The sequence below is a fragment of the Ursus arctos genome, unplaced genomic scaffold, assembly GCF_023065955.2.
Source record: "Ursus arctos isolate Adak ecotype North America unplaced genomic scaffold, UrsArc2.0 scaffold_19, whole genome shotgun sequence".
In the NCBI taxonomy this organism is placed as follows: domain Eukaryota; kingdom Metazoa; phylum Chordata; class Mammalia; order Carnivora; family Ursidae; genus Ursus; species Ursus arctos.
Window position 1 is genome coordinate 47,928,551 of NW_026622863.1, and position 68,517 is coordinate 47,997,067.

General features: G+C 52.9%; 4 protein-coding genes across 8 annotated transcripts in view; 1 reads left to right on the forward strand and 3 right to left on the reverse strand.

The window, feature by feature from the left end:
* Positions 1-590, reverse strand: part of ERCC2 (ERCC excision repair 2, TFIIH core complex helicase subunit) — a 15,946-nt gene extending 15,356 nt beyond the window's left edge. For 2 of the 3 annotated variants that reach the window (XM_026482057.4, XM_057314478.1), the window contains exons 1-2: positions 510-590; positions 85-184 (exon numbers count right to left, since the gene is read on the reverse strand). In XM_026482057.4, the coding sequence (XP_026337842.1) occupies positions 85-184; positions 510-514 (105 nt within the window). In that variant the 5' untranslated portion in view covers positions 515-590. Of the gene's footprint in view, positions 1-84; positions 185-275; positions 347-509 lie in introns of those variants that run through there. The other variant, XM_057314479.1, reaches the window with a different exon arrangement.
* Positions 591-9,449: 8,859 nt separating this feature from the next.
* Positions 9,450-25,438, reverse strand: PPP1R13L (protein phosphatase 1 regulatory subunit 13 like). The gene is made up of 13 exons (XM_026482055.4): positions 24,309-25,438; positions 19,502-19,578; positions 19,254-19,396; positions 18,392-18,902; positions 18,203-18,301; positions 18,035-18,126; positions 17,293-17,773; positions 15,704-16,158; positions 13,215-13,346; positions 12,983-13,116; positions 12,707-12,873; positions 10,922-11,121; positions 9,450-10,034 (listed from the first exon to the last, which is right to left on the reverse strand). Exons 2-13 carry the CDS (start codon positions 19,554-19,556, stop codon positions 9,996-9,998), a joined length of 2,508 nt encoding a protein of 835 aa, XP_026337840.1. The 5' UTR covers positions 19,557-19,578; positions 24,309-25,438; the 3' UTR covers positions 9,450-9,995.
* Positions 25,439-26,059: 621 nt separating this feature from the next.
* POLR1G (RNA polymerase I subunit G) lies at positions 26,060-28,704 on the forward strand. The gene is made up of 3 exons (XM_026482052.4): positions 26,060-26,140; positions 26,505-26,646; positions 26,992-28,704. The coding sequence occupies exons 1-3, from the start codon at positions 26,119-26,121 to the stop codon at positions 28,403-28,405; spliced, it is 1,578 nt and encodes a 525-aa protein (XP_026337837.1). The 5' UTR covers positions 26,060-26,118; the 3' UTR covers positions 28,406-28,704.
* Positions 28,537-49,774, reverse strand: ERCC1 (ERCC excision repair 1, endonuclease non-catalytic subunit). 3 transcript variants are annotated; one of them, XM_057314498.1, is made up of 10 exons: positions 49,649-49,774; positions 43,261-43,372; positions 42,092-42,307; positions 38,871-38,974; positions 37,761-37,860; positions 36,691-36,767; positions 30,614-30,713; positions 29,263-29,334; positions 28,953-29,021; positions 28,537-28,647 (listed from the first exon to the last, which is right to left on the reverse strand). In XM_057314498.1, the coding sequence occupies exons 2-10, from the start codon at positions 43,351-43,353 to the stop codon at positions 28,594-28,596; spliced, it is 885 nt and encodes a 294-aa protein (XP_057170481.1). In that variant the 5' UTR covers positions 43,354-43,372; positions 49,649-49,774; the 3' UTR covers positions 28,537-28,593. The 3 variants fall into 3 exon arrangements, with proteins under 3 accessions (XP_057170481.1, XP_026337839.2, XP_026337838.2); XM_026482054.4 differs by lacking the exon at positions 49,649-49,774 and adding an exon at positions 43,831-43,942; XM_026482053.4 differs by lacking the exon at positions 49,649-49,774 and adding an exon at positions 43,576-43,666.
* Positions 49,775-68,517: the final 18,743 nt, after the last annotated feature.

Here is a 68,517-nt window from a genome sequence, read left to right on the forward strand (position 1 = left end):
CCTCGAGGTCCAGCGATCTCCGCTCTGAGACGCGCGGGCTGCAGTGCACTTGTTAGGTGGGAAGCGGCGGCCGGGCCCACGCACCTTGGCGTCCAGCGTGCGCTTGAGCTCCAGCATGTAGGAGAACTGCTCCGGGTAGATGTAGTCGTAAGGGAAGTAGACCAGCAGCCCGTCCACGTTGAGCCTGGCGGCAGGGGGCGGCCGGGTCAGTCCCCCGCCCCCGCAGCCCCTCTCCAGCCCCCACACTCCCCGGCCCTACGGCCGAGAGGAGTTACCTGCCGGCGCCGGGGCCCCCGGGGCGCCCCCAAGTTCCCCAGGAGCCTCGGGTCCCTTCGGCATCTTCTCGCTGACCACCCCCGCGGGTTCCCCGCGGCTCTCCTCACCCCACTCCTCCAGCACCCCCTCGCCCCGCCGAGGCCCCGGGTGCGCCCACTGGTCCCCCCATCTTTTAGACCCCGCCCCCACCCCCAAGTCCGCTCGCGAGCAGCTAACTCGGGACCCCCTCTCACTTCATGGCGCCGGCCGCGGCGAGAAGCGGCGTCGGCCCGCCTCCCTCATAAATATTCAGAGAGCCAGATCCGTGGGGAGTCCTCGAGGTGCCGCTCCACCTTTGTCACGACTCCATTGGCTGATCTCGCCCGTCACTCTACTGGGCGGGGGACAATGCGCGTGCGCACGGCAGTGCGGGGGGGCGGGCTCCCGGGAGAGGCGGTGCCCGAGGCGTTGCTGAGGATCGCAGAGTACCAAGAACAACACATGGAGGAAGAGAACCGAGATAATCGATCCCATTCATTAGGATTTGGTCTTCCCGCATCTGCCCAGATAAATCATCTAGCAGCGAATAGAGTCTAAAGGAACTGACAAGGAAATTGAGGACCCTTACGGAGCCCACGAGTTAGGAATGGCTTCGTCGCACCAGACTAACCTGCGCCTATAAAATACCTGCTGTGTCCTAAACTTCTCTGGGATAAATAACGCCTCCCCTTTAGTGAACGCGTACTGTTTGCCAGATATGGTCCTCATCAGGCAGTAATGCAAAAAGCATTGTGGGTTGGAGGCTAAGGGGTGGACTCCGAAACCAGAATGCCTGGGTCTAAATCCTGGCTCCACTGTCATCCAGCTCCGTGACCTTGGTCAAATCAACTTGTCATCCGCAAAGTAGGAACAATTAGATTATCCACAATGTAGGGGCACCTGGCTGGCTCAGTCCATACAGCGCGGGACTCTTGATCTCAGAGTCATGAGCTCAAGCCCCACGTTGGGCATAGAGCTTACATTAAAAAAAAGAAGAAAAATTAAAAACAAATATTCAAAAAAAGATTACGACGTAGATGATGCTTAAATTAGCCTGTATAAAGCATTTAAAACTGGGTTTAGCACAAACTCAGCATTCAGTAGCTAGGAGCTTTTATGCGATTGTTCAACAAATGGTGGGCCTGACCCTGTGCTAGGCCCTGCGAACACAAAGGTGACCAAGACAGCCCCTGTTTGTGTCCTCAAAGCATGGACTTTAAACATACAGGTAAATATATGGTTATAAGTATGGCAAGTGCTGTGATGGGAAAATTCTGGGAACCATAAGGGCTACATACAGGAAACGTGCCGTCAGCTACGGGGGTGTGGAGTGGTCAGAAAAGCCTTCTTTGAGGAAATAGTGTTTGAGTAGACACAGGAAGTATGAGAAGAAACTAACTAGCCAAAGGGGATGGATGAGAGAAGGGGAAAGGGTCAGTTGGTGTTCCAACCAGAGGGAACATTGTATACCAAAGCTCTGCGGCCAGAAGAAAGCTGATGCCTCAAAGCGCTGAAGGGAAGCCTGTGTGGTGGAAGGACAGAGGCAAGGACAAGTAGAGAGAATGCAGCTGGAGGCAGGGGCAGGGCCAGGCCAAAAATCCTTAGAGTGGCCTGCATCACCTTGTCTAACCAGCATACCCCTTCATCACCCCCACATCTACACACCTTATCACTCAGATCCCCTCTGCTCTCGCTTAGCTCATTCTATTTCAGCTACATCATCCTCCGTGCTGTTTCCAGAACACTCCAGGCACATCGTACCTTCGGGCCTTTGCACCTGCTATGTCCCCTGCCTAGAATGCTCTTTCCCCTGATGTCCACGTGGCTGGACTTCATCACATCCTTCAGTGTCACTCCAGTGTCACCTCAGTGACACCAAATTAAATTCAACCCCCCCAACACACACACACACAAATTCATACACTACCCGCTATAGCTCCCTCCCCTGCTTTGTTTTTCTTTAGAGCCCATCAAATTATCTGATATACTAAATATTTGACTTATTTATTTTGTTTAGAAGTTCAGCTCCTTAAGGACAGGGATTTCGTCCATTTTACTCACTGCTACATCTGCGGTCCTTGACGCTGAGCTTGGCACACAGTGGGCAACCAATAAATATTTGTTGAAGGGGTGAATATGCAGGGGAGGGGAGAGAAATGGTCAAATTTGCATTCTGAGCCCATAAGTCACTTGGGTGCCTTGTGCACATGAATCAGAAGGACTAAGTCTGGCAAGCAGAGCCAGTCTGTGGTTAAGGCTAGAGGAGGGAATTGTGTCCTTGAATCCTCGTGACAGTCCTATAAATCACATCCTTTTATTATCCCCAGTTTACAGGTGAAAAAGCAGGCTCAGAGAGGTGAGGTGAGTTGCCCAAAGCCCATTTTATTCCAGTGTCTGTCTATGCCTGTGTGCGTGATAGTTTCTGAAACTGATCAAGGCAGAGAAGGAGAGTGAGGCTCGAATTCTCTGTTTAGCCGGGATTAGAGAAGGAGCTTCACTGATACAACCACGGGGCTCAGCGAGAGAGCCAGAGGCAGGAGGCAGTGGGCCACCCAAAGTTGTGGCTTCCTTCATCATTCCCTCTCTTTCTCTCATTTGTTAATTCATTCACTCATCCTCTATTACCTGAGCCCTGTGCACATCCTGAACCAAAGGCACCCACAGGTCACCAAGACAGCCTCAGCTCTGTCCTCCTGGGGCGCATTGTCCTGTAGAGGAGACAGAACCATCCAGATGGTGACGACCCGGAGTGAGCAGGGCTGGGATAGGCATGGGATGCGGATAATTGGTGCTTATCTCAACAAAGGACATTTATTACACACTCATGCAAATGAGGACATACTTCCAAAGTTAGACAAAGTCTCCAAAAATAGATCCTAGGGAGCAAGTAAGGACTCAAAGCGGTGCTGGTAGCGGGGACCCGTGTTGAGCATTAGTGACGTTACTGACATGACCCTGAGCTTTAACCGAAGCTACACACACAGAGACGCTCCTTGCACCATCACGTCCAAGGAGAATAAAACGGGGAGAACCTGTACACCGTGACCTCAGAGAGCTGGGAGTAAACCGTGGTGATGCCTTCCCACTGTTTGGACTCACCATGCAGCAGCTTAGCCCTATCTTGCTGCTTACGCCTCTGCTTTCTATTTCTCTCTAGCAATGTCCTGTGCCTGCTGCCCATTCACCCCCACCTTACCCTGCCCTGCTCCTATTCCTCACTCACCTCCAGGTCTCAGAGACATCCCCTCCTCCAGGAAGCCCTCCCTGACCACCACCACCCCCCAGGCCGGGTCAGGCACCTTCTCTGGACTCCCCCATCCCATCTGTGGTTACTTTGTTCAAGCTGGGGGTGGGGTGGAGAAGGAAGGACATCTTAAAACCAGGAATATAATAAAATGAAATGGAGTATTGGGCTGACTTGAGCCAGGCATCATAGCAAGCGTTCTGCTACCTGCCTGACGTCTTTTCTCACTGTTCCCCCTGCCCCCCAGCCTCTCCTCCCAGCTACCCTTGGGTTCCTGGCTCTTCCACGCAGGCACCACACCTGCAAGAGCCGGCTTATCTGTACAACAAATTACCCCCAAATGTAATGGTCGAGAACAACAGCATTTATTACCTCAAGGTTTCTGTAGGTCAGGAATTGCACACAGCTGCAGACAGCCCAGCTCATCCGGGAAACGATCCCCCTGCTAAACTCACCAGGTGGTTGCTGGCAAGATTCATTCCCTTGCTGCCTGTTGGCCAGGACCACCTGCAGGTCCCTGCCACGTGGGCAGCTCTGCAGGCAGCCGCTTCATCCAATGGAGAAGGAAGAGAAGCCCAAGAGAGACGCAAGGAAGATGGAAGTCATGGTCTTTTCTAATCTGATGTCAGAAGTGACAGCCCATCACTCTTGCTGTATTCTGTTTCTTGGAATGCATCCTGGGGCGCCTGGGTGGCTCAGTCGGTTGAGCGCCTGACTCTTGATTTCGGCTCTGGTCCTGATCTCAGGGTCATGGGGTCGAGCCCTGAGACAGGCTCTGCGCTTGGCACGGATTCTGCTTGAGATTCTCTCTCTCCCTCTGCCCCTCTTCCCACTCGTTCTCTCTCTCTCAAAATAAATTTTTAAATCTTAAAAAAAAAATACATCCCTACATCCAGTTCATGGTCAAGGGCAAGGGGAGGGGTTACCCAAGGGCATGAACAACAGAAGTGAGGGATCTCCAGAGCCACCCTAGAATGACCGCCTCCCTTTTCCTCCGGACCCCTGCAATCGTCCCTCTGTCTAGAAGGCTTTTCCCCCAGATCTCTGCGTGGCTTCCTCCCTCATGTCCCTCAAGCCTTCCGCAGAAGTCCTTTCCTCGCGAGACCTTCCTGACTATTTAAATTGCAGTACTCCCTAGTTAGGCTGAATAGCGGTCCCCAAAGATCTCCAGGCCCTGATCTCTGGAACCTGTGGACGCTCCTTTATATGGTAAAAGAGACTTTGCAGGTGTGAGGAAGTTAAGGCGCTCAAGATATCCAGGTGTGCCCTAAGTGTAATCACAGATGTCTTTATGGGGAGGCGGGGATCCAACAGCAGGACAGAGACAGAGGCAATGTAATAGGATCAAGATGCTGAATTGCAGGCTCTGAGGATGGAGGAAGGGGGCAGAGCCAAAAAGTACGAGGAACACAGCTCTAGAACTGAAAAAGGCAAGGAAACAGATTCTCCCTCCGAGCCTCGGGGAGCGCAGCCCTGCCAGCACCTGGATTTCAGCCGGCGATACTGATTCTGGTCTTCCGACCTTCAGAACTGTATGAAAACTAAATGTGTGTCGTTTTAAGCCACGGAGTGTGGAGTCATTTGTTAAAGCAGCCACAGGAAACGAATACAGCTCCCAATCAGGTGCGAGAATATATCCGCCTCACCCGATTCGGGGTTTTTTTCCGTAATAGTGATCAGCATCCGAGATATTATTTTTTTGTTTATTATTCTTTTTTTTTTTTAAGATTTTACTTATTTATTTGACAGAGAGAGAGACAGCCAGCGAGAGAGGGAACACAAGCAGGGGGAGTGGGAGAGGAAGAAGCAGGCTCATAGCGGAGGAGCCCGATGTGGGACTCGATCCCAGAACGCCGGAATCACGCCCTGAGCCGAAGGCAGACGCTTAACCGCTGTGCCACCCAGGCGCCCCATCCCATTTCAGACTTCTAACACCCAGAGTTATAAGATAATAAATCTGTGTTATGTAAGCTACCCTGTTCATGGTAATTTGTTACGGCAATAATAGGAAACTAACCTCTGCTGTGAAAAAGAGAGATCAGACTGAATAAAGAAGCCCAGAAGAAACAAACATTATACAGAAAAAAACCAAGAAAGCTACAAAAGAATCATGAAACACCTGTGTTTCGTTTACTTTGTGAAATACTTTGCAAGAGAACAGTAAATATCACATTTATAAAGAGCTGGAGGCTATGCCAAGAATGAATAATTTAAGTAACAAGAAAGGTTCTTGGGAATTCAAAATTACAGATGAAACATAAATTTTAAGAGAAGGATTAACGTCAAGGGAATCTAGAAAGTGAGGGGAAATTGACAAAGGGCTGGAAAATAGTAGTGAAAACCTAAGAAAATTGAAGGCTCAACTCAGAAGGTCCAACATCCAAATAATGAAGATTCCAGAAAAAGAGCAAGAAAATGAAGGGGAAGAAATCTACACAGAAATATGTAAGAAGGGGCTCCTGGGTGGCGCAGTTGTTAAAGCGTCTGCCTTCGGCTCAGGGCGTGATCCTGGCGTTCCGGGATCGAGTCCCACATCGGGCTCCTCCGCTGGGAGCCTGCTTCTTCCTCTCCCACTCCCCCTGCTGTGTTCCCTCTCTCGCTGGCTGTCTCTCTGTCACATAAATAAATAAATAAATAAATAAATAAATAAAATCTTTAAAAAAAAAAAAAAAAGAAAAGAAATATGTAAGAAAATTTCCTGGAACCAAAGGGTGTGGCTCTCCAGATGGAGAGGACAGACTTAAGGTCAGAACAATTAAGGAATAAAGATTACAGTAAGGCCTATGAATGAATTTTCAGACCCAGAGAAAGAGGGAAGATTCCAAAAGCTTCCAGGAAAGAAAGCCAAAAAGCCAAAAAGCCAAAAAAAAAAAAAAAAAAAAAGAGCAAGTAACTTAAAAAAAAAAAGTCAAGAGGCACCTGAGTGGCTTGGTTAAGTGTCTGACTCTTGATATTGGCCCAAGTCATGATCTCAGGGCCATGAGATCGAGCCCTGCACCAGGCTCTGTGCTGGGTGTGGAGTCGGCTTGAGATTCTCCCTCTCCCTCTGACCCTCCCCAACCCACTGTCAGGGTCTCTCTCTCTCTCTCTCTCTAAAAAAAAAAAAAAAAAAAAAGTCAAATACAATTTCAAAGGAAAGGAAAGGGAGAATGGGAACAAATCTAAGGGGAAAAAAACAGCTTTCCCTTGTTCTCTAAACTTGCATTCCAAGTCAGGGTGCAAAGAGATTTGAAAGTAAACGGATACATATATTTCCAACCTAGGATTTTATACCCAGCCCAAATTATAATAAAGGGGAAGGGTAGAATGAAGCTATATTTAGTTTTTAAGAACCCGAAAATATTTACCTCTTCTTCACCCTTTTAGGAGAACAACTGGAGGGTGTGCTCCACCAAAATGAAGAGTCAACCAGGTAAGACAAAGACATGGGATCCAGGAAATAGTGTCCAACTCAGGGAGGTCCCAGGATAGCGTAGCACGGGCCTAGAGAGCAGCACGTCCACATTAAAGTAAGAGAGAGGACTTCAGGGGCGCCTGGGTGGCACAGCGGTTAAGCGTCTGCCTTCGGCTCAGGGCGTGATCCCGGCGTTCTGGGATCGAGCCCCACATCAGGCTCCTCCGCTATGAGCCTGCTTCTTCCTCTCCCACTCCCCCTGCTTGTGTTCCCTCTCTCGCTGGCTGTCTCTATCTCTGTCAAATAAATAAATAAATAAATCTTTAAAAAAAAGAGAGAGAGAGAGGACTTCAAGTGGGAGAAAAAAAAAAACAAAGACCTTGAGTGAACTGATAGGAGTATGGACAATCACATGGAACATTTGAGAAATATTAAGTATAAGTGCATATAAAATTAAGCATGTGACAAAGTTAATTATTCTCAAAGATTTTTAAGTGTGTATGAAGAGGAAAATGCTAGTATATTCACGGCTCTGCAGTGAAAACATTTACATATGACATTGTAAAAACGATTGATTGATATAAAAATTATGACATGATTTCATTGGGAGGGAGAAAGTGGCGTCAACCTGAGCTCAAGCCTCACCTAGTGTAGCAGGAAGTCGGTACAGAACGTCTAAAATTGGCTATCAAGAAATAGCAGTATCGGGGCGCCTGGGTGGCTCAGTCGTTAAGCGTCTGCCTTTCGCTCAGGGCGTGATCCCGGCGTTCTGGGATCAAGCCCCACATCAGGCTCTTCTGCTGGAAGCCTGCTTCTTCCTCTCCCACTCCCCCTGCTTGTGTTCCCTCTCTCTCTGGCTGTCTCTCTCTCTGTCAATAAATAAATAAAATCTTAAAAAAAAAAAGAAAAAAAAAGAAATAGCAGTATCAGCCTATTTAGAAACATGGAAGAGGGGCACCTGGGTGGCTCAGTCGGTTGGGCATCTGCCTTCTGCTCAGGTCATGAACCCTGAGTCCTGGGATCGAGCCCCATATCTGGCACTCTGCTCAGTGGGGAGCCTGCTTCTCCCTCTCCCTCTGCCTGCCACTCCCCCTGCTTGTGCTCTCTGTCAAATAAATAAATAAATAAATAATAAATAAATAAAATCTTTTTAAAAAAATGGAAACATGGGAGAAAACACTAGAAGAAACAGGTAAAGCAGCCGAAAGTGGTTGCCTCTAGAGAGCAGAGAGGAGTGGAGAGAGATGGCACAGAGGACTGCTTTTTTTTTTTTCATAAATATTTTAGTATAGTTTGAATTTTTTTTTTTTCAGTAATCTCTACACCCAATGTGGGGATCAAATTCACGACCCCGAGATCGAGAATCAGATGGTCTTCCAACCAAGGCAGTCTGGTACTCTGGTACTATTTGGTTTTTAAAGTATATTCATTGGGGCGCTGGGTGGTTCAGTTGGTTAAGCATCTGTCTTCGGCTCTGGTCAGGATCCTGGGGTCCTGGGATCAAGCCCTGCGTGGGGCTCCCTGCTCATCAGGGAGTCTTCTCCCTCTTCCTCTACCCCTCCCGCTGCTCCTTCTCTCTTGCTCACTCTCTCTCTCAAGTGAATGAACAAAATCTTAAAAAAAAAAAAAAAGTATATTCATGAAAACTAATCAATGGTGATAGAAATCACAGCTGTGGTTGACTGGGAAGAGGCCCAACGGAGCTTCTGTCTGATGGAAAGTTTGCATATCAGCTCTATCCAATAGAACTTTCTGGGATGATGAAAATGTTCTCTATCCGCACTGCCCAAAATGGTAGCCGCTCGCCACACGTGGCTACCGAGCACTAGAAAAGTGGCCAGCATGACTGAGAAACAATCCTTCATTTTTATTGAATTTTAATTAATTTAAATTTAAATAGCCCCATGAGACTGGTGGCTATTGTATCAGACATCGCAGACCACATCAGTGCTGTTGTCTTAGGATTTGTCAAGAAATACACAGAGGAGATATACGCTTGTGCTTTACCAAAAGTCTTCAAGGAGCAGTTTACGCAATAAAGTGGGACAGGAGCAAAGGAAAGTCACTCTTCAGGGTCACAGCCTTAACAAGTCCACATGGATTTCAGGAAGATAAAGCCCTGTCGAAGACGGTCTCCTGATCCATCATGTCAACACACACAAGGAAACAATCCACCATGAGCAAGAACCAGCAGACACAGCAAATTGTACAAGTCCATGCCCCCAAACTTCAGATGATAGAATTATCATGCATACACTATAAAATAACCAAGCTTAAAATGTTTAAAGACATAAAGCAAGAATCTAAAACGTGAAAAAAAAAATCAAGACATTACAAAACAAAAACAAAAAAACCCTCCCCCCTCCCAAAAAAACAGTTGTGCTTGGAAGAGGAAGAATTGGATTTACATGACAGAAATCCCTCAGAAAGGGGCTTCCTTCAAACTGGTTTGTCAAACACGGTAAAGGTGATGCGCGCTTATTAGGTCAGAAGGGGATCCAAAGACAGGGAAGTCCATTTCTGTGCGAACTACCTTTATTTAGAAGGAAAAATGTCCCTATGTGGTTATAAAGCAGCACTAGGTGAAGGCACTTGACTGGGGAGAGGTGGGACAGAGGTCCTGCTAGAGACCAGTGTGTCTCGCCCAGCCCTGCAGAGATTGGAGGAGAGATGACTCCCAGGGAAATCCAGGGGAGGTGACACATCCCAGGCTCCCCCAGGATGGTGTGTTGGCTTGTTTTGAGGGGGTGGGAGGGGTTGGCAGGAGGAGTCGAAGGCACTTTGGACGGGATCTGATTGGGCAAATGGAGGAGGGTGGGGGAGCCTCTCGCCTCCAAGGATTCCCAGCCCCAAGGCAATCTCCCGTGGCTAAGGCAGTGTCTAAACTTAAGGCTGAGGTTCTCCTTCTCCCCTGGGCTTCCAGGGAAGCAGAGAGCTGGAGGTGAGGCCCCCACCCCTATCGGGCTTGGGGCCCAAGGAGACGCAGCGTTTACTGAGGGAGACGTCTGGGGCAAAGGCAGGGCTGCTCCCTCCTGCCTCCCTTGGCAACATCCTTCTGTGCGGCTAGACCTTATTCCTCTGAGTCTTCACCCTGGGGAAGAGCTGAGGGAAGGCAGGATCTTTAGACACCAGGAATCCTCACTCCTTCATCCCATCCCCCAATTTTAATGGGGTCACCGAACCCACTCCCAAACAGGTGGGCTGTCTCCATCCTCCCTTCCCTTCCTAACAGACTCCTTCAGCAGACTCCCAGATGACTCCAGCATCCCCAAGGCCCCTGTCACCACCAAGCACCAGATGAAGCCTTAAGAGTCAGCAGCCCAGCTGATGAAATGGAATGTTCCGAGGCTTCCATATTGCCATGAAGGAAACACCTGCTTCTCTCCCGACCACCATGGCTGTCTCATTGGGACCTACCACCGCCCATCCCCAAATTAAAAGAATCTTCTCCCCTAGTAATATAATGAGATCTTCCTGGTCTCTTCCCTTAACCAAGTACAATCGCCCTCAATTCTACCATCATTTTAATAATGGATTCTTCCTCTCCGTGCCCCTTGCAGTGTAACAAAAGTGTCCTCACCACTACACCAGCAATACACAATTCTTTAACTTCCCCTGGTTACTAAAATGGGATTCTTCATGGCTTCCCTTGGCTAAAATACACTCTTCCTTGCCTCCCCAGTAATATAAGTAGGGATGATAAAAAAATATTTGAGCATGAACCGATAACATACCTAGGAAGGCAGTGAGTTCCCCACAATACCACCAGGAAGGGACTCTTTCTCCCCCAACTGTAGGGGGCGCTCTCCCTTACCGCCCTTACATTATTATAATTGGTTTTCCCCATCTCCCCACGACCCGTAATGGATTCTTCAGACCTATTTTGCCCCCAGTATAATGGACTGTCCCTCTTGCTCATCTTTTTCCCAGCATCACCCCTTTCCCCAAACAGCCACCGGACGCCGATACCATCTCTCCCCGGGGCTCACCCCGAAGTAGTTGCGAGGTACGTAGCCCTCCTGGCCATGCAGCGCGGCCCACCACCAGTCCGTCTCCTCGGGTCCGTCCCTCCGCAGCACGGTGACTGACTCGCCCTCGCGGAAGGACAGCTCGTCCCCGAACTCGGCGCTGTAGTCCCAGAGCGCGTACACCACCCCGCTGTGCATTATCCCCATACTCTGCTCCACATCTGAAACATAAACCGGCGGGGACTGTGAGCACCAGGTCAGGGAGGGGGGAGGGTTAGAACGCTCGGGGACACGAGACACGCAGAGGACAGGGACAGGCCCCGGGATGTGGCACCCCCCACAGCTGAGGGATGAGCCACCTGCGAAGTTGTGGACCCCTGTCTGGAGAAGGGCGCTTAAGCTGGAGTCAGCTGCCGGGTACTGGCAGTCTCTGGAATTCGAGAACATCAGGGTGCATCAAACTGGGGCCTCCAACCCCCGAGGCAGGGTCAGTGGTCCCCATTACCTCTAGGACATCAAGTCCCTGTCACTCCCAGAGGTGAGGTCAGCTGCGCCCCCGACCGCCCTGCGCCGCCCCCCCCCCAAGCTGTACGGTTTCCATAGTCTCACCCCCTTCCTCGCATGGTACAGCCCTTCCCCGCCTCCCCGTTCCCAGATGGTGAGTCCACATCGCTTCCCCCTCCCCAAGTGACAAAATCGCCAAAGAGGATGCAATAACTTCCAGAGGGTACAGCCCACCCACCCCCGCCCCCTTAAGTGGTAAAATGTCCATCAAGATTTTAGCCCCCCCCCAAATGGTACGGTCCACCATGCTCCCTCTCTCTAGTGGTTCAGTCCACCGGTTCCGGTTCCGCCTCCCCTCCCTGCCAGGTGTGCTGTCCAGTCTCTACTTGACCCTCACAGAATCTCCGTGTCCAAGGCAGGCAGGACACTCCAAGCTCCACATCTCATAGGCTCCACCTCCCTGCACAAAAGTGTAAAGGCCTGATGCCCTCCCCGAAGCTTATAGTCTATTTCGTGCCCCAGTGGTGCAGTCCCCGTCTACCCCTGCTCACCCAGAAGCCCCAAGGCTCTTGGCCAGTTTCTGCCATTAGGTGGCACGGCAGGTCTGCCACCCACAGGTCCTACCACTTGACCTACTCCAGCTCTGTGATGTTCCTAACCCCACCCTATGTTAACGTTTGCCCACCCACCCCAGGTGTGTAATTCGGACGCTCTGCACAGCCCCTTGGTAAAGGCTACCTACTTCCTCCCATCACCTGGTTAGGTGATATGCCCCCCCCCCCTTCATAAGGGAAGCCTCGTGTCTCCCTCCAAGTGGAAGAGTCCCCAAGCCCCTCCCCAGAAGCCGTGGCCTGCTCACCTGCCAGCTGTGTGGCCCTGTGCCTCCCACAGGTAGCAAAGCCCACATGCCCAGCCCTATGCCAGGTAAATGGTATCATTGGAACGTCCAACTCCCCATGCCCGCAGAGAAAGCAGGTGAACAGTGCAATCTAAAAGACCCCTCTTCTCCCCACAGATCTCCAGTTTGCATGGCACAGTGCCCATGTCCCCCCCATCCCTCGAGGTTGGCAGTCTGCTCACCCCACACACCCCGCTTGCACCTGCCAGGTGGGAGGCCCAGTCCTCCTCCCCCGCAGGTGGTCCATCCCGCCGCCCTTCCTCTGTGATCCTGCCGCCTGATTGGTACAGTCCCCACATCTCTCCCACGATCGACTGGCATTCTGCCCCTTCCCCCTCCGCAACTGCCAGCTGGGCGGCCCAGTCTCCACGACCTCCACCCTCCCCCAGAGGCGTGCCTCGCACCTGCCAGGTAAGTGGCGCAGTCGGTGTAACCCTCGCGGTAGGGGTCGCACTTCTCGATGGCGGTGGCTCCGTCGCTGAGCGTGGTGGCGAAGATTGCTGCGCCGTGCTGCACCAGCGCCGTGCAGATGGCCGTGTCGTTGCACGACGCCGCGCAGTGCAACGGTGTCCTAGGCGTGGAGGCGTGCGTGAGTGGCCGCGCATTCGCCCGCGGGTGCCCCGGCCAGCAGCGCCGTCCCGCCCCACGCCCGCCCCGCGCGGGTCGGAGTCAGAGCTCACCAGCCGTGGCTGTCAGGGGAGTTGACGTTGGCGCCGGCCGCGATGAGGAAGTCCACAATGGGGTAGTTGGCGCCGCAGATGGCGTTGTGCAAGGCGGTGATGCCCTCCTCATTGGGCTGGCTCGGGTCGTTCATCTGGGCGGGCAGGGGAAGAGGTGGCTCAGTCCCCGGCGGGCGGCCATCCTGCGTCGGCCGCCACCACCCCACCTGCCCTGCACTTTGGCCGCTCTCACCTCCTTCACCGCCTGCTGCACCACGTCCAGCTCCCCGGTCAGCGCGGCGTCCAGCAGGAGCACGAGCGGGTTGAGGCGCGCCCGGCGGACCTTCCGCGGGGAGCCTGCCTTCCGCAGCACCGAGCGCATCTCCTGGGGGGACCGGGCGGGGGGGGGGGGCTTCAGTGACTTGGGGTGGATTGTTAATCAACCCATTACTTAGAAAGGAAAACAGAGACTCGGGGACCCGGTGGTGGCCGCCCCAGGCCACCGCCCCACTAGACAGAGGTAGGGCTGGGATTGGAACGCAGGGAGGTACAGAGCCTGAGTCCAGACGGCCATGGGGAAGGGGATGCCTTAGTTCTATAGCCTCTGATCCCCCACAACAGTCAGGGAATCTGGTGATTATAGGATCTCGGCCCCTGAGACCTGAAAGGAAGCTGGCAGACCATCGAGGTGATGATTGGTAGAAGCCCAATAGTCAACCCGTCCACAGTCTTATTTCTTTCATAAAGCATAAATGCTATGGAGCACACATATCAAACTGTGGTCCAATGTTAATTCCAGATGTTTGGAATGAGACTATTTAGCCTATTATTCCTTGTGCTTTCTTATTTTTGATGTTCACGGGTCCTCTAACAAGATTCATGTATTCAGAGCATGCAACATTTTGTGATTCTGGTCCTTGATGTCGATGATTTCAAGATCCCGGAATCTGGAGATCCCAAGAGCCATGGATTTCAAAATTCTCTGAGGTTCAGCTATTTCAAATTTCCAATATGCTGTGAGTCCAGGAATGCTAAGTTATGCCATGTCAAATTGCTGAAGACCTAAGACGTTGCATTCCGAAGATTCTATGATTGGGAACTTAAATGTTTTATGGTTAGAATTTCATTCCAACAGATTGGAAGGAGATACTTAAAATGTTAATCATGGTTCTGAGCGCTGTGATTTTTGGCCTTTATTCTTTTTTTCTATTTCCTCCTAGTCGCTATGGTGTTTGTATATTCTTCTCTAGTGGAAAAGGTCCATTTACAATATAATTCTGGGGGTACCCGGCTGGCTCAGTTGGTACAGCATGGGATTCTTGATCTCAGGGCTGTGAGTTCAAGCCCCACGATGGGTGTAGAGATTACTTAAAAAGATAATTTTTTAATAATAAAATAAAATGGAATTCTGTATTACAACATATTAGTGCACTGATCTGTGATTTTCTGATTCAGATGGGAAGAGTCTTTAATTTTCAGTTTAAAATTTTCATGGATCAGTTAATAACCAGGGTGGGCTTTACTGACTTTTAAATTCTAGGATCCTGTTTCTTGAAACTTTGGCGCTCTAGAATTCTGAAATTTCACTGTTCTGAGACTGAGAACAGGATTTAATTCTTGAATTCCGTGCGCTTTCAAGTTTCTTTATGGCCAGAACTTTGTAATTCTACAAGGTGATTTCAAGAGCCTGGATCTCAACGTTTCCTGGCTCCAACTTTAGGAGGACTTGGGAATAGGCATTTTGGGGTGTCTACCTGGCCCCTGCTTCTTCCCTGGGAATCATTCCCCTCTCTCTGTCCATCCACACTGAAAGAACAGGACACACAACCCCACACAACCCCAACAAAGATGCAGGGACTGGAGCAAGTTTAGCAGGTGACCATCCCCTGGTCAAAAGCTAACAATAATAGTGGTTAATACTTAAGTGCCAGGCACTGTTCTAAGCACTATATTCATGTATTTAATGCCCACAGCAACCCTATGGTTATTCTCACCCCCATTTTACAGATGAAGAAACTGAGGCCCAGAGAGGCTAAGTATCTTATTATAAGTGTCTATCATATCACAGCTGCTCCATGCCATGGCGCTGGGCTTTGAACCAGGCAGCCTAGCTCTGCAGCCGGTGCCCTTAATCACAACGCCCACAGCCTCAGAGACCAGAGACTTGCTCTCGCAATTTTGAATGAAAGCAGCTCTGAGCAGCGTCAGAGGACACCATGGGGCCTGAAGTGAGAGGTCATTTTGAGTCATGGCTAGGCAGACCATTTCTAGCCATGGCGCAGGCTTGTGAGGTCTGAGAGGAGAGAATGGATCCCCAGAGAAGGCAGACATGAGAGACCGTGCAGGAGCCAGGGAGAGAAATGGTGACTGTCTTGATTCAAGCAGGCTTTTCAGGTCCTGGAATAAACCCACTGACACACTCATTTTCAGGTGTTAAGACTCCAAGATTTCTGTAGGGATGGCCTTGGAGGCAGGTTACTGGAGAGGAGCAGAGAAAGCCTCTGTGTGGCCAAGACCTGTGAACCCCTCTCCCGAGACATTCTCCCTGTCTTCAGAACCCAGGCAACACCTAGATTAAAGACTACATTTCCCAGCCTCCCTTGCAGCTGGGTTCCTGGCCAATTGGAAGAGGCACATGTGATGTGTGAGATTTTCAGGTCCTGTCCCAAAAGGAAAGGGGCACCTCCATGTGCTAATAGACACCGCCCCCCCCCCCCCCCCCAGTCCTCCTCTATTACTTACCATGCTCTGCAGCTGTTCTGGTGGGCTGATCTGGGGCAGGGCTGGGGGTGGGATGGGAGCTGGTGGGGCAGGGGCAGGGGGCCCTGCCCTCACTTCTGATGCCTCACTGATGGAGGAGAGTTCGGGCTCAGGCCCCCCAGGCCCACCGTGACGATGGAAGAGGCGGCTGATGATCTGCTGGTACTGCTTCTTGTGGGTGGGGGGCAGGGCTACAGCTGGGCTCTGCTCCATGGAGCCCCTACGTTTGAGGGGTCGCGGTATCTCTGCCAGCACCCGGGCCACCTCCTCCAGCTCGGGCACTGTCTGTGCCTCAGGCGGCAGTGCTGGCTGCAGCCTCGTGGGGCTGAGGGGCCGAGTTACAGCGCCTTCGTCTGCATCACCAGCCTCCAGCACGGGGGTCAGCAGCCCCTCCAGCTCCGGCTCAGGCTCCAGCTCAGGGGGAGGTTTGGGGGGGCCTAGAAGGAACAAGAAGCCCATCAGAGAATGGGGCCTGGGAGAACCCCAACACCCCCTTTTCCAAGCCCACAACTTCCAGGACCCGTAGCCAGCATCTGATTTGCTGTGTGACCTCAGGGCGGTTCCTTGCTCTCTCTGGGCTAGTTTCCGTGGGCTGTGAATAACATATGATTGTGACATCTCCCATTTATCAAGCACTTAGCATGTGCCTGTCTTACTGAATTCTCACCACTACCTTGGGAGGTAGATACTGCTACCATCGCCTCATTCCAGAGAGGGAAGCTGGGCGTCAGAGAGGGCAAGTCAGTTGCCCAAAGCCACATGGTTGCTATTTGAACTCTGGTCCCTCTGACTTCTGAATCTTGTGCTCCTACCATCACGATGGCCTTGACTTGCTGAGATTCTAGGCACTTCCTTGCCTACCCTCTCAGGCAGAATACTCTTGCTGGGACTAGAATCCTTGTGCTTGATGGTCTCTTGGTCTTATTTCTCTCTATCAGAGCTTCTAAAGTGGGTAAAAATAGGAATGACCATTCTCTACACATGTATTTCACTGAACGTCTATCACAATCTACGAGGTAGTTATTATTAATCTCTTTTCACAGATGACGAAACAGAAGCTCAGATAGGTTAGCTGATTTCTCCTGAGCCATACAGCGAGTCAGCAGTGGAGAGGGGCTCAAAACACATTTTGCTTTGACTCTAGGCTCTGTGCTGGTCTCACACACACAAACATATTAATAATTATTATAACTAGTGTAATAACTATTGAGATCTTCCTACACATCAGGTCCTATTTTAATGACTTTATATGGAATAAATAATCTAATACCATAATCAGTAAGGTGGGCTCTATCACCTTTTACGCTCAAGGAAATTGAGGTCCAGAGAGGTTAAGTGACTTGTCCAAGGTCACACAGCATGGAGCCAGGCAGTCTGACTCTAGGGCCCGTGCTTAACCACCATACTATCCCTAGTTTCTGAGCGAATTCCCAAGCTCCTCTAGCCTTGCTCTCTGCAGGGAGAGTGTCTGGAAATGGGTGTCTGGCTGTGATGGCTCCCCCAGCTGTTCTGGTCCCCAGCCATCTGTCCTCACTCAAACCAGCCCTGTGGGCCCCCCAGTGCTGACTCACCTTCGCTCACAGGGGGCCAAGTCTGTTGGGGAGGTTGGGGGACTGGGGCAGGGGGTTGAGGCTGGGGCTGGGGTTGGGGCTGGGGTTGGGGCTGGGGAGGAGACTGAGGCTGGGGCTGGGCCTGTGGGGGTGGCTGGGGCTGAGGGGGTGGCTGGGGCTGGGGAGGCAGCTTAGGCGGGGGTGCTCGGGAGAAGATGGGGGAGCCAGGGAGCATGGCCCTGCTGGCCCCATGCTCCCAGAAGGCATTCTGCAGCTTGAATATCATGCTGAGGGGGATGGGGCGCTGGCGCGGGACACCGCGGGGCTGGGGGCTGGAAGGGGGCATGGGGATGCGGCTGACAGGCTGCCAGCTGCGGGGCAAAGTGCCTGACGGCCCCGTGGAGCCCAGTGATCTGCGGTAGCTGCCCACATCAGAACGCCTGTCGTTGGCCAGAGGGGAGACCTTGTAATTGCGGGGCAGAGTGGCGCTGGTGAGGTTGTCCTGGGGGGAAAGGAGAGGAGGAAAGAAGGGGCTCAGGTGGGAGGGAATGATAAAGGAGGAGGGGGTCAAGAAGGGAGAGAAGGTGAGGGAAGCCAGAGGGAGTAAGGGAAAGGCGGTCAGGGAGGGGGTGAAAATCCAGGATAAAGAAGGAAGAGCTCGGGGTGGAGGGCACAGAGACTGGGGGTGCAGCCAGGAATGGGAGGTGGTCCTGACCGCACTCCTGGCCCCTGCCCACCAGCCCCCTCCCCAGCTGCCCCTCACCTTGCTGGTGGCCCCCAGCCCATCCAGGCTGCTCTCTCTCCAGGGTAACAGCTGCAGGCCTGGCGAAGCAGGCCGTGAGAAGACGTCCAGGCCTGCAAGGCGGGAATCATTAGGGTCTGGGGGCTGCCTCTCCGGGCTCCCCACCTCCTCTGGCCTCCCACCACTCACGTTCGTAGCTTGCCGTCTGCGAAGATTTCTTCTCGTATGCCACGTCCAGGTCAGACTCATTCCAGGCTTTGGGGGGCCTCCGGCGCAGCGTTAAGTCGTCTAGGGAGAGGTGGCGAATCGGGATATACCGGGAGGCTGGTCCAAGGCCTGCATCCCTCCCACCCCCCAAAATGAGGCCCCCTCGTTCACCTTGAGCGCGCAGAGGTGGGGCGAAAGCACTACCGCCCGCGCCCAGTAGGGGGCTCCCAAAGGCCACAGGCGCATCGTAGGCTGAAGTCTGGGGGCGTGGCGAGGGCCCGCGCTCGGGGAAGAAAGCCTGGGGCCCCTCCGCCAGGGGGCTGCCACGCGGGGAAGCCGCGCGGCCCAGGAAGTCGAAGGGCGTGGGGGGACCCTGCTGGCGGAGCGGGCCCGATCCAGGCCGCGGGGAGGGCGCACGGCCAAGGGGGCTGCCTGTGCCATCGAAGGCGCGGGGCCGGGGAGAGGGCGCGCGGTCCAGGCTGCCGTAGGCATCCGGCTGCAGGTAGAGCGGGGTGCGCGGTGACGAGGGCCGGCCTTTAGGGGACAGCGGGCTGTAGGGGTGCAAAACCGGGGCGCTCTCGGAGCGTCCGAACGAGGTGTCTGCACCGTCGGTGGCCGCCTTCCGGGGAGACCCGCGGCTGCTGAAGGGCTCGGGGACCGGGCTGGAGCTGTATCGGGACAGCTGTGGGGAGGCCGGGACATTGAGGAGTCAAAGGAGACATTAGTAGAGGGGTTAGTAAGAGATCAAAAGAGGTCATTGGAAATTAACCTAAGGGAGTTGGACCAGGGCTGGAGAGTCAGGCACAGGGGGCCCTGGTGAGGGGTAACTGGCGAGACAGCCCTGAAATCAGGACTGAGGCTAGCCCGCCTCTTAGAAAAAGACCCTTTTCTTCCAAGGGTCCTGTTAGATGTCCATTTATACTGGTTCCCTCTTTCAAGTGCCCACGGCCTGTACAACCCAATGGGACAGAGTTCCAGGCAGAAAGAAGCTGGCTTTGGGGGCCAAGGCGGGGACCGAGGCGAGTAGGCTCACCCTAGGGGGGGCTCCGGCCTGCGAGCCGGGAGGCGTGGGCGAGTCCGACCACAGCGACTCCAGCTGTTTGGTCAGTTCGTCCACCTTGGCCGCCGCCGTGTCCAGCTCCATCTGCTTCAGGTCCATGTGCTTCATGGCCAGAGCTGTGCAGGAGGGAGTAGCAGTAAGGACCTGGGTCTCGCTGCAGCGCCCCGCCTCTATCCGCGAGGGCCCCTCCGGGGCAAGCCCCGCCCCCTACCCCAGCTCACACTGGAAGTTCAGGTCCAGAAGGTCCCTCGTGCTCTGGAATGCCTCGCTGTCCATGGTGCCGGCGGAAGCGGGGCGCCTGCGGAGGCGTGTGTGAGGGGGGAAGCCTTCTCAGATCCCGCCCGCAGGGAACCCGGGGTCGCAGAGCAGCCAGACAGAGCCTTTACTCTCTTAGCTCCCTCCGCTGTTAGCGCTATGCCCCTCCACTTCCCTGGCTGGGCACTGCCCTCCTTCAAGTCCTCCCGGATGCCTCTGGACAATTCACTCTCTTTACGAAGCTCCCTGTCCGTCTTTCTAGGTCAGTCCTAATAAGAACTGAATCACTCCTTCAACAATTATCCACTGATTACCTACTGTGGGCCAGGCATTTGGGGGAACAAAGGATGCAAAAGTATCAATTACCGAGTGCCTACTACTATGCTAGATGCTAGGGATATCATTTTTTTTTAAATGCTTGGGATCTTTTTATTTTTTTTAAAAGATTTTTATTTGTTTATTAGAAAGAGAGCGCGCGCACACGCGTAAGCAGGGGGAGCAGCAGAGGGAGAGGGAGAAGCAGGCTGCCCAATGCAGGACTTGATCCCAGGACTCTGGGATCATGATCTGAGCCAAAGGCAGACGCTTAACTGACTGAGCCACCCAGGCGCCCCACTAGGGATATTTTTTAAAAATGTAATTGTGCTGCCTACTGTGTACCTGTGATAGTTGCTTGAGGGCATAATGAAATAAGATAACCACTGGTAGCTGAGGGGTCACTGCCTCTTAGAACTGTGCCAAGTGCCTGTGCCCAATACCGCATCTCACGGTCAAAATCACAGCAGCAGGCAAAAAAGTGTGGCTCAGAACTATTTGTTCAAGATCACCCTGCAAGGAGTTGGCAGTATTATGTTTCACACCCGGATCTGACTTGTTAGTCTGGGTTATCTCGACCAGACTTGGAAGAGTCCCAGAGGGCAGGGACCACTCAGCTTCCTCTCCCCAGAGTCAACCTTTTTCCCAGTGTTCACAGGAAGAACAGGGAGGTGGTGAGGGGTGGTCGGGCTGCTGTGGTCACTGGCTCAGTGGGAAGGAGCCAGGCCACCAGGAACCGGTCAAGCCAGCACCATCCCCATCCCCATGGTAGCCACCACGCCCGCCCGCTTGGCCACCTCCCCAGGAGGTGCAGGCGTGGGCAGCGGGGCGGGCTGGGGCATGCTGATTCTGGCCTCTGTCTGGGAAGCCTCGGAACAGAACCTGTTGGGGCTGGTGGTTCATCTGGGTGTGTTGAGAGCGTGTGACCTTGGGCAACAAGTCCCATCTACTCCTCGGGCCTCAGTTTCCCCAACAGTGAAAGGAGGAGGCAAATCAGCTATTCTAAGAGGCCTCTTCAATCTCTCAGAGGCCTAGATTCTGAAACTGTAAGGACCTTGAGGTTGTAATTAAAGCTCTACAGAGCCTAAAACTCTCAGCTTGATAGTCTCTTGTCCAAAAGTTCTGAGTCCCAGATTCTATCTTTGGAATATTCTAGAATTCTCCAGTTTTGCTAGCTTAGATTTCTCCATCTCCCTGCATCATGTTCTATCTATCCCAGGATTCCGCTGCCCTAAAAGTCTAGCTGAATGCATGGTTAGGGAAGTGTCAGGACAGACAGGAGGGGTTCAAATCTGGTGGCACCTCTGACCCTGACAAGAGTGCCTCTTGATCTGTAAAATGAAGATACATAGCTAAAATCTTAAAAAAAAAAAAAGGGGGGGGGGCGCCTGGGTGGCGCAGTCGTTGGGCGTCTGCCTTCGGCTCAGGGCGTGATCCCGGTGTTTCGGGATCGAGTCCCACATCGGGCTTCTCCGCTGTTCCCTCTCTCGCTGGCTGTCTCTCTGTCACATAAATAAATAAAATCTTAAAAAAAAAAAAAAAAAAGAAGATGCATAGCAATCCACCTTAGAGGACTACAGCGAGGATCCAACTGCCCGGAAAGTGCAAGAGGAATTAAGACTCTGAGAATTCAAGCCTCAGAAAGTATAGACTACAGCTCAGAACTCAGGGCTTTTAGAACCTCACCTACACAGGAAACACTCTGTGTCTGTTAAAATATAAAAGGGAATGATTCTGTGCAGCCTCCGGTGCCAGTATTCTGGCAGCGAGACGTTCTTTCAGGATTCCCAAATTTCTAAGACTCTCGGATCCCATGCTGACATCCTCTGGCTCTAAGGAAATGCCAAGGATGGGCGTTGGGCCCTCCCAGGGCTGGTGCAGACAGAGGGGTTGTCGGGGCCACCAGGGGGCGCTCCGGGACACGGCCTGACCCTAGCGGGGCGGGCGGACAGCGCCTGAGCTCAGACCCCGGGAATGCGCTGGCGGGTCTGGGCAGGTGCCTCACCTCCCGCGGCAGGGGAGCGGGGGCCGGGCGGGGCGCGAGGGCGGCGCGGGCCGCGCCTCTGTTCCCAGGCCCCTGCCCTGCGCTTCCAGCTCCCCACTCCGACTCGTGAGGGCTCTAGTCCACCCCTGGGTACCCTCTAACCCCAGCTCCCTCTCCTCCCTTTCCCCTCCACCCCTAACTCTCATTCCCCCGGACCCATACACGCGGCCAAGCCAAGCAAGTTTTTCGGGGTTAAGGATCCTGGGGGGCTTCCTGGAGGAATCATCATCCTCAGTGGGAACCGAGACAGAGCGCCAGGCTAGGGAATACCCTGGTTGGAATTCTACATTTCTGTCCCGACGGACTGACGCTGGAAGAGACCCCGCCTTCTCGGGGACCTGGTTTTCCCCTCTGTGGACGACTGTGGAACAGGCTAGGGCCTTCCCCTATCTAAGTCTCTGCCCTGGACTACTTATATAGTTTCTCCGTGCCTCAGTTTCCTTGTGTGTATAATGGGGAAATTAATACCTTCTCCTCAAAAGGGTGTGAGGTTTAGTGACATAATTAATACCTTCTCCTCAAAAGGGTGTGAGTGACATAATTTATGTACAGCGTTTAGAACAATGCAGGACACCAAATAAAGTTCACACATATAGGATTCGTAATTACAGAGCTTCCTTGGCTGTTCTTTAAGATAACACAGGATCTGACACACAGTGAGGGGCTCAAGACCCACCGGAACCTTGTTTTGTTTTGTCTTGTTTTGTTTTGTTTTGTTTTCCACAAAAGAGCCCTTTCAACTCTTTCTGAGAGTCTAAAAGCCCTGGGTTTTGACCTCTGGAGTCTCAACTTCCTAAACCCTAAATTTGCCCTGTACATTAGTGAGTTCTGGCTTGTGCTCATCCCCAAAAATTCAGGCACAGGGGCATGGGGCGCCCTGGGAGATTCCAGAGACAAGGTGGCAAAAGCCCAGGCTGTAGGCTGTGCCCGCTCTCCAGCCTTGGTTTCCCCAGTGGAGTAGAGAGAAGTCATTGCCTGGGGTGGAGTCAACAGCTTTGGGCAGTTGCCTGAGACCTCTGTAGACAGTGGGAACCACCCCATCTACCTACCAGCCCTGAGCCTGGCATGCTGTGAGCTCTGTCTTGGCAGCCACGGTTGGTTATTATTTTTAATTTCATCTCAGGCTATCACCGAATGCCCTTCAAGCCCAGACATTAGGAAGTTCTTCCCTCTCTCATCAGAACCCCCTGCCTCCCCCACCCCCTGTTCAATCCCCTCACATGACGCGTGGGGGTGGAGAGAAGGGGGAGACAGAGGGAGGTGCCCGTCCCTGCCCTCCCCCAGCTTCAAGGACAGACACACACCTCCAGAATTAGCCTCTATCCCTCGCTTATCTCCCACACTACCTCAGGTCAGACAGATGGGGGTGGAGGTGACATTTCTCACCTCAGGGTCAGGGCGAGGAGCCCTAGGAGGGAGAAGGTTAGTCAGAAAATCTGGTGGGAATGGATGGAATCCCGTCCCCCAGACAACTGCAGAAGAAGGAGGAAACCAAACTCTAATCAGCTCTGGTATCTAAGACAGCTGCCCAGGACCGGCCAAACTCTATAATCAACTCTACCTGTGTGACCTCTTAGCCTCAGTTTACCCATGTCCTCTCTGTGTCATGCCTGTGTAGTGCCCAGCCATGGAAGCCTCCCAGAATCCAGTCCCACCTTCTGTAATTCTGCCCTGGGTTCTAGAACCCCCTCTGCAAATCCCAAATATTTCCCACCTCCAAGGGGTAATGGGAGGCTCCCTCCCCCACGAGGGGGCGCCCTAAGGGTGGAGGTCCCTCCTCTGGTTAGGCAGGTCTGACGCCCCGGTTAATGATATGTTGGGGATCTCGCAGCCGCACGCAGGTTGGAGAGCTGCCCCGGTTCCCTCCCTGGCCCCCACCTCAGAGCCGGAAAGTGTAGGAAGCGCCGGAACCCAGCCTCCACAGGGACCTCGGGGGCTTGTCCTGCTACATTTCAGGGCCCCGAGTTCCACTATCCCCATCCCACTCCTAATTCTGCCTCGAGACCTATAGGCTCGGTCGAGAAGGCAGCTGGAGGGCGTCAGGGACGGCCGCCCTTTCCAGAGCCCCATCAGTCTGGGTCTTGTCATTTCTGCCCAGGACTCAGGGATCCGACACCCCAATTCTACTCAAAGACTCAGGCTTCTGAGAGCGCCCAGTTCGTGGGACTCGGGAGTCCCAGCTCCAGCGTCTCCCCGGGACCATGGCGTCCGAGCCCTCCAACCCAATAACTCAGGCATCAGAGTCCCCTTTCCTTTCGTCCAGTAAATATGAGTTCTTTTCTTCGAAGGACCCTGGCATCTGCGCACCCCCAATTCCGCCCTGGGACTCGGCATCCGAGTCCCCTCCCAGTCCTCCCAGGGACGCAGTGTCGGCCTCCTCCAGAGCCTCTGGACCCCAGGGGGGTGGAACTCACGGATCCGGGGCAGATCCTGGCACCGGGGGACTTCCTCCGGCTCCGGCTCCGGCTGCGGGGAGCGGAGGACGGGGCGGGGCAGGCGCCGGGAACAGGTTAGACGACGTGACTCCGGCTGGAGGGAGGCGGGTCCCGGAGGGGAGGGAGAGTAGGGGTCGCCTCGAGCACCTTGGGACTTGTAGTCCTGGAGGGGCAGTACGCAGCCTGAGACGTTCCCATTGGGAATCACCAAAAGTCCATTTCACAGACAGAAAGAACGAGGTCCGGAAGCCGAGGGCAACCTGACCACGTAGACAGAATCGACATTAACATCGCGGTGATTGCGGGAGACAGCCTCCTGAATCTCTGACCCACCGCTCCAGGCTTAGTTTCCCCCTTCTAGAAAGAAGATTTGGACGTCACCAAAGGTGTAGAAGGCTAGAGACTGGGGGAGACTCACATGCCCCGCCCGTAAGGCGAGAAGAGAGCCTCCGTAAGTCAGTATCTCCTCGAGTCTCTAAGCCTCAATCTCCCCGTCGGTAAAAAGGATGGGTTGGATCTTTACAGATTTTCCCAGCAACAGAGTCCAAAGTCGTAGGGTGGGACTACAATCCCCAGCAGCTTTCGCGATGGACGTCGAGCGTCTCCCCTCCTCGCGTCCTCTGGGAATTGTAGTTCGGAGCCCGAGGGGCGGCGCCCTGGTGTCTCGCCCACGCTGGGGAACTGGCTGGTGATCCCCCGCTGAGGGAACGCGTCCCCTTCCCCTGACCCTCCTTCCGCTCTGGGAAGCCGCTCACACCCTGAGAAAGGGGGACGCCCCAATTCTCGAATAGGATCCGAAATCACAGCAGAGGGGGCGGGAAGTAGCGCTGACACACCGGCCAGGAATGCAGTCGGGTCACCCTGTCTAGCCGCCGTCCCGCGGCTCCGCCCGCCGCCCCAAGCCGTGCGGTCTCTGTGGAAAGGGGCGTGGATGCGACCCCCAAATCTGTGTCCACGTGCCGCTGTTTACACGCGCCCCTCCCCCGGCGGAGAAAGGGCACTGACCAAGCCTTCTACTCCTTCACCCATCCTCAAAGCCTTCGGGACTGTCCCCCACGCACTAAACTAAGTCTTCGGGAGCATCTCTCTGTCTCGTTTGGTCCAGAAACCCCGCCCCTTAGTCCGCACCGCCCCACGCGTGTTTAGCTCAGGAATCTGGAGGTCCCGCCCCGAGGCCCACAGGCTCCTCCCCTTAAGTTTCCCGCTCCCTGGGAGCTCAAAAGCCCCGCCCCTAAGCTGGTACTTCACGCCCTCCGGAGGAATTATCCCATTTCTCCATTTTCCCACTTGTCCCACTCAAGTTCCGAATTTCCCAGGCATCTGGGCCCCCCAAGAAGGGATTGTAACATTGAAAGCACGGCCCTTCCAACCTAGACTCTTACCTGTCTCTTTAAGAATCTCAGACCAATCGAGCTTCCTGTCTCTTTAAGAGTTAGGAGCTACCAATGTGGCCGCCCCTTTAAGACGACGTTGGAGCAAATAATGTCTGAGAGATTGGGGGGGATACATACCGGGACCTGGTGAGGCGCTAACTCCCGCCAAGCAGCCAACCAGAGGCTTTGGGGAGCAGATTTTCGGAAAAAGACGTCTTCCTCGGTTGCCTGCTCTACACAAGCGGAAATTCCCCCCAGTTCTGCTCGTAGAGCGAGCGGGCCCCGAGAGACACCCCCGCGCTCCCGCACCACATGGGCGCTCCCGGGTGAAGCCCCACCCTCCCGGTTCCACGTGGTCAGCTGCGCCACTCCAGCTGCTCTTGGCCGCTAGGTCTGAGTGAGGCACGGGTCCCGGGATGGCGGGGACCCCGTCCGGCGGTGAGTCGCATCAGTGCGGGCCGGCGGGGTGCAAAGAATTGGCTGTCTGGAGGAGAAAGGGGCCCCCGGGGGCGTTCGGGCGGAAAAAGGGACATCCCAGAGACAGGACCTGCGGAGAGTATCTCCCGCATGGAAGGGACTTCGGGCTGAGGGAGGGTATGGGGTGGGGAAACTACTGGTGGAGGGAAGGGCTCCCCCAGGTATTGGCTCGGTGGAGATAGGGGTGCCTCTGGGGAACAGGCCGGAGAGAAGAGACCGGGTGAGGGGACTGAGGCGCTCAGGAGGCTGGGACCAACGGTCGATGGGCGCCCTGGAGGACTGGATCCGCGGAAGTGTCAGCAGACCCCCGTTTCCTCTTCTGCAGGTGCTGCTCCGTTCTCCTGTCCCCCCAACTTTACTGAGACGTCCCCAGCTTCAGAGCCCACTCGTTTCTCTTTGGAGGTGTTAAGGGACCCAGATACGGAACTGTGGCTTATCCAGGCTCCTGCAGACTTCGCCCCAGACTGGTGAGTGGTCCCAGGCCACCTCCTGGTAATACTCCCCAACCCAGTGGCTGAACTGGGGGGAAGTTTAGAGGGGCTTTCCTCAGGCACTCAGGGCGCCTGGGTGACTCTCTTGGTTAAGGGTCTGATTTTGGCTCATGTCATGATCTCAGGGTCCTGGGATCAAGGGCTCCCCACTTAGCGAGAGTTGGCTTCTCCCTCTCCCTCTGCCCCTCTCCCATGCTGGTGCTCCCTCGCTCTCTCAAATGAATAAATAAATCTTTTTTTAAAATGCAGTTTCTCAGCTCCTTTCCTCCCTTTCACCAAAAGAATCTGACAAAGCTTCTGCCTTTCCTTTTCTCCTTTCAGCCTCAATGGGCGGCTAGTGCCTCTCTCGGGCTCCCGGATTGTGAAGGGCAAGTTGGCAGGCAAGCGGCACCGCTACCGGGTCCTCAGAAGCAGCGGCCCCCAAGCTGGAGAAGCAATCCTGCTGGCTCCCTCAGGGGAGGCAGGAGGGGGACTCACCTGTGCCCCAGCCCCCCAGGGCAGCCTTAGGATCTTTGATGGTCCCCAAGAATCCCCATCAGGGACCCTGCTGCAGCCCATCCCTGCAAGCCCTCCGCCACAGATCCCCCCTGGCCTGAGGCCTCGGTTCTGTGCCTTTGGAGGCAGCCTGCCAGTAACAGGGCCTGGGTCAGTCTTGGCACTGAAGTCACCAGCCTCAAGGAAGAGGAAGAAGAAGAGGCATATACTAGAGGCCTCAGTTCCCCAGGAGGTGGTGAATGGGCTTGGGGCCCTGGGGGTGGACACAGCTTTGGGGTCCCCAGATGTGGATGTGGGGAAGAAAAAAAAGCAGGAGCTGCAAGAACTAGAGGTGATGGGGCCAGGAGCAGCAGAACCCATGGCTGAGACGTCAGAGCCCCCGGGAGCACTGCTCCCGTCTACCACCACCAAGAAGAAGAAAAAGAAGCCCAAAGGGGCAGAAACAGTCGAACCAGCAGAGCAGACGCCAGTGCCTGAAGCACAGACAGTGGAGCTGGAACTCACAATTAAAAAGGAGCCTCTGGAAGAGACAGTCTTCTCTCCCACCAGGAAGCGGAAGAGGCAGAAGGGACTGGAAGGGAGGGAGCCAGGGGAAGGGGTGGCAGCGGAGTCTCCACTGCAGCTGAAGATGGAGCCACAGGAAGAAGCCATCCCACAGCCGTCCTCGAAGAAGAAGAAGAAAGAAAAGGGGTACCAAGTAATGATGGAGCCAGGGCCTGAGGCTACAGAGCCAGAGGTGGGCCCTCTGGAGCTCCCAGGGGAGATGATGGGGCCTGAACAGCCCTGTGAAGTTGAACCTCAGGCTGGGGCAGCTCTGGCATCTGCCAAAAAGAGGAGGAAGAAAGAAAAAGGGCAAAACGTGACGGGGGAGCCGGTGGGGCCGGGGGCAGAGGTGAGGGAGCCTCAGGTGGAGCTGGGGGACCTGGAACCACAGGCAGCTCTAGCATCCAGCAAGAAGAAGAAGAAAGAACGGCGTCACAATGCGACGGAGCCCAGGGCCGAGCTGAGTGGCCCACCGGGCGAGGTGTTGGAGCTGGAGCCGCTGGCCGAGGGGGAGCCTGAGGCCAGGGCAGATCCAGCATCCACCAGGAAGAGGAAGGAGCGGGGCCAAGGAAGTGGGGTGCCAGGGACGGCATCCCAGGAGGAGGTGCGCGAGCCGCAGCTGAGTCCGGAGTCGGGGGACGTGGCTCCCGCAGGCCGGGAGAAGAAGCGGAAGAAGCTACAGCAGGATTCTGTGTAGTCTCCTCCAGGGAAACTGAGGGCTGCAATTAAGAAAAGCTGGAGGTGACCACCTGGGCCAGCAGAGAGCGAGTGCAGAGGACTCCCCCCCCCCCCCCCCCCCCCCAGTGACTGCCCCAGCACGCCAGCAGCAGCCTGGGCCACGAAAATGCTTTATTGTTACACCGAGGGCCTCCTTCACAGCTGGGGTCATCGGGGCACTTTCAAGAAGGGCTCGTGTAGGACATCAAACAGCCTCCGGGCCTGGATGAGAGCAAGAAAGAAACCAGGAGCCGGTCATTAAATGAGCCATTTGTTTGCTACCTCCGGAGTGGGCTTTGCTTCTTTCTCAGCCAGAGGGGGCTCTGGGGGCTAGGAGAGAAAGAGCCGGATCTTGAGTCTGTCCCAGACTGGCTGTGTGAGTTTGGGCTAGTCCCCACCCTCTCTGGGCCTCGGTTTTTCCCCATCTGTAGGAGAAGCACTGTGGGCCTTCCAAAACCTTAGAGCTTTGGGATCTAAGGGCTCCCTCACTGCCCCCAACCCCTCAAGCCCATTCCCACAGCAGTTACCTTCTGGGGCCCCAGGCCCGGGCACAAAGCCAGATCTTCCCGCGATGCGGCCATGAGTTGTTCCAGAGACTGGGGAAGGCGGGAGTGAAGGGTCAGAGATGGGGAGCACAAGACTACGCTGCCCCAACTGATCAGGGGTCTAAGATATTCCTGGAAGGAGGTGAGGTCCTGTGGGAGGGCAGGGGAGGCAGGAAGGATGGGGGGGAAGGGGGCAGTGAGGTGGAAGGAAACAGGTGTGTGTGTGTAGGGGGGTCCTTGAAAAGGCAAGGGGGGACAAAATGCCCATCGGGATGAGGGAATCATTCCTTACCCCAAAAGTAGTCAGGAGGGTCTGGCTGTCTGTCTTATTGACTGACTTCACGGTGGTCAGGCATTCAGTCACCTGGAAGGGGAGCAGGAAGCAGACACACATCACGAGAAGAACTGACCGCAGGACTGAGCCCAGGAGGCAGGGCTGGGTCACCACTGTGTCCCCAGACTGCCCCGCATGCAGGAGGCGTTCAAGAAATGCCTTTTTCTTTGATGAAAAGTTCATCTTAGTGAGGCATCTTAGTGGCTCAGTCGGTTAAGTGTCTGCCTTTGGCTCCGGTCATGATCTCAGAGTCCTGGGATCGAGTCTCTGTGTCGGGTTCCCTGCTCAGTGCAGAGCCTGCTTCTGCCTCTCCTTCTGCCCCTCCCCCTGCTGTGCTGTCTCTCTCAAATAAATACATAAAATCTTAGAAAAAAATAAACTTAAAAAAGTAAAAAATATAAGTTCATCTCAGAGTGGTCCCCAACTAGGTGAGAGGGTGTCAGTCACATCATGGGAAGATAAATGCCCTTTCTCTTGAGTTGGTTCTGCCCAGGGGAAGACCACAGGCTCTGGAGTCAGATCTGAGTTCAAAACCAAGGCCCACTGATCACTCCCTGCGAGGCCTGCGCATGGGAACTGACCTCTCTGGGCCTCTTTTTTCAGGCAAGTGGGGGCCCCCAACAGTACCCACCTCAGGGGTGGCAGTGGATGTCCACCATTACTCAGTCGTTGGAGCCCAGGTTAGACACTTCATTCAGCCAATACTCCCTGAGCACCCACTGAAGGCTGTGTGCTGCTGGGGACACAGCAGAGACCGAGCCAGCCCTAAGCTGGCCCTGGCCCGGCCCTCCTGGGGCTCCCAGTTTCAGTGTGGGAGACAGATCAGCTCCTGACAGTGGTGACCCACATAGGCAGGGCTGGGAGGGAGGGGCCCCAGCAGGGGCACTTGACCTGGCCTGGGGATCCGGAAGGGCTTCCTGGAGAAGGAGGCATCAGAGCTGAGATGGGAACGATGGGATTAGGCAGGTAGTCGGCAGAGGGAACAGAAGGGCACAAGCTTAGAGGAGTGAGCCAGGTCTGGGAGAAGTGACAATGCGAGGCCAGGGGTGGACGGGGCTGCTGGGTGGAACAGTCAGGGCCTTGCAGAGTGTGGTGAGAAGGCCAGCCTTTCCCTGAAGGCACTGGGGAGCCATGGGAGGGTTTTGAGCCGGGGAGGGCAGAGTGAAGTGTGTGCTTAGGAAGACCCCTCCAGGGGCCGTGTAAGTGAGAAGGGAGAGGGAGCTGGGGCTGGGATGGGGGAGGAGAGGTAGGACTGAAGCCCCAGGAAGGAGATGGGGGAGGCCCAGGCAGGGAGGTGCGGTGGCCTCACCCGGGAGACGAAGTCCTGCTCCAGCTTCTCCATCAGGAGGTCCGCCGGCTTCTGCTCATAGGCCTTGTAGGTCTCCAGGTACCGCCCAGCCTCCTCGGGGCTGGAGTGAGAACATTCAGGTCAGCCAGGGGGTGGGGGGCATACTTTAGATTCAGTTCATTAGGACACTCACTCTAATATAGGGAAAAAAGTGAGCTTTGCTCCTCTAAATGTCCCCTGGCAAGAACCCCAGCCAGGCGCACCTTTGCTCGTCAGGGGCAGAGCTCGGGAGGCTGACCCGTTGGGTTCAGGTTCCCCTTCCCACCTGAGTGACCCCGGGGCCAGTGACTTTTCTCTCTCTGGGCCTCAGTCTCCTCATCTGTCAAGTGGGAGCGGGTGGTAGAACTGTGGCTCCCAGGCGCTCACAACGGCGCCTGGGCCTCAGAGACCTGTTGAAGAAATAGGAGCTATTCTGGAAGGGAAGCAGGTATGTGGAGTTTGAGGGAGAAAGACGAGAAACACTTAACTCTCTTCCCAGCCACAGGAAGACACACTCAGGAGGCATTCAGGCCCCACTGCCGGTTTTTAGTCCAGCACGCCTTCAAGAGAAAGGCTGCGGGCCAGCTGACTGCTGACTCCCACGACAGCGGCCAACATGACCTGATAATCGTCATTCATTTTCACGTCGGGCACGGGCTTTTCTGCCATGTAACCAACTGCTTCAAAGGTAGGTGACATAACCAAATCTTAAAAAGCCTCTATCTGTGTGCAGAAGAAAGTAACTGGAGGGGCGCCTGGGTGGCACAGCGGTTAAGCGTCTGCCTTCAGCTCAGGGCGTGATCCTGGCGTTATGGGATCGAGCCCCACATCAGGCTCCTCCGCTCTGAGCCTGCTTCTTCCTCTCCCACTCCCCCTGCTTGTGTTCCCTCTCTCGCTGGCTGTCTCTATCTCTGTTGAATAAATAAATAAAATATTAAAAAAAAGAAAGTAACTGGAGTTTATTGGCGCCGGGAAAAAGCTGGCCTTTTTTGTTTGGGGAACTTGCGAAGAGCAAGTTGAGTCGAAGTAAATAAAGGATTCAGGGTTAAGGTATCTTCGCCTTCAGATCCTCGCTAATAAGCAGTGGCTTTTTGATTAAGCGATGGTTCATATTCTTGAAAGAAACATTCCTTTTTCTAATTCTCTTTTTCTTTCCCCCCTTAAATGGGCTTTGCGGCTTTTCTCTTCACTGCAGCAGGATTATTGTTACGGTCCCTAATAATTTGTTCAGGACCCTCAAGTTAGCACGCTGTGTCCGGTGCTAGAATCTGCTTTCATTTGTGCACTCTGTGGTATAAGCAGGATGTCTTTCCATGTCAGCAGAAGGAGCTCGACCTCTTTTATTTCACGGTTGCAAAACATTCCATGATTTGGATGTAAAGACATAGGAAACATTCCCCCCTGTGGGGGCCTATCTGCATGCCAAGAATTGCTCTAACTCATTATGCTCAGAAACTTCTAGAAACCACCCCCCAGAGCTCCTATAAGGCACTTATTATTTTCAAACCATTATACAGAGGGGGAAGCAGAGACCAGCGGGATGGAGTCACTTGCCCAAAATTACACAGCTGGCGGGGAGAAGCAGCACCCTTAACATTACGTGACGTTACTTCCGACAAAATAGAGTAATGTTTCCACTTGCTTTTGTTTTGCTATACAACCAACACGGGGAGCGCCTGGCTGGTTCGGTCGGTAGAGTATGCAACTCTTGATCTCTCAGGGTCGTGAGTTCAAGGCCGTGGCCCGGCCTAGCTGCCTGATGGAGTATTACACAGCTGGGAAAGAATGTGCATCCAGACAATGGGATATTATTCAGCAATAAGAAGTGCGCTACCAAGTCATGAGGAGGCGCGGAGGAACCTTGGAAGCATGTTGCTTGGTGAGAGGAGCCCATCTGAAAAGGCTTCTGTGAGGTAAGGAAACTTCTATGGTCTCTGCCCCTGGTTCCCCGCACAGAGCTCCAGAGACCCTTGTACATTCCTCAGTGATAAGAGTACTGGGAGCATCTTTGTTCTGTTTTTGTTTTTGTTTTTAAGATTTTATTTATTTGAGAGAGAGAGAACGACTGGGGGAGGGGGAGAGAGGGAGAGGGAGAAGCAGACCCCCCCTGAGCAGGGAGCCTGATGTGGGGCTCGATCCCAGGATCCCAAGGATCCCAGGATCATGACCTGAGCTGAAGGCAGACACTTAACTGACTGAGCCACCCAGGCGCCCCACATCTCTGTTCTACTGAGATGACTCTGGGTGGGCTCCTGGATGGGGGCTGGGTGGGGGCTGGTCACCAGAACCGATCAGAAGATTGGGATTTTCAGCCCCACACATGCAGGGACTGGAAATGGAGGTAACAGTTGATTGTGCCATAGAATCCCAATACCGGGGGTTCAGAACTTCCAGATGAGCAAACACGTCCACATGGGGAGGGTCACGCACCCCAGTTCCACAGGGACAGAAGCTCCTGCACTCAGGACCCTCCCGTACATCTCACCCTGTCTCTCACCATCTTGCTGTTGATTCTTACCTTTTAACAAATTCTTTTACTAAACCAATAAATGTGTTTCCCTAAGTTCTGTGAGCCGCTCTAGCAAACCAAACCCGCAGCCGGGGGGGGGGGGGATCCCTGGAAGCGAGCTTGTCAGAAGTACAAGCTGGGCTTGTGACTGGTGTCTGAAGTGGGGGGCGGTCTTGGCCTGAGCCCTTCACCTGCGGGATCTGATGCCATCTCCAGGCAGACGGTGTCAGAACTGCGTTAAACCGCAGGACACCCGGCGGGTGTTGCAGAGAATGGCTTGGCGTGTGGAAAAAGCGCTACACATCTGGTGGCCAGAAGCGAAGTGTTTTGTACAAGTAGTGAAAGCGACACAGGAAAAAGACCGCATTAGGGAAGAACTGGGGGGTTTTTTTCCTTACACACGAGGAGAATACTTGTATTCTATACTCTCTCTATTATATAATATGCTATATAAATATAATATATAATATATAAGTATATAATATACTTAATATATATAAGTATATAAATATTATATATTGTATAATATATAATGTATATGTATAATTATATTATACATATATATTATATATAATATATTATACATATATCATATATTATACACATATTATACATATGTAATATATATTATACACATATTATACATATGTAATATATTATATATTATACATATATTATATGTATATACTATATACATATATTATATAGTATATACATATATTGTATATGCATATGTGTGTAATATATACATATATATTATATGTATATACTATATACATATATGTATATAATATAATATACATATATACACATATATTATATATTATACATATATATAATATACATATATTATATATTATACATATATATATAATATACATATATTCCATATATGTATATTCCATACATATGTATATTCCAACTATATGACATCCTATGGAGACTAAAATGATGAGGGGGTTGGGGGTGGGAGGGATGAATAGGGGGAGCACAGGGAATCTTTAGGCCAGTGCAACTATTCTGTGCAGCACAGTAATTATGGACACATACTGTACCTTTGTCAAGACCCACAGAAGGTACAACACAGAGCGTGAACCCTGATGCAAGCTATGGGCTTTGGTTAATATATCAATATTGGATGGGGTGCCTGGGTGGCTCAGTCGGTTAAGCGTCTGCCTTCGGCTCAGGTCATGATCCCAGGGTCCTGAGATCGAACCCTGCATGGGGCTCCCTGCTCAGTGGGGAGCCTGTTTCTCCCTCTGCCTGCTGCTCCCCCTGCTGGTGCTCTCTCTCTCTGTCAAATAAAGAAATGAAATCTTAAAAAAAAAAAAAAAAAAAAGGCAAAGAAGCCTTCCAGGCGATGATATGACAATGCAAGGCACGGAACAGCACATGTAGACATATGTCGACATCGCCACCTACACACATGCCATATGCGTGTACACCCCGTGTCCGTGTATGTACACACACATGCACACAAACCGCGTTCATATCGCTGACCTTTGAACTACATGAACACGCCATCTATTTAACAGAAGAAAGTCTGACCGGTATATATTCAGAAGAAAGCCAGAGGCGGAGAGAGTTAAGTCCCCCTCCCATCACTGCCGACTCCCTCCTACCCTCCCCGGAGGTCAACGCCGTCCAGGGCCTGGAGCCTTTGTAGCCCTTTCTAGTTTATCCACGTATGTGTCTGCTCAAAAACACAGCTCCCTTCCCTTCCTTCTGTCTATAAATAAAAATATGGTGCTGTTTGGTTCTGCGACTCCGGTTCTCACCCACTGATGCTGCAGGGATGGCCCACGTCATCGCGGACGCACGTTTGCTCACGAAAGCAGGGCTTATCGTGGTGCGGGACTGTCTGCTTGAAGAGCGTGTCTATTCTGTGCTCATAGCCTATCGAGTCTCCCGCCAGCCAGACATGCAGGTGCTCGTTTCGTGCTATCCCTCCGAGATGTTTTCACCACATTTATGGGAGAAAAATGAGCACCTCATTTTTTTTTAATTTACTTTTTTCGGGGTGCCTGGGTGGCTCAGTCAGTTAAACATCTGCCTTCGGCTCAGGTCATGATCCCTCGGGTCCCGGGGATGGAGCCCCGCTTACCAGGCTCCTTGCTCAGCAGGGAGTCAGCTTCTCCCTCTGCCTCTGCCCCTCCCCCACCACTCGTGCTCTCTCTCTCCCTCAAATAAATAAAATCTTAAAAAAAATAAAATAAAATAAAATTTATTTTTCTTTTTTTTTTTTTAAAGATTTTATTTATTTATTCGACAGAGATAGAGACAGCCAGCAAGAGAGGGAACACAAGCAGGGGGAGTGGGAGAGGAAGAAGCAGGCTCATAGCGGTGGAGCCTGATGTGGGGCTCGATCCCATAACGCCGGGATCACGCCCTGAGCCGAAGGCAGACGCTTAACCACTGTGCCACCCAGGCGCCCCAAAATTTACTTTCTTCTTAATAAACTATAAGGTTGATATTTTTTTCATGTGTTTTGGGAACCTGAATTAGACTCTTATTTGGGCTCTAATTGACTTGTGGGAATTTCTTTACATATACAAATATATAATAAACATGTTTAAATATATGCATATAAGTATAAATATTTAAATGTATTAATACTGTATAAATATTCTTATATGTACATATATAAATTAGAGATGTTAAGTCTATGTTAAGTATATACATGTATATGCATATATATGCGTGTATATATATGTATATGTGTGTGTGTATATATATATATATATATATATATATATATGCACAGCAAGTACTTTTTCGTAATTTGTCACCTGTCTTTTAACTTTATTTACAGTATCTCTTACTACCCAGGAGTTCTAAAGTTTTAATAGTCTCCAATCAGCCAACAATTTCCTTTATGGCTTTGGGGTTTTGGGGCTTGCTTTAGAAGACTTTTCCTACCCCAAGATTATAAAAAATATTCTCCTGTAAGATTTCTTCTAATGCCTTTTTTTAATGTCTATAATTTGTCAGAATTTAATTTTTGTTTATGGTGTGAGGAAGGAATGTCTTCTTCCCATTTAGAAACTAGCCAATCTTAATAGTCTTTAGAAACCTAGATGTGGGGACACCTAGGTGGCTCAGCTGGTTAAGCATCTGTCTTTGGTTTGGGTCATGATCCCAGGGTCGTGGGATCAAGTCCTGCATCACGCTCCTTGCTCGGTGGGGAGCCTGCTTCTCCCTCTCCCTGCCGCTCCCCCTGCCTGTGTTCTCTCTCTGACAAATAAAGAAAAAAAGAAAGAATCCTAGATGTGGAATTAATCATTCAGACAGACTTTATGTCTAACTCATCAGTGCCTAGTATGGTCCTGGCAATTTGATCTATGTCACCTGCTTTTGTGACCACAGCCCTAGACGATATTAAGACCCTATTTTAAAGATGAAGGAGTTGAGGCCCAAAGGGAGGCAGTGCCTGGACCAAGCTCAAATGGGGAGTTCTCACAGCAGGAGAAGGAAAGGTCTGGGGGTGGGGCAGAGCGATGCAATGACTCTGGGGATAGAGCCTGACCTGGGCGGGGAGCCTCGGTCTCACCTCCAGGCAAGGACCAGGGTGCAGTCAGCCAGAATGCACATCTTGGCCAGTTCCTTGAGGGCCTGCTGAGGATCTTTCTGGGTGGAAAAGAAAATGAGTATGAGAACTCTGGTAGAAAGCAAGGAATTACAGACTTGAAAACACAGTAGGTTAGGAGGCCAAGAACCCTCCACTCGACTGACACTCCCTAAGCTCTGACTGGGTGCCCACTTGTGCTGGGCAATGCTGGGACCCCTGAGTAACTAAGACCGCCCAGGCTCTGCCCTCTGGAGCTCACAGTCTGGTAAGGTAGATAAAACTGTCCCCGTACAGTGATGAGCCGGAGTGGCCAGGACTGGGATGGGAGACCAGGAGCATCTGACCTGCCTAGGGGATCAGGGAGAGCTTCCTGGAGGAAGGAACATCTGAGCTGAGACCTGAAGGAGGATGAGGAGGACTGAAGGAGGCAAAGGAAAGCAAAAAATGGAATTCCAGACATAGGGAACAGCTTGTGCAAAGGATGGGAGGGGAAGAGGGCTTGAGGAATTGTGATTCACACAGTATGTGATGAAGAATGTACAGGGGTGACCACACGGAGGCTTTGAAATGAACCCACAGAGTGGGGCAGGGGGCCGTCACACAGGGCTCACAGGCCGTGGAGGGCACTGGGGAGCCACGGAGGGATCTGGACAGCAGATCTGTGCTTTAGGGAAACCCCTCTGGCTGCTGTAAGGAGGGGACACATTGAGGCTGGAGGCCATGAGACAAGGGAGGAGGCTGGAGCTGGGGCCCAGGTGGGCCGGGCTGGGTGGAGAGACAGGATGACACAGATTCAAGACACGTTTAGGTGACAGAGGGCTGGGCTCGGCCGAAGTGGGGTAGGGAAGGAGGAGACGGATGATTTTACCCTCCTCCCCGCTTGCCAACAGAGGCTGTCAATCTTGGACGTGAGAAGTTGGTTCCTCACTGAGTTTTCAACTTGCATCTTCCCTCGGGATTCAACAGTCCACTTGGCTGCTGTGAGGCCCAACGCGCCCCATTTCACAGATGGGGCCAATGAGGCTGGTGGGGGGGAAGTGACCACTGCTTACCACGTCCACCTGGACAAGCAGGACCCGCAGGGCGAAGCTCTTCCCCAAGCTCTGCAGCCGCTCGTGGATGTAGTCTGGGTGGAGGTTGTGGTAGCGGAGGCTGGGGGGGCAGGGGAGAGGGAGGAATTGGGAGGTCTCGGTCTCCCAGAGACCCCGGGAGCCCTTCTTCACTCTCCCTGGAAGGCAGAGGGCGTGGGCAACAGGGATCCGAGGCTCGGAGAAGTGAAGTGACCTGCTCCAGGTCACCCAGCAAGGCAGGGGCACGGTGGGATCGGCAGCAAGGGCTGCCTGGCTCTGGCTCCCTGGAGGGACGGACCCCAGGTTCTTCCCGGAGGCAGAGAAGAGACTTGGGCTTTGGGTAGAGGACAGGAGACCAGGGCTTAGACAGTGTGGACTGGGGGACACTGTGCAGCTGGTCTTGGGAGGCAGGCCCATCCCAGGGATGGTCTGCTTTGGCCTCAAAGGGCACCGGCAGGGAGGGGGTGGAGTGGTTCTCCAGCCAGGGAACTAGGGGACATTTCTGCCCAGCAGCCGCCAGCTCTCCTACCTTGCACGGAGGAAAGGAACTTAGAAGTTTCACTTCCCTCCTCTAGCTCTGTCTGGTGAGGGACCCCGGGGAGTAGAGAGGGAACGTGCTTCACGGGGTAGAGATTAGAGAATTCCTGGCTCTCATCCACTCGTCCTGGATGTCTGGGACATGAGTGACCCAACCCCCAACTCGCTCAGACCCAGAAGTCCAGGCCCCCAGCCCCTTCCTCCCTGAGACCCAGGAGTCCAGGCCCCCAACCTCTTCCTCCCTGAGACCCAGGAGCTCAGGCCCCCAGCCCCTCCTCCCTCAGACTCAGGAGCCCGGGCCCCCAGCCCCTCCTCTCTCAGACCCAGGAGCCCGGGCCCCCAGCCCCTCCTCCCTCAGACCCAGAGTCTGGGCCTGCAGCTCTTCTTGCTCTGGGCACCTCCAGGCTAAGACCTCTCCCTCCCACACAGGCCCCATCTAGGCCCAGAGCGACAGGGCCACACCAAAAGATCTCCCACTGAATGGTCCAAAACACCGGGGCAAACTGCCCCCCACCCCGGCCTCCCTGGAAGGTGGGGAAGCCCCTCAGAGCTCACCTGAGAAACAGGGCACAGGTGCTCTGGCCCAGCACATAGTCGGGAAGCACGTCACCAAACTCCCAGGGCACGTTACGCACAAACTTCAGCACCGGGTTGCCCCTCTGGGGAGCGAGGAAGGACCAAAGCCATTAACCGGAATGGCCCTGGGACCACTGCCACCCCAGGGCCCCCACCGCTGTCAACACCTCCCCACCCTCTTCCTGCCTGTGCCTGTCCTCCCCTTCTCCACAGTCTACCTCCTCAGCCTGAAATGTCCTTGGTGCTCTGGCTCTGACCTAGGCCCCTCCCCCCAGCCCTGGGCCTTAACTAAAGGGTCCCTGAGTCTCTCCAGCTCAGCCCTCTCCCCTAGCCGCACATGTGTGACCTGGGGTTGCAGGACACTTCCTCTGGGATGTCTGCCTCATTGCATCCCAAGTGCCTTCAGCATCAGCCCTCACACCTTCCCCTCCTCCTGGCCCCACTTTGGGGACAGCCCCACACCATCCAGAGACCTGAGCCGGGTCGTGGACACTTCCCTCTCCCCCTCTTCCTCCAGCTGGGACGTCTACCTTCCAAGCATCCCCATCAACGTCTCCCCCTCCACTGCCACAGCCCCTGACCCACTTCCTCCTGGCCTCTGCACAGACCTGCCCCTTGCTGCTCTCAACCCTGCCGTGGCTCCCAGTGTCCTGAGAGGAAGCCCCAGGTGCCCGGTGACCCCCCACAGGTCACACAGGCAGACTTCTCCCTCTCACTCCACTCTAAACACACACCGTAGCCCAAGACCGAAAGTCTCTGAGCAAGTCGGGCTCTAATCCATCCCATCAGTATTTACCGAGCACCTCATGCATGTCTAAGTGCTGTGGATACAGCAGGGACCAAGATAGGCAAAGATCCCTGCCTCGCAGGGGACACAGACGTTAAAGAAAATCATCTCAGGGACAAACGAGTAATTATTACAGCGGTGGAATGTGGTTCTAAAGAGAGGGCAGGACCCCCTTGGCAGTGGGCTGTGGGCTGGGCAGAGCAGCTGGGGCGAGAAGGGTCCACAGAGGTCCTGAGTCGCACAGGCCCTGAACTGAGGCACCTGGGAGCCAGAGAAGGGCCTTGAGGAAAGGAGGAGCAGGATCTTATTTTTTTATTTTATTTTTTGAAGATTTTACTTATTTGAGAACAAGAGTGAGGGGGAGGCAGAGGGAGAGCAACAAGCAGACACCCTGCTGAGTGAGGAGCCTGCCGCAGGGCTCGATCCCAGGACCCTGATACAGGATCCTATTCTCATTTTTATTTTATTTTATTTTTTTTTAAGATTTTATTTATTTATGTGACAGAGAGACAGCCAGCGAGAGAGGGAACACAGCAGGTGAGTGAAAGAGGAAGAAGCAGGCTCCCAGCAGAGGAGCCCGATGTGGGACTCGATCCCTGAACGCCGGGACCACGCCCTGAGCCGAAGGCAGACGCTTTAACGACTGCGCTACCCAGGCGACCCCCTATTCTCATTTTTAAAGGATCACTTTGGGGTGCCTGGGGGGGCTCACTCGGTTAAGCATCTGCCTTCGGCTCAGGTCCTGATCTAAGGGTCTTGGGATAGAGCCCCACATCAGGCTCCCTGCTCAGTGGAGTCTGCCTCTCCCTCGACCCCTCCCCCCTGCTCATGATCTCTCTCTCAAATAAATAACATAAAATAAAATAAAAGGATTACTTTGTCCCCTTCACACCCACTCGAATGGCCAAAACGGTCAGAAAGATAGACAAGGCCAGGTGGTGAGATCTGGGGAAACTGGAACCCCCGCCCACGGCTGGTGGGAACGTAAAATGAGGCTTCGTTGGAGAAAATGGTTTGGGAGTTTCGAAAAAAGCTCAACACGGAGTCACCCCGTGACCCAGCACCTCCACGCCCACCTAAATACCCAAGAGAACTGAAAACCCGCATCTACCAGAAAACCTGAACGCAAACGTTCAGGGCGGCATCTTTAGAATAAGCAACAAGTACGAACAGCCCGATGACGGCCCATCCGCGGAGGGACAAGAACCCCGGCCTGGCACCTGAACACGCCAGGACACTACTGGGCCCGCAAAGGGAAGGAAGGAAGCTTGGACCCTCATGGAGGAACCCGAAAGCCTTATGCTGAGTGAAGCGACGTCAGCCGACAGACATGTGAGCTGTTTGCACTTGTTGGCTATTGGGAACAAAGCTGCAGGGACCGTTCGTGCACCAGATTTTGTACGGATGAATGTCGTCATTTCTCCTAAACATCTACCTAGAAGTAGGTTTGCTGGGTCATACGGTAACTCTTATGTTTTTGTTTTTTTTTTAAAGATTTTATTTTTGGCGGGGCGCCTGGGTGGCTCAGGTGGTTAAGCATCCGACTCTTGGTTTTGGCTCAGATCGTGATCTCAGGGTCGTGAGATCGAGCCCCGCCCGGGGCTCCTCGCTCAGTGGGGAGTCTGCTTGAGGTGTGCTCTCTCCCTCTGTCCCCCCACTCTTGTTCTCTCTCTTTCAAATAAATAAATATTCTTTTTAAAAAATTATATTTTTTAAGGTAATTACCCCTAACATGGGACTCGAACCTACAACCCTGAGATAAAGAGTCATGCGCTCCAATGAACAAGCCAGCTGTCAAGAAATAGTTCTTGAATGAATGAACACATGGGGGGGGGAAGCAAGAAATTTAGCTGCACTAACGCAGTCACACCCCCGAAAAGAAGAATCAGGGTGTTATAGACTAAACTTTTGTGTCCCCCCAAAATTCACCTGTGGAAATCCTAACCCCCAATGTGATGGTATTAGGAGGGGAGGATAGGCGATTAGGTCATGAGGGTGGAGCCCCCATGAATGGGATTGGTGCCCTTATAAAAGGGACACCAGAGAGCGCCTTCACCCCTTCTGCCATCTGAGGACACAGTAAGAAGACAGTAGTCTATGAACCAGGAGGCGGGTCCTTCCTGGGCACTGAATCTGCCAGTGCCTTGGACTTCCCTGGCTCCAGAGCTGTGGGAAGTAAATGTTTGCTGTTTAAACTATCCAGACTATGGTATTTTTGTTATAACAAAACAATAGGACACGAGGCAACCTCAACCCACACGCAGTACTTGAAAGGATGAATGAAAGAGGGGCGCAGCCCAGAGCACAATGGCCAGAGCTCAGACTTCCTCCCAGTGCCCACCAGAACTCCCTCCCCATAACCCAAGTTTCCCACCAGAAAGCTCAAAGCCTCACTTCTCCATCCCCTCCTCACCTGGCGGGGGCTCACAATGATGCTGCTGGATTTTGCCCCCGGTTTCGGGGCCTGATTGGGGGTCTCTCCTGCCAGGGGCTCTGGCCCCGTGGGGTGTGGAGCTCCAGCCCCTCCCGGAGGTCCCGAGATGGCATACTCGGCATACGTCTGAGGGGCTGCCTGAGGTGAGGTCTCCACGGTGGGCAGGCTCCGGGTGGATTTGAATAAGGGCTTGACCTGTGCAGGGGAGGGGAGTGTCAACATCTAAATCGAGCCCCTTCTCCCGACTCCTCAGCCTCTGCACTGGTCCCGGCCACCATTTTCTCTCCCTTAGACCGCTGCAGTCATCTCTTCACGAGCTCCCTGCCTACACCCTTACTCCCCACAGTCTGTTCACTGTCATTTCACGTCGCTCTGCTCAGAGACCTCGGTGGCTCCCATCTCAGAGCAAAAACCGAAGCTGTCACCATAGCCCACAAGGCTCTAGAAGATCTGTCCCTGCCCCCTTGCCTCAGGGGTCTCACCTCCCACCTCTTTCCCTTTGCTTTTTCTAGCCCAGTCCCACTGGCCTCAAACTCCCTGGGCCTTTGCACTGGCTGTCCCCTCTGCTTCCAGATGTTGTCACATAGCTCACTCCCTCACCTCCTTCACATCACTGCCAAGATGTCACCTCCTCAGAGAAACAGTCCCTTGACCTAAGGTAGCACGTCTCCCCCATCATCCCCTATATCCTTAGCCCACTTTGTTTTTCTTCCTAGCACAGAGGGAGCAGCCAGTACTCAGCACCAGCCAATTGTTTTCCTGTGGGAATGCGATCTCAGTGTTGTCAGATCCTTCCATTTACCAAAGGTTGTCAAAAGCGCAGACTTTTTTTTTTATTGCAAAGCCTTCCAACTGTCAAATGTCAACAATAAATTCATGCTTTGCAAACCAGGGTGCTGTCCACATAAAACACATCCCAAGGTCACTCCCTGTTTGCCGGTTTTTCAGCCCCTGCCTGGAGCCCGCTCTTGGAATCACCATGACATTTTACAGCTAGGGAAACAGACTTGGGGAGAGCAAAGGTGTTTTCCCAAGGTGACCTAGGCCACATTTCCTAACCCACCCTGGTGGTCACAGGCCTCTTCCTGTCCTCCTTCCTCTCAATCACCCCCCAGCTCCCCAGTGTTCTCCTCATCTCCTCGTCCTACCCCTGCAGGAGGGGCCTCATCCTCGCCCAGCGGTATGAAGAATTTCTTCCTCGCGGGTGGCCCGGAGGGCTGCCGCACTCCCTCTTCGTCCATCCCAAGGTTCTTCTGGGTCCTGAAAATGAAGACATGGCGGCGGGGTCGAGTGAGACACCAGCTCCTGAATTCCCATCCTCCCAGTAGGAACCCCCACTCACAGCCATCCCACCCCAAAAATCCCGGGGCTCCATAGCACCGAGTTCCAAACACCCAGTGTCCCAGATTCCTTAAAGCCCCGCCCACACGGAGCATCCACCTTCAGCTCGCCCCGCCCCTTACCGGTCCACACGTTTCATTAGCCCCGCCCCTCAAGGGTCTCACGTCCTATTCGCCCCGCCCTCACTTGTTCACCGCCTTCGTTTGCCCAGTCCAACCTCTGTCCCCTCCGTCCCGCCCCCAGGGCTCGCACCTGACACCCTCCCCTCGCTTCATCGCTCAGACACTGCAACGACTGATTGGCTCCCGTGGCTGCCAATCGCCTCCCCCCCGCCCCTCTCGACCCAACCCAGCTGTCGGAGTGCCGCGAGGACTCACCTCCTTGCCCCCAAGCCGCGAGCTGAACACCGGAGAGGGACCGAGGCGTCCCACCGCCGACGCGGCCAGCGCGTCCCCGAGCTCGCCGCACTTCCGGCCTCTCTAGCCCTCGATCCCGCCCTCACCGTTCCCCAGAGGGGTAGAGCTTCGAGAGGGGCGGTCCCCGCGCAGCTCTCTATGGTCCTGGAGGACTGCAGAGGTTTGGGTTGGAGAAGCCGATGAACTACCCGCCTGAACGACTCTGGTTGCCGAGAAGTTCAATTTCGATGCCCTTATTAAGCATCTCCTTGTGCTCGGGCTCCGGACAGGATTCGGGGAGGGAGGGGAATGGCGGGAGATCAAATTAGGTTCCTCCTCTCAGTCCAGACTTGGGTTCCCATCCCAGCTCTGCCATTGACTTGGCCTCGGTTGCTACATTCATTCATTCTTTCATTCCACACGTACTCCCCGAGCGCCTCCTCTGTTCCCGGCCCTGTGGGGGCAGTGCTAGCGACTCAGCGGTGACCATTGACAACCACAGCTCCCTCCTGTCCTCCTGGAGCTCCCAGCCCAGTGGGAGAGACACACGCGTTCCCAAACTGTGACGACCCCTGGAGCGGGCAAGGCTGGGACGGGAGACCCCAGGCCGCCGGGGAGAGGGGAGGGGGAGGGCTAGGGAGGGGCCGCCCAACCCAGCCCGAGGGTAGGGAAGGGCTTCCTGGAGGAAGGGACATCTGAGCAGAGACCTGGTTGATGACTTAGTATTAGTCATTTCCTGAAAGAACAGTATCACACTGTTCTAACTTGCAGCTCTCTGGTTACTAAGGAGAGAGAACATCTTTTTGTGAGTTTATTGGTCTTATGTAGTTTGTCTTCTGTGGATTGCTTGCTCATATCCTTTGCCCATTTTTTTTAATGGGGTTGCGTGCCTTTTTTATTAGTATTAATTTGTAGGAGTACCTTATGGATTCCGATTCTAATTCTTGGTCAGTCATCTATATTCCAAGTATTCCCTCCTAGTTTGTACTTTGTATTTTAACTATGTATTTATTTATGTCACAGAGAATTCTTGGTGTTTATTCACACCTGTTTATCAGTCTGTTCGGTGCTGACTTTGGCTTTTGGTGTGTTAAGAGACCTGCCATACTCCAAGGTCATAAATATAGCCTGTAATGACTTTTAATACTTTCAGAGTCTCGATTTTGTTTCTGTCTTTTTTGAAAATGCACTACGGTAGGAATTTATGGTGAATATAACCAATTGTCCCAATACCATTTACTTTAAAAATCAATCCTTTCCCCAATTTTGATATTTCACCTTTATCATGAACCAAATTCCCATATATGCACAAGTCTATTTATGACATTTCTGTTGTTTTATTAATCTTTATATCTGTCCTTGCCTCCATGCTGTACTGTTTAGTGATTTTATTTTGATATGTTTTGTGATTACATAAGGCAAGTCCCCCCTCTGTTCAGTTTCAAATCTGTCTTTACTGTTCTTACACTATTTCTCTTCTAGATGGATTTTAGCAGCTGCGTTTCCACTTCTGTGAAGAATCCTTTTGAGATTGAGATTGGAGTTTCAATGAATTGATGGTTTAATTTTTTTAAAGATTTTATTTATTTGTTTATTTGAGACTGAGAGAGTGTGAGAGAGAGCCCAAGCAAAGGGGAGGGGCAGAGGGAGAGGGAGAAACAGACTCCCAGCTGGGCAGGGAGCCCAACACGGGACTCAATCCCAGGACCCTGGGATCATGACCTGAGCCAAAGGCAGACACTTAACCGACTGAGCCACCCAGGTGCCCCAACTGATGAGTTAATTAAAAGACATCTTTTTCATATACCTGAATATATTGATTGTCTCTATCTCTCCAGTGATTCCAGCTTCTGTTAGGAGCCTACTATGAAAGTTTTTTATAAATAATTTTTATTTGTACAGTTGATTCATAAATACATTTTTGTATCAGTCTCCTAGAAGAGCTGTAACAAGGTATCCAAAACTGGGTGGCTTACGTAACAGAAATGAATTGTCTCATGGTTCTGGAGGCTAGAGGTCCAAAGTCAAGGTGTTGGCAGGGCTGTGTTCTCTCCAAGTGCACAAGGGAAGGATCTATTCCAGGCCTCTCTCCTAGCTGCTGGTAGCCTCAGGAGTTTCTTGGCTTGAAAATGGCCATCCTCTCCCTGTGTCATGGTCTTTCCTCTGTGTGTGTCTGTCTCTGTATCTTAACTCCCCTGTTTTATAAAGACACCAGTCATTTTGGATTAGGGCCCATGCTAATGACCTCATTTTAACTTGATTACCTCTAAAAAGACCTTATTTCCAAATAAGGTCACATTCTGAAGTACCAGGGGTTAGGACTCCAACATATCTTTTTCGGAGGGCAGGAGTCAACCCATAACATTTCTGTTACTTTTTATAACCTTTCTTTCTGAATTCATTTTACTACCTGCTAGAGTCCATCCACTTCTAATTCTTTAAGAGAGCATTCTGGACAGTCATGTTCTGAGTTTTGCTCATCTCAAAATACCTTCATTTCATCCTCACAATTGGAGTCTCCGATTCTGGGTTCCTAGTTATTTTTCTGGCAAAGTTGGAAGATATCGGTCCTCTGTCTCCCTGGCTTCTGGGTCGCTGATAGGAAGCCTACCATCCCCATGATTCTCCCTCCTACCCGTGCAGGCTCATCGCTGAGTGTATTTCTCCCCCAAGGTTATCTACTAGCGGTGTGACCTTGTGCCAGCAACTCAGCTTTTCTTTGTGTATCAGTTTACTCATCTCTAAAATGGGGATGGGGCGCCTGGCTGGCTCGGTTGGTAGAGCGAGTGACTTTTGATCTCCGGGTTTTGAGCCCCACATTGGGTGCAGCGATTACTCAAAAATAAATAAATTAAATAAACTTTAAAAATAAATAAGATGGGGATAACAATAGTACATGTATTAGGAGGATGAAATGAGTTACGTGTAACATGCCTAAAATTATACTTGGCACACAGTGGGTGCGATATTTGAGTTTGTCATAGAAATAAAATAGCCCTAACCAAGTCATGGACAGCAGGGGCTGGAGCTGTGGTGGCCACTGCTGTATCACAGCGGACTTCCCCGCCCCACTCCCACGTCCCCACCCCCCCTTACCCCTCCCCACTCTCCCACTCCCCGCCCCCCGCCCTCCACCCCGCAGGCAACCAGAAGGAGCTACCAAACCGTATACTGTGTGAATGAGCAGAGAACAGTGGCCAAGCGCTACAGCAAGCACCTGCACTGCTGGGAGCCTCAGTTTCCCCATCTGTAATTGCTGAGGACTCAGTAAAACCACAGCGAACTGTATTGAGATGGACGGTTCGCTCATTCCTTGAATACCTACATATTGACCACCCACTGTGTGCCAGGCATCTGGGACATGGCGGTGAACAAGTCAGCCCAGGTCCCTGCCCTGCGGAGCGGATGGTCTCACGGAGGGGACACGCCATGAGATTTCAGACGGCCACCCATGCTATGAAGAAGATAAAGCACGGCGCTGTGAAGCGGGTGATGCGGGAGGGCGCTCCCACTGTCACAGGATGAGGAGCTCTATAAATCATAAAAAGAGTACCGCCAACTAGAGTCCCATCAAAATAGGTTCAGCACTTACTATGAGCTAAGGCCCCATAATAATCTTCCCCTTAGGTATCAATAGGTCAATGGATATATGAGGAAACTGAGGCCCCAGCGACACAGAGAAGGACCATGGAAATGTGTCCCTGAATCCAAGGGCAATGGAGTGTATTCTAGAAGGAGGCCAACCTGGGCGTGACTTAGTTTCTCCCTTTGGGGAATGGAATTGACAAACCAACCTGCAACGCGAGCCTTTTCCGCCAGGGGGCGATGGCGCCCCGCAAGAGGATTTGGGCGTAGGGGCGCGGGGAGCTGCTCCGCCACAATCCCCTCCGCCCCCCGCGGCGGGACAAGACCCCGCGCAGGCGGCCCCTTCGCTAATTCCGACTCCATTCTTTATGGCAGAAGTGCGACAACGGCCCCGCAGCGTGCGGTTAGTGTAACGCTGAGCCTGTTAGCGTTAGTCGGCGTGCGGAAAAGTTGCTCCCGGTTCTACATCATTTCCAAGTTTGATTTCTACTCGATTCCCCAACAGAACTTTCGGATCCTGGATTCGAAGCTGCCCGGCTCCGAGTTGCGAGCTTGAATGTTCCACCTGTCCTCACTCTGATTCCGCGTCCTCCTTCCAAACCCTCCAAGTTGAAATCCCTGCCGCAATTCCAGTTCCCCGGGTGACTTCTCGAATCAGGTCCCTGCTCCAGTCCCAAACCCTCCCCTAATCCTAACTTTGCGTTTCCTCTGCACCCGGAGGTATTGGGGTGGAGATGGGGAATATGGGGACCCCCGCCCCTAATTCCGCCAGAGGAACTCGGGGCGGGGGGCACAGAGGCGCCATCCGAAGGCTCTGGAAGCGGGGGTGCGGCCGAGGGGCGCAGTGACCAGGCCGGCGTCCCCACCCGCCTCTAAACTTAGCCGCAGTGACGCGCGGCCCGGCGATCGCGCGGCGGGGCTGGGGACGCAGGGGGGCCAGAGCGGAGGGGGGCGGCTCCGCTCCGCGAGCCTCTATTTATAGCGCCCGGAGCCCGAAATAGCGCGGAGCGGAGCGGCCTGCATGACGCGGGAGCCGCCGGGGACTGACTCACCCGGCCCCGAGCGGCGGCCCCCGGATGGGGGGCAGTGGAGGAGCCCGGCCCCGACCCCGCACCATCCCGGGCACCTCTTCTGCCTGGCCGTCCCAAGTTTGCACCGGTCATTGGGGTTGGATACGCAACAAAAGGAAAGGTCTGCAGCACGAGAGACTGAGGTTAGATCAGAGGTGGGACTTCCCCCAAGGGCCCAGAACCGAGGAACTAACTTTGTTGGTTTATTTATTCTTTTAAGTAGGCTCTACGCCCAATGAGGGGCTTGAGCTCACGACCCCGAATTCAGAGTCGCACGCTCTACCGACTGAGCCAGCCAGGCGCCCCTCCAGGAACTAACTTTATACGAAAAGAGAGGTTGGGAAGGAAGGGAGATTAAAAACAAAACCCAACAACTAGATATGCGCACCTATTTCCCTCCAGCAACAGGACCGATGCATCCTGGGGGCAGAGAAACACAGTAACGTGGCCAGTCGCCAGACCAGAGCTGTCCCCCTCTCCGTGGCTCCTTGCGTGCTCCTCCCACTGCCTAGAATGCCCTTCCCTGTTTCCCCACTTTTAAGAACTCATGTCCTTTAGGGACCAGGTGCTAAGGGCAGTCCCTCACAAATGAAAACTCTGTGACCCACAAGGGCAGGGCCAGGCCGGGCTCAGTCATCACTGCGTCCCTAGCACCGCCCAAGCCCAAGACAGGCCTCCAGAGAAATTAGCCACATGCATTAACAGTATTGGTAATAAAATGACGTTTCCCACATTATAATAGCAAATGTTTATTGTATGCTACATGCCAGACATGAGTCGGGGAGTCATCTCCTCTGGGTCTCACTATAACCTTAGTAGGGAGAGGTGCTTTTACTATTTTAATGACTATTATCCCCACGTTAGAGATGCAGAGACCGCAGCTCAGAGAATATCTGAGCTCAGAGAGTAGCTCAGCTCGGAGAACATACAAGCTCATCTTGCTTGTAGTCAGAGCTGGCTCTTGAACCAGGTCACCTGGTCCCCAAAGGTGTTCGGTTTCCCAGGACACTGTCTCTAGGCTCTATGGAACCCGAAGCTAAGGGATGATTCTCAAAGTGCAGTCCACGGAACCCTGGGGGGTTCTCCAGCACTCTTTCAAGGGGTTCAAGAGGTTAAGATATTTCTAATATTATTAAGACACTTACCTGCCTTTTTCACGTTCACTGCCTCACGAGGGCACACGGCAGCCTGTATAATATCACAATACGCTAAACACAGCCGCAGCTATGAGGACACACAGCTTGCTTCTGTTGAGCCAGACATTAAAGTGATCTGCAAAAATTATAAAATGAGGTCCCTCTTTTCATTAATTTTTTTCTTGTTTTGGAATATATGGTTATTTTAATTAAAAACTATATGATTTTATGTAAACATGAAATTGTTTCTTTTTTTAGCTTTTATTTATTTATTTATTTTTAAGATTTTTATTTATTTGAGAGAGCAGAGAGAGAGAGAGCGTGCATGAGCAGAGGTGAGGGGCAGAGGAAGAGGGACAAGCAGATTCCCCGCCTAGTAAGGAGCCCGACGCGGGGCTCAATCCCAGGACCCTGAGATCAGGACCCGAGCCAAAGGCAGACGCTTAAATTGTTTATTTTTTTAATGAATAAAATGTTGTTTAAATTTCTCAGTTTGAATTTATAATGCAGTAAATATTGAAAGATATAATGCACATAAAAAAACTCTTTGAAAGAAAAAAAAACCCCAACTCTTTGGAGTCCTCAATAATCTTTAAGAGCATAAGGGGTCCTGAGACCAAAAAGTTTACAAATCACTGAACTTAATAATCACGTACACCTAATAAGTGTTATATAAAGGACAAGAATGTGGAACATCAGGGCTCCTGGGTGGCTCAGATGGTTAAGCGTCTGCCTTCAGAGAGCCTGCTTCTCCCTCTCTGCCTGCTCCTCCCCTCGCTTGTGCTCTCTCTCTCTGTCAAATTAATAAATAAAACCAAAAAAAAAAAAAAAAAAGAATGTGCTACATCATTTCAGTTGAGGACAGGAGAGGTTCTTCTGTTAAAGAAGCATTTAAGAAGAGACCAAAAGGGGCACCTGGCTGGCTTGGTCAGTAGAGCATGCAACTCTTGATCTTGGGGTTGTGAGTTCAAGTCCCACACTGGGTGTGGAGCCTATTTAAATAAATAAACACATACATACATACATACATACATACATAAAATAAGAGACCTAAAGGATGACTGGGAATTGGCTAGGTGAAGGGAGGGAGAGTTTTCAAGGTGGTAGAAACGGCTTGTGCAAAGATCCTGTGGTAGGAGATTGCTAGGTGAGTTTTGAAAAACGTAAGGCTGAGCATTCAAGGGACCAGATTTTGTAAGGCCTTGAAAGCTACAGTAAGTACTTTGGATTTTATTCTGAGTGGAAAATGAACTGTAGGGGGGCAAGGATGGAAGCAGGAAGCCCAGTGAGAAAGTGACTACCAGTGAGATGGTAACCCGGACCAGGGTGACAGAGAGTCAAGAACAAAGCTTAGGTTTGAGGGACCGGCAGTAACAGGAACCAGAATTGCAGGCTGGGGAAGAAAGTTGAGAATTTTGGCTGAGCCTCCTCAGGTTGTTGAAACCTTTGAGACATCCCAGGGGGAAGGTCAAAGGGACAGAAGAGAGAGTTCCAGGTTCAAGGTTAAAACCCGAAAGTCACAAAGGGCACCTGGGTGGCTCAGTCGGTTGAGCATTCAGCTCTTAGTTTTGGCTCAGGTCATGAGCTCAGGGTCGTGGGATCAAACCCCGTGTCTGGCTCGGTGTGAAGTCTGCTTGTCCCTCTCCCTCTGCTCCTCTCCCTGCTCGCGCTTTCTTTCTCTTGCAAATAAATAAATAAACTCTAAAAAAAATCTGAGAGTCGCCAGTGTACATGCAGGTGGTATTTTTCTAGTTTGTTAACTCCATTTTTAAATTATAATTTCTAGCTGATTACTGCTATTAAGCATTTTTGGTTAAACAACTGCAAGTAGGGGCGCCTGGGTGGCTCAATCGGTTAAGCATCTGCCTTTGGCCCAGGTCATGATCCCAGGGTCCTGGGATCGAGTCCTGCGTCAGGCTCCCTGCTCAATAGGGAGTCTGCTCTTCCGTTCTGCTTGTGCTCTCTCTCTCTTGCTCTCTCGTGCGCTCTCTCTCTCAGATAAATAAATAAAATCTTAAAAAAAAAAAAAGACCTGCAACTATTAGGCACCTAGCTGACTCAGAACAGCATGCAACTCTTGATCTTGGGGTTGTGAGTTTGAGACCCACCCTGGGTGTAGTTTACTTAAAAATCTTAAAAAAATAAAAAATCTCTGACTATCTTTGTGTTTTTAATAATAGATAAAATTCCATTAACAAAAATATTTGGTGGTAGTCCTTCTAACAGGCAATCTGGCCAAATTTTCATACTAAAATTGTTTGCTGATTCTTTTAGTTTTTCCTTGAAAAGTATCCAAATGGCAGTTTTCTCTCTCGCCTTCTGATCTTTCCATCTCATTTATTTTTCTTGTCTTATACCATTTACAAAGACTTCCAGGACTGTGTCAAATGGCAAAGTTGGTTGATTCTCATGCACTGCACATGAGATGACTTATCTCATTATCCCCATTTTATAGAGGGAGAAACTGAGGCACAGAGAAGTTACTCTCTTGCCCAAGGCCACACAGCAAGCAAGCAGTCAAACCAGGATTCCAACCAAAGCTTGTGTTGTTCTCAACCACTGCCTTAAAAGAAAACTCAATCAGCATTCTATATATTTTTTTCAACAGGTAAAATACCCTGCAAGTTTCCACAGGGACCTCTGAAGCTTGGATGAGGAAGGTGGCGTGGGGTTTGGGGGGTGGCTGAGGTCTGGTTCTGGCTCCGCCCCCTTGCCTAGACTCAGTTTCCTCTTATGACGGAAGGTTGGAAGAGATGGTATCTAAAAGCCACAGAAATTCTGCCTTCGGAGTGGAGAGACAGGCCCCCAGATAGACTGTATTCATTTCCTGTGGCTGCCTACCAAAGTACCACAAACTTGGGTACCGCTTGGTGGCTTAAAACAACAGAAATTTATTCTCTCACCGTTCTGGAGGCCGGAAATCCTAAATCCAGGTGTCGGCAGCAAGGCCACACTCCCCACCCCCCAAGCTCCCCGAAAGGTTCTGGGGGGAGATCCTTTCTTGCCTCTTTCAGCTTCTGGGGGCTCCAGGCATTCCTCGGGCTTGTGGCCAGATCACGCCGGTCTCTGTGTTGGTCTTCACAAAGCTTCTAGTCTACCATCTGTGTCCAATCACCCTCTGCCTTTCTCTAGTGAGGACACTTGCCGTTGGGTTGAGGGGCTGCTTGGATAATCCAACGTGATCTCATCTTGAGAGCCATCCCTTAATTACATCTGCAGAGACCCTTTGTCCAAATCGGCCCACATCCACAGGGCTCAGGTGGACATATCTTGGGCAGGGGAGGGGTGTATCATTCAACCCATTACACAGATGAAACAAGAACACTGAGAACAGGGAAGGAGTACGTGGCAGAGGCTGGACTGGGAGGTGTCCAGAGCCTCATGATTACACACGCCCGTTCCAGCACGGAATTCCGGTGGACCACCCTCCCGTGAGGACCCAGGTGACCGGTCCATCCTACACAAGGCTCTTAGAGGTTGTGTGAACTGCCTACGTACTCCTGGACATCCCCCACTCCGAGGATGCTTAGTCTTGAAGGGCGTTTTCCTTCTTCAACTGTTTTAAAGATTTTATTTGAGAGAGAGAGACCAGGGGCAAGAGCAGAGGGAGAAGGACCAGTATACTCCGTGCTGAGCACAGAGCCCCATGGGGGGCTTGATCTCACGATCCTGAGACCATGACCTGAGCGGAAACCGAGAGCCGGTCGCTTAACTGAGCCACGAGGCGCCCCCATTCTTTGACTGTTAATGTGGGGTCGAGAGACCTTCTCTTACACAAAAACTCCAAACAACACAAAAACTGCAAACAACAGTAAAAGCCAACACTTATACACAGCACTTAATTAGGCCAGGCTCCGTTCTAAGTGTTTAATATCTATTAACTCACTTAACCCCCACAAAGTCCCTATGAGGTCCTTTTATAGAAGAATAAACTGAGGTGCCAAGAGGTTGGAATTACAGGTTGGAAGTTATAGAGCTAACATTGGAACCCCGCAGTCTAGCTTCAGAGTCTAGGGCCTTTTTTTTTTTAAGATCTTATTTATTTATTTGAGAGAAAGAGTTCGAGTGCATGAGCAGAAGAGAGGCAGGAGACTCCCCACTGAGCAGGTGTGGGGCTCGATCCCAGGACCCCAAGATCATGACCTGAGCCCAAGGCACATGCTTAACTGACTGAGCCACCCGGGGACCCTAGAGGCGAAGGTCTTGACTGTAAGCCAAGACACTGTCTCCTGGGGGCACACTGTCACGTGTTCAATCTGGACTTTGCGGGGGGCACCTGGGTGGCTCAGTGGGTTAAGTGGCCAGACCTTGATTGCAGCTTCCATCATGATCTCAGAGTCGTGAGATCGAGCCCGGGGTGGGGCTCTGCGTGCAGTGCAGTCTGCCTGAAATTCTCTCCCCCTCTCCCTTTGCCCTTCTCGCTGCTCTCTCTTTCTCTCTCTCTGAAATAAATAAATAAATCTTAAAAAAAAAAAAAAATCTGGACTTTGAGGAAGCCACGCTCCTAGATCCGTGGTCAGGCAACTGTCTGGCCATGTTGTCAGATACGACAGCCACTGGATGAATGGTGACACTCTTGAGAGCTTGAAACTTGTTTGGTCCAAAACAAGATGCGCCATGAGTATGAAATCCACACTGGAATTCGAAGACTTAGTGCAACAAAAAACAAGTAAAACATCTCATTAAAAACTGCTGATGTTGAGGGGAGCCTGGCTGGCTCATTCGGAAGGACATGTGACTCTTGATCTTGGGGTTGTGAGTTCACGCCCCGTGCTGGGTGTAGAGACTATTAAAAAAAATAAAACGGACATTGAGTACACGTTGATATAACGTTTTGCATATTTCTGGTTAAATAATATATACAAACAGAATTATTTTTGCCTGTTTCTTTTTACTTTTTCTTAGGGTGGCTACTAGAACATTCTCACTTAAGCACGTGGCTTGCGTTGTATTTTTTCATGGGCAGCTCTGGTCCCTGGAATTTGCCCTCGGCACGTTCTCCATCTGGGGCCACTGAACCTCAGGATTTCTTGTGATCTACTAGAACAATCCACGCCAGAACCACATTCAAGTAGAGTGGCTGGGACTCGTGTCCAAACGTGGCCTCTAAAGGATGTTCTGAAATCCTTGCTGCCACCAGGCTCAGACTGAGAGGATTTTGTGGCCACTCTGTATACAGAGTTTATTTTTTATTAATAAATTACATAAACGTGTGCCTCTACTGAGAATGCTATAAAATAAACACTTACGAAGCTGAGATAAATACTCAGCGTAACTGGACAAGCCAGCCTGCCTCAAGGTCGAGAGTTCAAGTCCTGACTCTGCCCCTTCCCTGGCTGTGATTCCTTTGGTAAATCATTTGTCCTCACTGGGCCTCAATTCCTTCATCCAGAGCTGGGAGTGTTTGTTCCTGGCCCTGACGGTTATTGGGGGAAACTCCATGAGGCAGAATGTGCAAAGGAGGGGAGCCTGGGTGGCTCAGTGGGTTAAGTGTCTGCGTTCAGCTGAGGTAGTGATCTCAGGGTCCTGGGATTGAGCCCCGCATCGGGCTCCCTGCTCATCAGAGAGCCTGCCGCTCCCCCTGCTTGTGCTCTCTCTAATAAATAAATAAATAAAATCTTAAAAAAAAAAAATGTGCAAAGGGCCCAGCACACTGCCCAGCAGAGAATGAGCTCTGCCAACCAGTTATCTTAGGGGTGGGGGCCTGGCTTAGGTAGAGGGATTCATGCTAAGTTCCGAGCAGAGGGGATGGTTGAGTTAGCCCTTGAAGGATGGAGAAAAATTCAGTAGGAGAAGGATGGGAAAGGTCTACCAGGAAGAAGGAACTGAAGTTCAAGTTCAGGTGGCATGCAGGAGCACGTTCGGGAAAACGCAAGCAGCTTGGGTATGATTTGAGGGCAGAATGAATATGTGTTGGGGAGAAGGGAGGGCAAAAGATGAGGATGAAGAAGCAGCAGCATTCAGGCCACGGAGGGTCTTGTAGGTTATGGGACTGGAGCACTGGGGAGCCATAGCAGGCTCGGAGCAGGAGGAAGACCTGACAGGAGGAGCTTGTGTTTTAGCAAGATCCTTCTGGATGGGAGGGCAGGTAGAACTGGGGTAGGAGAACGGGGCGGGGGGGGGGAGTGTAGGGCAGAATGAAGTGGGGATAGGGGATCAAGTAGAAACAGAGAAGAGGCAGAACATAAATGAAATCTTTAAAAGACAGAATGAAGAGGAGAGACAGCCTATGGGGGGAAATAGAAAGAAAGCAACCAGGATGAGGCCAGGCCTCTGGTCCAGGAGACGGGGTCAATGGTGGGCTTCTGCCTGAGCTGGGGACCCTGGAGGAGGAGGCACAGGAAGGGAGCTGCAGAGGTCAGGGTGAAATCCTGTAGGACATCCAAGAGGAGGCATTCAAGAGCTGCCAGACATTTGGATCTAGAGTGCAGAAGAGATGGCAGGACTGAGACTGGGAGGCTGTCAGAGCTCACACAGGGCTGAAATCCTGACAGTGGGAGAGGGTGGAGGGTGCAGCTGGCCAGCCAGGGCTGTGGGAAGTGGCCTGGCCCAGGAGAGCGGCCTCAGTCCCCAGGTTCTCATGTCTGTCTACGCCTGGGGACATAGAGACAGGCAGACCCAAAGCCCCACAGGAGTGCCCGATCAGTGGAAGAGCCCAGACACACACAAGGATTCCATGCCTCCACGGGGTATATGTGTGACAAATGAGGGCTCCAGGAAGTACAGAGATCTATTCCCAAGGACCAGGGACAGTGGAAGTATCAGGACCAGTTCCTGGAGGGGGATTGGAGAGGGAAAGTGAATTAATCAGAAGCCTCTCAGCTTCAAGTGCAAACATGTTTAGCGAAATGTATTGTCTCGCATTTAAAAAAAAAAAAAAAAGGATCAAGGGATCATACCAGCTTCAGTCACAGCTTGATCTAGGAGCTCAAATACGATATGAAGTCACTGTTCAATCTCTAGCTTCCGTATTTCTCTGATTTTCTCCCCCCTCTGGAGGACTTTTCCTTGAGGTAGTAAAGATGGCCCCAGCAGCTTAGGGCTCACATCCCACTCTCTTGGTGACCCCAAAGGGAAGAAAGGTCTCTTGCCCAATGGTTCCCTCACTCACAAACTGGATTGGACCACCTGTTCACCCTTGAAACAAGCACTGTCATCAGAAGTCAGAAGAACTAGAATGCTCTGGTTGGCTGGGCCTGGATCATGTTCCCTTCCCCAGAAAGGGAGAGTGGGGTGAGATAAACAGGTGCCCTGAAATTTAGAAGGGGTTGGTTTCCCAAAGGACAAGCAGGAGGCAGAAGGCCGGCAAAGCTACAGATGTCCATGTGGCTGAGAGAAATGGGAGGTGGGGAAACAGCGTCCTCACCTGTGAATGGAGCACGGGAATAGTACCTTATCTCCTAGGTCTAGAGAGAGGATTCAGTGACATAATGCAGGTGAGGCATTTAGCAGATTTTTCTGCAAAGAGTAGGCTAGGTGCTGAATAAATGTCACTTTTTTTTTTTTTAAAGATTTTAAGTAATCTCTACACCCAACGTGGGACTGGAAGTTAGACCCTGAGATCGAGAGGCGCACACTCGACGGAGCCAGCCAGGCACCCCTGCAGCTATTATTTTTAAAATAGTAATCAATATTACCACCGCTGAGGACCTGCGGTACCTATATGCTGGAAGGTAATGAGCTCCCAGGCACGGGATGAGACCTAAAGTTGAACAATCACACACTGGAAGATGGTGTAGTCTACATTCTGCAAGCCATTGCCCCAACTGGTTTCTCTCCAGGCTTTTTTCTTTTTATAAAGATTTGTATTTATTTATTTATTTGAGAGAAAGAGAGAGCGCGAGTGGTGGGGAGGGGCAGAGGAAGAAAGAGAGAGAAGCAGACTCCCTGCTGAGCAGTAAGCATGAATTGGGGGCCTGGAGAGAGGGCACCTGGGTGGCTCAGTCAGTTAAGCGGCTGCCCCCCTGGGGTCATGATCCCAGGGTCCTGGGATGAGTCTGGCATTGGGCTCCTTGCTCAGCGGGGAGCCTGCTTCTGCCTCTGCCTGCCGCTCCCCCTGCTTGTGTTCTTTCTCTCTGACAAATAAATAAAACCTTTTAAAAAATGGTTAAAAAAAATAAAACACAAGGTCGCTTTAGATGCCCCTTGTCTTTAGTTTGTAGCCACATCACCTCCTCAGAAAAAGGCCTTTCCTGACTACTCTTGCCAAAATATCCGCATTTGTTTGTTCATTCATTCATTCATTCATTCATTCAAGTAATCTCTATACCCAGCGTGGGGCTCAAGAGTCGCATGCTCTACCACCAGATGAGCCAGGCAGGAGCCCCTATCCCCCTTTATTTTAATATATCATCCCATTTTACTTTTCTTATAGCACTTATCACAATCTGAAAACATCTTATTTACTTTCTGTCTCCCCATTAGAACGTTAGCCTCACAAGGGCAGGAATCTCTGTCTGTCTTGTTCACTGCTCTGTCCAGGTCGTCCGCCACAGTGGCTGGCATTCCGCGGACCCTTGATAAACATTCCTGGAATGACGAGATAAATACCACTTCTGAGAGGTAGTGAGTTCTCCACTAAGAGAGCTATCCAGGGCGCCTGGGTGCCTCAGTTGGTTAAGCAACTGCCTTTGGCTCAGGTCATGATCCTGGAGTCCCAGCATCTAGCTCCGCATGGGGCTCCCTGCTTAGTGGGAAGTCTGTTTCTCCCTCTGCCCCTCCCCCCTCTGGTGCTCGCGGGCTCTCTCGCTCTCTCAAATAAATAAATCTTAAAAAGAGAGAGAGAGAGAGGTATCCAGGCTGAAGCAGAGGGATCGTACCTCGCAATTCATGCTTCAAGGCCCCAACCCGGGTCCTCTCCGGCCTCAGTTTCCCCATTTATAAAATGGGTCCGCGGGCAGGGGGGACCCTTGGCCCAGCTCCTGCCTGCGATTCCAGCAGGGGCCGCCAGGGGGCGCGGCGCCTCTGCCCAAAGCCCGCCAGTGGCCTCCCGAGTCCCGGTGGACGCGTCCCGACGTTCCTGGAATGTTCTGAGCCCGGGCGAGCGGAACCCAGGAGGCTCGAGCGGATGCGCGGCGTCCGGGGCCGGCTGGCCGCGCTCGCAGCACAGGGGGGCGGGCGGGAGGGAGGTGACTCAGGCGCGCGCCCCCGGCCCCCAGTTCTCGCGAGGGGGCGCGCACGGCTCGGGAACCCGCGCGGCGCCGCGTCCATTTTTACCCGAGCGCCGCTAAAAATAGTCGCCGCGCTCGGAGCCGAGCCCGAAATAGCGGCCCCCAGATAAGGCAGGACGACTCAGCGCTTCCGGGGAGCGGAAGGGGAGGCAGCGGGGGGCGGAGGATGGTGCCGGGCTCCGCGGGGCCTCGCCGCGCAGTCCCGGCCGGTACCCACCCCCCGCCCTGGCCACCGCGCTGCCCCCAGCCGGTCCCCAGCCTGGCTTCACCCTCCCCTCTGCCCGCTGCCTCCCGCGTTGCCCATCTCCTGTCCCCGTCCACCCTCAGCTTCCCCTCCATCTTTCATCCCTGACCACTGGCCCTCCTCTCCCCTTCCCTCTCCCAAACCCTGCCCCGAGACCACCATGTCCCCAACGGGCATTCATCGCCAGCCCTCAACCTCCCCATCCCGGAGCCCTGGCCCTATTCTCCCCCAGCCACAGCACCGATCTCTTGCCTTTCTGAATCTGCCTCTGCCCTCCTCCCCAGTTCTCAGCCCAACTTCTGACGGGCAGGGGTGGGTCGCGGGGTGGGGTGGGGATGGGGAGATCACAGGAAGTCAGACAAGCTGAGGGCTGGGGGTGAGGCTCTTTGACTTATTGGTTTGTTTCTACAGTGGACCCGGTAGGTTTAGGTCTGGGTCTGTGTCCATTTTCTCACCCCATGCCCAGCGTTAGGATTCAGGTTGGGGCCAAGACACAGGTCTTCCGTCACCAACATTGGGGTCTCTGCATCGTCAGAGTCAGGGCCCAGCCCAGCACTCACTCTTTTGTTCCCAATCCTAAATCCACTATAGTTCTTTCCTCCTTTGCAAGTCAGTGATTGGACGCAACAGCTCCAGGCCTGGGGACAGGCCGTGGAACAGCCAGAACCCTGCTTTCTCTGGGCCTATGTGTCCCCTTTGCACTTGAATCCTCTAAGGCACCTTCCTATTCTGATATCCTGTGACTCTCAGTGCTTAGTCCAAGAATCAGCCTCAAGGAATCTTACACTGCATTTTCCAAAGGTTCAAAGGCAACAACTGCATCTTCTAGTCTCTGAAACATCACAGCACAGAGGGACGGCCTGTCCTGTGTGGCCCCGGAAAGCAGGGTGTAGTAGACAGATGTTGGTTCAGGCAGAAATGCTTGGCTGTAGATGGAAGGCCTCAAGTGGTGGTAAGGTCCCTGTCCCTAGAGGACACCAAGCTTTAGCCAGCTGCCTGCTCAATTTGTTGTCTGGATGGCTGGGGGATCTCACCACCAGGCAAAGGGATTGAACTGGAAGGTCTTTAAGGCATGAAGAATCATGTATTTGGGATCAAGGAATTAAGAAGCTGGAAAAGTCTGCAAGGACCAGACCAAACTGGGTCCTGTGGGCCATGCTGAGGAGACTGGACTACCCCCAAGAGCACTGGGGAGTCATGGCAGGTTCTAAGCAGGGGAGAGACAAGGACAGATTTATGCTTTAGTCAAATCTTTCCAGACTTGTGGATGTAGGCTGAGGAGGGGAGGAGGAGGACAGGGCAGATATGAGAGACAGGCAGGAAGGACCAGACTTAGTGGCCAAGAGACTGTGGAGGGAGGGGAGCCCCTGGGATGAGGCCCAGGTCCCTGCCCAGGTGTCAGGGTGGGTGGTGGGGTCCCCCCTGAGATGAGGCCTAGGAGGAGGAAGGAGCAGGTATGGGTGGAGGTACCCAGATAAGTTCCAAAATCAATCCAGAGATGGTAAATTTTAAATAATAAGTTTTTTTTTTTAATTTTTGGAAAACGTATTGGCAAAACCAAGGTTATACCTTGGTTTTCCTCCTCCCTCTGATCCCCACTTCCCACTGTTAGCTATTTCTTGTGTACATTGGCCAATAGGATTCGAAGAGCTCTCATCGTGTCCTTCCTGGCCTGTGCTAAACCCAGCCCAGGAGTGCCCTTGCTCAAATCACCCCTCAGTGTGTGCGCCAGGCACCAGTGCTATGCCCATCCTAGAGAAGTGAAAACTGAGGCCTGGAGAGGTACATGGAAGTCCTTTCACCTGCCTGGCTCTGACAGCTTTTCAAAATTGAAGGCATGGGAACTGGTGAGGTTAGAGAGGGAAGGTCCATAAGGCCAGAGTCTACAGCCCCAAGAACAGAAATGGCAAAGGGGAGGGGCGAGGGGAGAGAGAGCACAGTGGAGAGTTCAAGGAAGGCTGCCTGGAGGAGGAGTGAGAGTAGCCAGAAAGGTGGCTTCCAGAGCCTTCTGACTGAAGAGTTTGGATGGAATGAAATCACTTCCTTGGGGGGAGGTGGCTGAGTTACCACTGGCAGCAGGGTCGAACCCCCTCCACAGGCCCGCAGGACCCCAGAGGTGTTTATAGGAGACTGGGGCTGCTTGATGACGTTTCAGGGACACAGTGATAGCACAGCGGGCTGTTATGACGTCTGAGTGATTCGCCAACTGCCTGTTACAACCAGCATCTCTAGTCATGCCCTGTGGGGGGGATGAGGATGGGAGGAAGTGACAGGCCATGGGGTGGGGGTGGGGGCGACAGGGAGGCAGTCCTGCAAAGACCAGGGACTCAGGACCTGAGAGATGCATTCTGCCCCTTGCACTAGGGAACCTTCTCCAACCAGCGGTTGGATGTGAGGATCCATCCTTTTGAGCTGTGTCTAGGGTGGAATTGGTCTGGGCTCAAAATCACATGTCAGCCCAAGACTGCTGGGATCAGGGGCCGATGTTTTGTTCGCTGTGTGTCCCTGTCACCTAGGACGGTAACTGGGACACTGCCCTCTCAATACATCTTTATTGAATGATGGAATCAGATGAAAGGGGTCAGCGTTCTCTGGGACTCAGTTTACCCTCCTGCCTAAAAGCTGTGGCCATCAGGGCCCCTCAGCCAAAGACGTCCGTAGCGATACCCCTCCCCACCGCGGGTCTCGGATGCCAGACCTTGCTTCTTCAGTGGGGCAGAGGGACCACCAAGAAAACGTGTTCGCGCCTCTGGTGGACTCCGCCCACTTGTGATGTCACAAGCCGCTAGGGGATCCCGACCCTTGTCCCTCCCTTGGGATGGGGCGTGGAGAGGAACCGGGAGTCGACTCCGGCCCCTCCCCCGGGCCTGGCGGTGTTACACAACCCGACGTCGCGTCCCCAGGGATGTTGCCGGACGTCCTGACCGGTCCGGGGACAATGGGCGGGGAGTGCCCCTCCCGCCAGGAGCCCGAAGTGGCAGGGGTGCCCCCTCCTCTGATTCACCCTTGTTTCCGGCCCCCTTCATCCTCCTCCTTCTTCTCGGGGATCCTTAACTCCCCCCAAACTCTCTCTATCCTCAATTCTTGTCCCCCTATAACTCAGATTTTTGCCCAACCCACCTGCACTCAGCCTCCCCCCAGCTCCCGGCCCTCACTCGGCCACTGTGATTCTCGAAACTTCCAGATTCCCATGCCTGCCTTCATTCACCCATCCCGGGGCTCCTCTTCCGGCTCCCTCAAACTCCTCCTCCACCTTCCTACCCCGCCCTCCCAATCTCCTCCCTTACCCCCCCAAGCTTGCCCCATGATCTCAGTCTTCCCCAAAACCCCCCTTCCGCGACCCTCGAACTGACCCCTAATCCTTTCTTGTCCCTAATCTCAGTCCCCAGTCCCCTCTTGTATTCTCGAAACTGCCCGGATATCCCAACCTCATCCCCCCCCCCACCCCCAATCGCATCCCCCCCAACCCCCTCTCTCCCTACAGCGGCCGCTCCCCGCCCCCAGGCCGGGCCGGCCCGCGCCCCTCCCCGGCCGGCTCCCACGCCCCGCGCGGGTTCCCAGGCCGCCCCCCCGCGGTGGCCCAGAGACCCAGTTTGCGGCGGCAAAACATTGGTCTCCGGGCAACAGGCCCCGCCCGCCCCGGGGCGGCCCGAGCGAGCCCTGCCGCGCCAGAGCTGGGTGGCGGCAAGGCGGCGGGGCCAGGACTGGAGCCCGGGGCCCTCGCCCCCAGAGGCCTGCAGGGCGCAGGAGACCCGGAGACACACAGCCAGCAACTAGGACCTGGAGATTCGGGGGGGCCCCGAGCAAGAAGCTCGGAGAAATTCGTGGAGGCCGAAGCCACGGGGGAGGTCTGGGACTCAGTGATGAAGAGAGACCAGGAGACACGGCGAGCAAGGACCGGCCCCCAAGTAAACACAGAGATAGCCAGATGAACACAGACAACCCCAGGCCCGCAGGGACGCCTCTGAGGGCAGGATAATCAACCTCTGATCTCAGGGCCTTTGCACTTCTGTCACAGGGACTGCCCCTCGCCGATTCTCAGTTTCCGCGTCCGTAAAATGGGTAGCACTTAGTCTACAGGGCTGTGGCGCCGCTCAGTTAATTCACCGACTTAGAGCTCGTAGCGCGGTTCTGGCTCATACCATCCATCGTTCATTCATGCAACAGCTGTGTGTGAGCACCTACTATGTGCCGGGCGCAGCTGTAAGTGCTGGGTCTTCCGACAGTGAAGGAGATAAAGATCTCGGTCCTCCCAGGAGCTCTCGCTTTGGGGGTGGGGAGGGAGGTGGTGAACAGTACAGAAGCGTAAATAAGCGAAGTATTCAGCACCCTGGAAAGTACTGAGCGCTGGGGAAGTGCGGAGAAAGGCAGGGCTGAATTGCCATTTTAAATAGGGTAGTCCGGGAAGGCCTGCAGGAGAAGGTGATGTTTGAGCAAAGACCAGAGGCGGGTGAAGCTGATGCCATGCACGCATTCGTCTTAGCATCCGGCTAAGACGATCGCAGTCCCCGGGGGCAGCAAGTGCAAAGGCCTTTAGGTGGGAACATTTCTGGTGTGTTACAGGAACAGGGAGGCCAGTGTGTGGCTGGAGCAGAGAGAACAAGGGGAGGGGGGTGGCAGAGACAGGGAGAGGGAGTAAGGTCAGATTGTGCAGGGGTTTATGGGCCATGGTGAGGCCTTTGACTTTGACCCAGAGTGAGTCAGGAGCCATGGGAGGGTTTTGAGCAAGAAGAGGGGCATGAATGACTTTGGTTTCAACAGCATCCCCAGGTCCGTATGTGGAGAAGACTTTGGGAGGCAAGGGAGGAAGCAGGGAGACCAGCGAGGAGCCCCAGGCCATGGTCGAGGTAACAGGAGGTGGTGACTTGGACTAGGGGTCGTGGGGATCCGATTCTGGAGGTGTTTGAACTTGGAGCTGCAGAATTTGCTGCCAGGCACGTTCACAGCAAGCCCTCAGTAGATGGCAGTAGTTACCATAGTGTTAGTGGGTGTTCACAACCTCTCCATAGGAATCGTTATCACCCCGTTTCACAGATGCAGAAACTGAGCCCTGAGGAGGTCACTCAGCTTGCCTCACGACTCACAACGAGATCAGGCTCCAAAGATGGTACTGTTGTCAAATTCACAACACCTTCGGTGCCTGGAGCTACACTCTAACTTCTCCATGTGAGCCCCAGGACCCCGGGAGCAAGATCCTCCTTGGCCGTACCCGGTGGGCTTGAAAGCGATGACCCAGGAAGAATGCTGCCCAAGTGGTGTTTGGGTTGTCAGCCAGTCACCCATGCTGGCCCAGGACACTTGCTTGGAGGCAGGCAGGTACACGCAGAGAGGGTGCACCCAGCACCTCCCATCCCGGCATCTGCGTCCCACACTTAATCCCAGCGCTTGGCCCTGGCACACCCCAGCACTGCCTGCAGCAACCTGCTGAACGGTCCCACACTCGCACGCAGACGGGGACGTGGCCCTCCACCGAGGAGCTACATTTTCGGGCAGTGTGCCCAAAACATCGAATTTCTGTCCCTGGCTGTGTCTCTATGTTCCCCTATCTTTCCTCCTCTCCTTTGAACTCTATCCTGTTTCTCTCTCTTCTGGTCTCTGTCTTGTTGTTTCTGTCTCTCTCTGACCCCACCCTCACCCCCACTCCGTCTTTGTCATTCAAATCGCCACCCTCAGGACCCTCTACCTGCAGTGGAAATCTCTCTAGTCCCTGGCCACGTGTCTCCATAGAACCTCTCCTAGTACGTGGCGTCAGAACCTGGCGCTGGGACAGGTATGTCGGAGGCCCTGGGTCAGCAGTTCTGGCTAGCTGATCAGAAGCATCCAGGGAGGATCTCACAGGTTATAATCCCTGCCACCTCTTTCTGAGACTCTGACCCACAGCCTCTGGGTGTGGGACTGGAGAGGGCCACCTTTAAAAAGTTCCCTTGGTGACTGGGACCCCTGTTGGCCTGCTTAGTTTCTCCACCTAATTTTGCACCCAGGGCATAGCAAAGGTTCAGAGACCAGAGGCCCCAACCCAAGGTCACACAGCAGTCCGCTGTGAGGGGCTCCGTGCTGTCCAGAATCCGTGGAATCCCCTTGGGAACAAGTTTGGGAGTCAAAAAAAAAAAAAAAGAAGAAGAATCAGAGAGAGAGAGAGACCCAGAAAGGAATAGAGACTCAGGATATAGAGACTCAGGAAAAGAGGGAGTACCAGGGGTAGACAGAGACCCAGAAAGGGACTTAGGGGGAATAGAGACAGTGACAGAGATGCACAGAGATAGTGAGACAGAGACAGAGAGATAATGGTCAGAAAGACGCAGAGAAAGATACACATGAAGAGGCAGGAACTAAGACAGCCATTCAGGGGGCTAGAGATACCCCAAGAGGGGAAGCTTTTCTTTTCAATGAGACAGTATACACATGGCCCACGTCTTATAGGCCCTACTTCCTAGAAGCAGCCTGGGCCATGGTTTGGCAATTGCAAGCTTACCAAGCCAGGTCTCCTCCCCAGGCCCGGTATGTAGGATGCACGTTAAATGCATTTATATAACCTGCCCTCTGTGCAGAATCTAGGAGCTTTACATAACATAGCCCTGTGAGTCATGCTGCAGACATGGGGCACTGACCCGACACACCCAACAAGAGGGGACCCCCTCACCCAGGACCATTATCTGGAAGTGACTCTGTGAGATGTGAGCGATCACGCGTTTCACTGAGGAGGAAGTAGAGGGCCAGAGGGGAGCGAGACACTTGCTCTGGGTCACACACACAGGATCCGGCAGGACAGGAATCTCAACCATATCTGCCTGATTCCATAGCCTTTGCATCCCAGGGCACCAGAGAAAGACAATGACTCTCGATGCCCTCTGTTGTGCTTCTTTCCACATGAGGAGAAATACAAACACTAGTAATAGGACAATGCCCCCCCCCCCATGTATTGAGTGCACGGTGCTGCAGGGAGTACTTAACAAACACCATCTCATTTATTCCAAAACCGAGTGAGGTAGGGACAGACCCCAGTTATTAAATAACATCATTGTAACCGTTATGTACGGAGCACTTACTATGTACTAAGTGCTTAACAGGACTTCACAGAGTCTCAGTTCTGGAGGTGAGTGATGTTATCACCTCCATTTCAGGAAGGAAAGAGGCTCAGAGAAAGGATGTCACAGGCCAAGGTCACAGAGCGAGTATTTGAACCCAGGTCGTTCTGGCCGGTTATCGATGCCACCCGTCCCCCCGGACGTGCTCACAGTGCGCCTATGCACACGTGCATAGTCTAACATCTAACACTAATATCTCAAATACTTTAGTTCGGAGCTCCCGCCTCATAGTTTTTCTCTGCTCGGGAGGTTCTAACCCGGCCTCCAATCCCCTCCATCTCCCCGACGCCTGGGGAGGGACCCTCTCCTCTCCTTGCAGCGCCTCCTTCTCGCCGCCGAGTCTGCGCCTGTAAAATGTTCCTGCCCCTTTAAGAGAGCGAACAGTCGGCCGGCGTTGCCCAGCAGCACCAACGTGGTTGCCAGGCAACGTCAACAAACGACGCGGCCGCCGTCTCCGCGTGCCCCCCCTCCCGCCCGCGCAGACGCGGTGACGCGACGGGCTGTGGAACGCCGTCGCCTAGCAACGTGAAGGCTGTTTGTCCCGGCCGGGCTGCGCGGCCGCACAGGGCGCAACCAGGACGGGCCCGGGCGGACAGACGCGCCGACCGGGAGCCCGGGGGGGGGGGGGGGCTGCGGTGATGGGAGCGGGGGAGAACCGGGTCCCCAAATTGCCGGTTTCCCTTTAGACAGCCGCCGTCTACTTGTCGCCCGCTCCTCCTGTCTGACCCGGGACCGCCTCCGCTCGGGTATCTGTTCGTCTGGGCCCCCTCCTCCCCGGCATGTCTGTTTGTCCAGCGTCTCCTGCGCCGTGGCTGTCTCATATTCCCCCAAACAATAACAACCAAAATAGACACAAGCTTTTGCCTCAGACTCCCGCGTTTCTGGGTGCATTGTTGTTATGGAGGTCCCAACCAGTGGAGACCAGCCTGTACCCGCACACACAGTTGGAGCCACAGCCAGAGCTCCCTCCCGTTCCTTTCCCCGCTCCCCTCTCGGGTTCTGTTCTCTTGCCTGTCCTTGAGCCTCTTTCATCGGACAGGCAGCCCCGCGGTCCTTCCATCCTGTGTCCGCGATGCTGTCCACAGCTGGGAGAGTCTAATAACTCATCCCAACTCACCCCCCCAACACCCCCCATCCAAGTAGCTTCATGTGACCAGGGCTGGGGCGAATCTCCAAGCAGAGAGAAGAAATTGGGTGTGTGACAGCGTGAATGGATGTGACTGGAGGTGCATGACTCGGCCAGTGACAATGTGTACGTCGGGTATTTCCTGTGTGAAAGCACGATCATGAGGGCTTCCTTTGTGTGTGAGAGCAACTAACGACCGGACTGAGAGTTTCCCCAGCTTGCATTTGCGTACCTGGTTATATAGGTATTTGGAGCCCTGCTAACTGTAGCTGTGGGTGTGTTTGTGTAGTTGTGTCTCTGCATGTGGTCATATGTGAAACAGTAAGTTTGTGAGTACCTGTGCATGTGTATGGTTTTGCTCTGGTTTGCATTTCTGGTTTCTTGTGTGTGTGTCGTTCTGGGTCTCATATGTGTCATCTGCATGTGACTGTATGCAGGTCCCTGTTTTTGTGAGCAGATTATCTCTAGAGTTCTCTCTACAGCATTTATCACAATTTCTAGCAATGCCTTTGTTTGTCTACCATCTGTCTCCCCCACTGCACTGTGTGCCCCATGACAGCAGGGCCCAGAGCTGTTGTGGTCACTGCTGGGTCCCCAGCACTGCCTTACACACAGTAGGTACTCGTAATTATTTGTTGAGTAAATGAATCAATGAGTCGTGTGTGTCCCTGTCAAGTGCACACATCAGTGTAACTGTGTGGGTAGTCCAGTGCTTCTGGGTGGTGGTCTCCTGTGTGTGGTTCGGATCACAGGAGGGGGCACTGCGTTTGGCTGTGCAGCTCTAATTTGCAGCACCCACCACACTGTGTGACGCATAGGAGGGCCTCCGTCAATATTTATGGACTTGACCTGCGTGGTTGTCTCTGTTTTAGCGTTAGGACCTCTGCATACCTCAGTTTTCTCATCTGTCAAATGGGGATAATAACCGGCCCACTCATGGGACTCTTGTGGGGAGTAAATGAGTTCATCTAGAGAGCATTTAAAAAGTGCCGGGCACAAAATAAACATTTACCCAAATCTCACTTTTGATTGTCAGCAGTATTATTACTTCTTCTTCGTGTGGCCCTGGATGCAGAATTCAAGTTACAGACTCAGGTGTTAGCTGTGTGGTCCTGAGCTAGTGGGTACCAAAATACTTCTGAGTCTCAGTTTCCTTCCTGTAAAATGGGCGTGATGACAGACCTCGTCCAGAAGTGACTGTGGCTAAATGAAGCTGAGTCCGAACATCTCAGCTCTGGTCGGGCTCTACAAGG

Excerpts from the sequence above, each read along its gene's own strand:
- PPP1R13L (XM_026482055.4), bottom strand. The coding sequence starts at position 19,556 with ATGGACAGCGAGGCATTCCAGAGCACGAGGGACCTTCTGGACCTGAAC. Across the intron at positions 19,397-19,501 it reads TCTGGACCTGAACTTCCAGT|CTCTGGCCATGAAGCACATG; the intron begins GTGAGCTGGGGT and ends CCTCCTGCACAG. Across the intron at positions 13,347-15,703 it reads CAGAACAGCTGCAGAGCATG|GAGATGCGCTCGGTGCTGCG; the intron begins GTAAGTAATAGA and ends CGGTCCCCCCAG.
- POLR1G (XM_026482052.4), top strand. The coding sequence starts at position 26,119 with ATGGCGGGGACCCCGTCCGGCG. Across the intron at positions 26,141-26,504 it reads GGCGGGGACCCCGTCCGGCG|GTGCTGCTCCGTTCTCCTGT; the intron begins GTGAGTCGCATC and ends CCTCTTCTGCAG. Across the intron at positions 26,647-26,991 it reads GCAGACTTCGCCCCAGACTG|CCTCAATGGGCGGCTAGTGC; the intron begins GTGAGTGGTCCC and ends TTCTCCTTTCAG.
- ERCC1 (XM_026482053.4), bottom strand. Across the intron at positions 38,975-42,091 it reads TCATTGTGAGCCCCCGCCAG|AGGGGCAACCCGGTGCTGAA; the intron begins GTGAGGAGGGGA and ends CTCGCTCCCCAG. Across the intron at positions 29,335-30,613 it reads AGCAGGACTTCGTCTCCCGG|GTGACTGAATGCCTGACCAC; the intron begins GTGAGGCCACCG and ends CTCCCCTTCCAG.